The sequence below is a fragment of the Pinus tabuliformis genome, chromosome 6, assembly GCF_031772625.1.
Source record: "Pinus tabuliformis cultivar Carrire ecotype Pingquan chromosome 6, CPIR1, whole genome shotgun sequence".
Taxonomy (NCBI): Eukaryota; Viridiplantae; Streptophyta; class Pinopsida; order Pinales; family Pinaceae; genus Pinus; species Pinus tabuliformis.
Genome location: NC_142292.1, coordinates 1,329,300,977 through 1,329,373,065, shown reverse-complemented (window position 1 = coordinate 1,329,373,065; position 72,089 = coordinate 1,329,300,977).

Sequence of the window (72,089 nt, the reverse complement as noted above, 5' to 3'; positions counted from 1 at the left end):
GGTTTCCTTCATGGGAATCTAATTTTCCTTGGTCTTAGCCATCCTAGGAGCCTCTGAGCCCTCTTGTATAATTTCTTCAGTTATTTTGAATATCTTTTTCACTTGCATCTCTTATTTCTACATTGACTATTCATGCTTCTTTTGTTGTAGGTCATATTAGTTAAATGATTGAAGTGAGTTATTTTTTAGGTTATTTATATATTAAAAAGCATGATTCATCCTTAGAACAACTTTTAAAATTCATATTCATCATTGAGCTACTTGGATTGGTCTACTAGTTCACACATCTTGAATTTCTGGAGATCCCTTGTAGAAAAATAGTAGTAATTTTCTGCTATTTTTTAGAATGTGTTAATGAGCTTCATTTGAGTTGATTATAATTTTATTGGGTCATAAAATCATTCAAGTTAATGAAAAAATTTACCCCGTATCATTTGCACTTGATTAGGTTAGGCATTTGGTAGGTTAACTAGCTCACTAGTTCTTGAATTTCTAGTTTTTAGAGTAGTAATTTTATGTTATATTATAGCACATGTTAACAGGGGTATTTTGGAGTGATTTCAATTGGAACAGAATCCTAAGACAAACTAATTAATAATAAAAAAGAATCTCATCCCATTTTCATTTGATTTACTTTGGAATTCTACAAGTTATCTCCTCCTATAGAAAAACAGGGCCTCCTGTAGCACCTCTTGTAGCACTCTTGTAGCCCTCCTGTAGCACGTGTAAACTTGACCAAATTTACTCCAAAATATTGTTTTTTGTCTCTTAGGCTTGAATAATGACCCCTAGTCTCTAAATACATGATTTAGGAATACAAATATCACTCTAGACCCACATTTCCTTCACTACAAGTACACATCTACAATCAGAATTAGAAGACAAATTTCCACATTTGAATAACAATGAATGTTTTTTTATGAAATGTACATGGATTTTGTTACTAAAGCTAAGTTTCCTTGAACACAGTGATAAAAAGGTTGATTCATCAATTCAAAGTAGATTAGACTTGATTCTTGAATTCATGCTTCCACAAGGTTTCAATTATAAGCATTATTGTTGAAAATATCAAATTTCCTTTTTCAAAACAACATTCCAAATTCTGCAAATAGAGTATTAATTCACATTCTACAAGTAGGCTAATGTTTCCTTTTTTGAAATTATGTTAGTTTTTTATTTCAAAATATTCACTTCATTGCATCAAATCAATGAAAAGAGGAAGCATTTCATGTTGCACATATAGTGTCAACACCTCTTAATTTTGTACGAACCTCGGGTTGATAATTAAAGTTGGTAGCCTTGAGAGTTTCAACATTCTTGTTGCAATATTGGGGCTCATCAATAGCCAGTATTTAGGCATGCACCATATTTTGTATCTCTTGTTCCATTCCATGTTCTAGCCTCACCTCTCCCTGTGCTCGGATGGAGTCTAATCTGTGGGCTTTGATCAACTACTCCATCATGCTATAATGTTGTTGATAAGTGCATAGATTTTTTCCATGTCCTTTTTAAGCTTCTCCTTAGTTTGGATATCAAGCCTAACTTCTCCTTTATCTCTTTCTCTACATGATTCATCATTCCTTTTCCAACCATAGATCTCCCATTAATTTATTTTCTTTTTCCATTTTGGCTTCTTCCTTATCTCTCTCTCTTCTTTGGGCATCCCTTTTATCCTTTATATCCTTCCCTTTGGAATATTTTCCTATCATGGGTTCAGTTCCAATTATGGGTTGAGATCCATTATTGTTTTTTAGAGAATCTATGGTGTTATAGCAATTCTTGCCTTCTCCTCGTCCTCCTAAGTTTATGACAAGTAGGGCGACTTGTATTTGCACTGAGAGAAATGAGTTGTGACTACGCCTCTTGGGTCATATCTATGAAACTCAAGTTATCCAAATTTGAAACATTCAAAGTCAAAACTTCTCCCAACACTTCTTTGTAATTTTTAATGCAATGCATGCTAACACAGAGAGGAAATGTGTACCATGGTGTTATATTTACTCATGCTAGCATACCTCCAATTCCCATGGTTACCTAATAACCAACCTCCTGTAGAATTACCTTGTCAATGACGAATAAAGGGAGTTCATGTGGAGGTTTACGTGCTCCAAACATTCTGATGTATATGGAATCAGGGGGAGAGAACTAATAAACTACCTCTTGTAACGCTATCTTGGTGCATTCTGACATGCAATGTGAGTCATAGTCAAATAGGATGTGGTATAGCGATGAAATGAAGCCTTCGGCTATTCTTATGTATGATGCCGTGTTTTGCTTTTCCCACAAATATTTCCAGTATATGTGGACTAGTTGAATGTCTAGGGATAAATTCCACTTCCATCCCAGTACTTTGAATTCACACATGGAACACACACAATTTAGTAAATATGAGGCCATCTAGAATTTCAATGGTTTTCCTTTTCCTAGGTTTTGTGCCTCTTTTACCGTGGCTTGTATAGATGTTGCTAGGATCTCGGCCCATTTGAATATAGATCCTTCATGGGAATGTGTGTACATCATTGGAACCTAACTCTCTTTGAAAAGTTCTGCATTGTATTTACCATAAATTCTATAGCACATGATTGCAACTAGCTGATAGGCTTTTCTCAATAGTTTTATTTTGTTGACTATGTTAGCCTTAGTCCTAAATTTATTGGGATCCTTCCACCAACTCTTAAGAATATCTTTACTACTCGAGTTCAATTTGTGATACTAGCCTTTTGTTAGAGCCACCTGATGTTTGGGTATTTTATAATATTATGAGATATGAGGGTATGTTAGTGCAACAACATCATGTCCAAGGCTATCCCTGATGGTCATGTCCTATTTTCAATACACTTGATGATCCATTCAATTGTTTCTTGGAAAGAAAATATTGTTGGATGGGATGAAACATTATGTATCCATTACCTTTTGAAATTCTCATAAACATTGGCTTCTTCTTCCTTATAGGTGTCACCAAATTGTTGTAGCATCTACAAGAGCCAAATTTGAGGGTACCCCTCATCCAAATCATAAACACCTATATGGTCAAACCCTTAGAGTTATTCTTCATACCCCTAGGTCATGAAGGGAAGGATACTTTTAACTTAACATTTTTTGGAAATTGGATGGTGCACCACACCTTTATAGGACAGCGCGGTGAAACCATATAAGTCTAACACATCATTTTTCTACAGCACATCGCATTGCGACTTCACAGTATAGCCTTCTGTGAAAAATCCTTCTATGACAGGGCATTAAAAGGGCATTTAATGTGCTTACATGGTATTGACGATGGTTGCACTATGTGACATTCAAGATCTGATTCCAAGAAGGATCTTTCCACAAGTTCTTGAGTGAATATTATAGGCTTGTTAGGTCCTTCCAACTTTGTTACAGTGTACTTCATATGTGGTTTGTTGTCCAACCTTATTTGATTATTCTTTCCTTTGTAAGGGAGAAACATGTGGGATCAATTTGTTGCAAAATATCCCTAAAGCTTCTTAGAATAGTCTTTGCTTAAAAGTAAACCATAAGCTTCAGGTATATCGATCACTATGATATCAATGACTTGGTGAACTCTAGGGTCATAATAAAATCGAATAAGCACATTATTAATCTCACCAATAAATTGCACTTCAGTTCGATCCAGTTTTATAATCTTAGAATTATTTTTCTCTAGAGTCGCATTAATTTTCTCGCAAACTGACAATGATAGAACATTTGTTAAAGCACCAGAGGCTACTAAACAATTATGCACATTATGATTAAAAATATCAAACATGGGCAATAAAGGTGGTGTTTGAGATATTGAACATGCTTCAATACTTGTAGCAATAATTACCACCTTATCAGTATATGTGGTGTTTTCCCAAGTAATTCTAGTAATTATATTGAATTACTAGAATTGGTTGATGTAGAAGAAGACTTGCTTGCGTAATGGATGACTTGAATCTTATAAGTAACAAATATCTTTGTTGTGGAAGATGGCATAAGTCAAAGAGAGTGAAATTTTCTCATCTTCTTCATATCATCAATCACATTGTATTCCATTATGCCACCTTCAGTCTTATCCTTCGTTGCATTGGTTGAAGGTGTAGCTAGAGTAGACTTGACAGTTGCTTCGAGTGCTTTTGCAATTTCCTTGATATTCCCCATTGTATCTTTGGTTAGTTGAATACTCTTCATCAAAGGAGTTGAGTTCTAATTACTAGTCCATGAAGGGAGCATTTGCCTACGTAAAGCTTTGCTCTTCTCTTTGGGACTAGGGTTAATTATTGGCCCTTTAGTCTGTAAGTTGTAATACTTTTTAGTTGGTTAATTTTCTCCAATAGAAACTTCTTGTACTATTTGATTTTTTTATCAACCTGTTGTCGTTGTGACAACAACCCTCCAAATTTTTTTCCTAATTCAATTTTGGAGCCTACATGAAATTTTGTTTCAAGCCATCTTGTGTCATGTTAGTATTTTTTTCATGTTTCTCTAAGTGACGATTATCCTTGCGATGTTTCTAAATGTTGTCTTTCCTCCTAAGTCAAATTTTCCTAAGTGTCATCACTCTATATTTAGAAAGGATTGTGTGATCTTCCTAAGATGGAAAAGCAATAGCTTTCTTTGACTTAGTGACTAACTTTGTTCACTTGAGATGCATGAAACACAAAATTAAGTAAAGCACAACTTTCTCCTAGAGGAAATCACACTTTTTCAGAATTAGTTTTCACAAAAGTCAATTGTTTGTAGACACTGCGCCCTCCCATGCAAAAGTGCATTCTTAACTCTTAGTTGGGCAAACTCCTTCCACTCAGTTGAGCACACTCTCAGTGAACAAGGAGAGTGAACTCCTTATTCTTAGTGATTGTGCCTTCTTCACTCCCAGTTAGAGTTCACTCCTTGTCATTAGTAATTACACCCTTTTATACTTCATTCATGAACCCATCCTTTGGCTTGTTGTGCGCACCCCTAGAAAATAGGAGACCACTTAACTTTAACTAACTAACTTATTCATTTATCGACAAGTGGCGGGAATTCATGAAATTGCCTTGAATGTAAAATATCTTTATAACCATCCCAACTATCATTAATTCTCACAATCATTCTTAACTCTGGGTTGAGTGCACCCCTCACATCAAAGAGCTTTCTCTTCAACCTTGATCACAAGTTCTGAATGTTATCTTTTTTTATTGTTTTTGTTTTTTTGGTCACTTTTCTTTTTCTTGATGACGTTTTAGTCCGTTTCAGTTTCTTTAGTGGAGTTTTCATCCTTTCTTCTTGTTACAAGTGTCATTTTTCTGTCACAATTGGAATTTCATGTGACTCTTCGCATTCCATGACCATTCATCTTCCAGCCATGATTATGACAAAGCCTATAAACACTTCCAAACTTCTCATTGTTATTGCAATCCACACTTATTGTTCGTCTTTACCTAGGAAATTTTGGCCCATATTTGTGCAAGAACATACTTCTGGAAGGCAAGGTCCCACTATCCATCAAGATTTCACCCAATAGAACAAGTTCCTTTTAGAGCACACTGATAAGCCTCGATATTGAACCAAGAAAGCTGCAATTCCCAAGGCTACTGACATTAATTATCAACCCAGGGTCTGTACAAAATTAAGAGGTATCAGCACTATATGTGCATCATAAAATGTGTCCTTTCTTTGTTGTAATGACGTAATGGGGTGCATGTACTGAAGTCAAATCCTAAACTAATTGCAAAAAATGAAATGATCGAAATGGAAATCTCAACCTGTTGCAAGAAAGAAAGTACAAGGAAATAAACCTATTCTAATTACATAAAGTAAATATCATGAACTAAATTTCAACCATTACATTTCAAAGTTTAGATCCATTAATAGAGTTCATTGGATGTGGCAATCAAGAAAATCATCATTGTATTATCCAATCCATAAATATGTCCATTAGCACAAATCGCTGAAATGTTTTGCATGGGTAAACAGGCAAATCCTAAGAGGTCTTTAGTCTTCCTTAATAATTCATTTAGATCCTAGGGGTCTTAATTCAACCCTAAGGGAGAATAAGGAAGCTTCTTGAGCGAATCTGGGCAATTATATACATGTTGGAAGGCTGCTACAAGGTTTCCTGTAATAGTACTACATGAAACAACATATTTGCTATAGGGAGTTATAATTCACCAAATGACCAACCAAATCAAATCCAAATTGGATGGGACAATTTTTTTTATTGACTAGGATGTCTTAGGTCTCCATTCCAAGTGGAATCACTCAAAAATACATATGTTAACCCATGCTAAAAAATGGCAGAAAATTACTAGTCTAAAATATAGAAATTTGAGAACTAGTGAGCTAGTAAATCTATCAAATGCCTAACCTAATAAAGTGAAAATTAAATGGGGTAATTTTTGTTATTAACTAGAATATTTTGTGATCTAATGCAAGTGTAATAAACTCAATTGAAGATCACTAGCACGCTCTGAAAAATAGCAGAAATTTACCGTTATTTGCCACAAAAGACTTCCATAAATCTAGATTTGCAAATAAAGAAACTAATCCAAGTAGTTCAATAATTACATTGAAATTACAAAGCTTTTAAAAGAATTAAATGATGCTTGTTATCCTGCAAAATAACTTACATCAACCAGTTAACCCAATCCTACAACAAGAAATCATTAATATTAAATGCAGAAATAGAAAGAAATGAGAACAAGAGATGCATGTGAATAAGCAGTGAAAAGAAGAAAAGTAAATGATACAAGAGGGATCTTAGGCTCCTGGAATGGCCAAACCCAAGGAAACTCGGAGTCCTATGAAGGAGACCAATATTTAGAAGCTAAACATGGCACCAATCTTCATTATTTCCATCAATACAATTACATCCCTACAAGAAATGACAATGGAGCTGCAAAAATACGAGTTCTCTCCAAAATAAGACTAATAAAAATCCACCCCTAAAGGAAAATTCGACTTGGTACTTATACAAAATTATTAGGAATCATTCCCCATGAAAGGAGGAATCTTTCCCCACCAAAATCCCTTGATTAGTGGATCTCGTTCCCAATACTATGAATCTGCATTAAATGGTAGGGAACACATTCCTAGATTTTCTCAATCATTGGAGCTCCACAATTTGTGCCATAATTCTATAATATATTGTTGATTTATTATTTAATGTTGATCCTCCTGTAGTAGGGAGCAGGTCCCTAGATTATATCCTCCTCCAAATCTCCATAATTTGCCCAATATTCTCATAATATTCCACAAAATAAATAATATTAGGCACAAATATGCAATTATCCATAAACCTTCCTAATGAACATATTAAAGTTAAAAATACATTATCTAATGCAAAAAGAGAGGTTTAATGTGTTGAAGGATGGTAAGATGGGCTTTATTTGATGTCTAATTTAGAGGCATGGGCCTTAATTTATGTCTACTTTAGAGGCCCGTCATACCCCCACTGCTGAAATTGTTGTTCATCCTCTGAGAAAATTAGTGACCTCATTATGCCTCATTCGTGGCCCTAGTGGCCTCTTTCTTGTGCATTCCTCGGTCCTTTCTCTTAAGAATCTTGGTTGTAAGTTCTACAAGGACAAGCACAAAAATGTAGTTGTTCTTTTCGTAATTGTTTAACAATCTTTCAAGCAAAAAAAAACATAACTTTCCTCTTTGCAAGTGAATTTTATTGGCTTGTAGATCCATTTCATTCATATCCTCTCCCTTGAAACCTTCATTCCATTTTCACTCATTTTTCCAAAATTGTTTGTGCATAGAAAAAATCATAGTGTTTCTTGAGACCATTAGTTTGTCTTCTTCCCCTTATTCAAGATGGGTTCTTGAATATTTTTCAGTTTGGCAAGGTCTTCCACATCCTTTTCCAACCTTCTGCTACCTTGTTCCACCATTTTGACGCCTATGAAACCTTCAAAATGCCTTTAGATGAGAACTAGGACATCTTGTAGTAATTCTTGTAAAAACTATAGGAAACCCTGTGGTGGTTCCTGTAGTACTACAAGAAACCCTATAGCAGTTCATGTAGTACTACAAGAAACCCTGTTTAAATATGTTTTGAGCATAAATGATAGTTTGAGCCTAGGGTAGGCCCTCAACTTGACTTCCATTCCTTTCTCCCATTTCTATAACATCTTTTAGGCCTTGGACAAAAGCTAGAAAGAGATTAGAAACCTCTTGGAAAGCCTCTTTTTATCACTGCAGTTTGAGTTCTATTTTGATGGTCAACGTCTTCTTGCATTTTTTTTCCTTCTTCTATTTTTTGTCCTAGATAATTTCCTAGTGGCCTTGGAGTTCTCTGTTTTGATCAGGTCTCTCTTAGGCACTACCATTTTGGATTTTAGCACAATTTGTTCCTTTCTTCCTTCTTGTAGCAACATTTTTCCATCATGTGGCAGTCATTCCTTCTTCCTTCAGGGTCTTCTAATTGTATGGGAGTGATGAGAAATTATGTAGAGGGGTTGGAGGATGATGTTAGGGCTCAGAGGGAGTAGTGTAAATTTGTGAAAATGGAGAGGATGCTCTGTTTGTTTTTTAAAAGAAATTTTCATTGTGAGACAGAGTGTAGGGTTTATTCTTGAAAAATATTATTATTTTTCTTATGAAATGGGATGGATGAATGATGGATAGATAGTGGGTATGAAATGGATGGAGGGCTTGGAGTGTTGTGGTGACTTGGCCTTTGCAGAAATTTCTTATAGGAATTTACAGGGTAAGTTCCTCATATAGAACACCAAAGGACACCGCTCACAAATAGATCATAGATCATTACACCAGTATTCTTGACGTGGTTAAAACCCTCAAAGAGGGAAAAAGTCCATGGCCTGAGCCAATGCATCCACTTCAGACAATTTATTAATAAAAGAATGAAAATTTACATAAGCTTCTCTCATGAACGGTTACCCTACAAATGACCCTCCATGCTCTTTAAATTGAGATCATGGTCCAATCGGGTGTTAAGCCATGGATCAAGTTTCGGTAATACCAAGGAGAGAATGAACCATCAGATCACTTCATGTCTAGAACATATCGTGACCATTGGATTGTAAGTTACAAAAGTACATAGTAAAGAAACACACTTTACCTAACTTTACACTAGACCAAGTTATACTTAACTATTTCCTATGTGTCAGAATATCCTAACATCCCCCTTAAGAACAACTTGGGATAGAATTGAAGGATGTAAAAATATGAAACAATAGGAGAATGAAGGAGGCATTAGAGCCTATCCCCCAGTGACAAATTCCTGAACTCCAACCATAAATCAAAGTTTAGTAAACTCCGTCTCTGTGAGAGCCTTTGTAAAGATGTATGCAACTTGATCATCTATTGAAAAATATTACACTTCAAGAACATGGTCATGAATGATCTTTCTGATGAAGTGCATATGCAGTTCAATGTGTTTTCTGCGCTGATGTTGGACTGGATCTTTGCATAGTTGAATGGCACTTTGATTATCACACCAAAGTGTAGTCGGATGCTGTTGTTGAAAGCCAAACTCTGATAGGATCTGATGAAGCCATAGGGATTCCTTACTAGCTTCTACGGCACCACGATACTCTGCTTCTGCTAAAGAAAGAGAAATGGCACTTTGTTTCTTGCAAGCCCATGTAATAGGTCCTGAACCAAGAGTGAACACATAACCTGCAGTAGACTTCTAGTCATCAGGGTCACCAGCCCAATCGGAATCAGTGAAACCTACCAATAGAGGAGATGCTTCTGCACTGTAATGAATCCCAAACTGAACTATACCTCAAACATAATGAAGTATTCTTTTAGCTACTTTCTAATGAATTTCATGTGGGTTTTTCATAAACCGAGCAATAAGGCCAACAACAAAGGAAAGGTCAGGACGAGTATGGGTTAGATACAAAACTTTTCCTACAAGTTGACGGTATAAGGTAGCATCAACTTTAGGGGAAGTACAAGCAACTGAAAGTTTGGCTCCAAACTGAAAGGGAGAAGGGGCTAGCTTACAATCATCCATGTGAAAATGGCGTAGAAGATCACAGGCATACTTGGACTGGGAAAGGGAAATACCTTCACTGGATTGCAAGACTTGAAGACCAAGAAAATAATGCAAGTGTCCTAAGTTTGTCGTTTCAAACTTATTTTTAAGGCTGGACTTCACATGGTTTATAATGTTGGGATAACTACCAGTAAATATAAGATCATCAACATAAAGAACAAGAATGATAAGATACTTGCCCACTTTCTTGGTGTAGACGATATTGTCAAAATGACACCTAGAAAAGCCAGTTTCTAAAAGAAAGATATCCATTTTGGCATACCAAGTCCGAGGGGCTTTCTTGAGACCATAAAGGGATTTCTTAAGTTAGCATACAAGGTTGGAGTCTGTTTGTATAAAGCCAGTAGGTTGTTCCATATAGATTTCTTCATGCAAGTCCCCATGCAAGAAGGCAGATTTAACATCCATCTGATGGACTTACCATTTGAAAGAGGCAGTAAGGGAAAGAACAAGGCAAATAGAGTTCAATTTGGAAATAGGGGAGAAGGTTTCAATATACTCAATGCCTTCAACTTGTGAAAATCCCTTAGCAACAAGACGAGCTTTATGTTTATCAACTTTTCCATCTGGTCCATACTTGGTTTTGTAAACCCTTTTGCATCTAACAAGTTTTCGTCCCTTTGGAAGAGGAACAAGATCCCATGTATCATTTGCCAATAATGAACGATATTCTTCATTCATCGCTGCATCCCAATCTGTATGTCTTGAAGTTTCTGCAAATGTGTCAAGATCATAATTCGTTGAAGATTGAGCCAATAAAGAAGAAGCTCTATCGAACTGAGAACGTGTACGTTGATGATCTGTAGGATCACCAGCAAGATCACCTACTACATCCTGAGTAACATGGACCCATTTTGGAAGTTGAGGAGATGAAGGAGGATCCTGAGAAGGTGGGGGAGGATTGTCATCCTCGTTGTCATCATCTGAAGAAGAAATAATTTCAGAAGTAGAAGGGATAGAGAGAGGTGGCACATCCGTCGAACTAGGATTGTAGGCCAATATATTTTCAACAAACTTTACTTCTCTTCTAATTATAACATTTTTGGGCTTAAGTGGAATAAGTCTATATCCTTTGACATCTTCAGAATATCCAACAAAAATACATTTTTCACTCTTAGCTTCTAAAGCTTTATGTTTCTCATTTGGAATATGGGCTCATGCTTGACTTCCAAAAACACGAAAGTGACTTACATCTAGTTTAATTAAGCTCCATGCTTCTTTTGGAGTGATATTCTTTAAAACCTTAATAGGAGTGCGATTTACTATGTAATTTGCACAGTTAATTACTTCTGCCCAAAAATTAAGACTAAGTCCTTTAGATTGAAGCATACAATTAGCCATTTCCTTTAAGGTGTGGTTCTTCCTTTCAGCTACACCATTTTGTTGTGGAGTATATGGAATAGTATGTTGCATTTGAATTCCATTCTTAGTGCAAAAGTTGATGAATTTTTTGTAAACATATTCTCCGCCATTATAAGATCTTAGCTTAAGAATTTGATGTCCAAATTGTTTTTCAACAAAGGCCTTAAAGGCCAAGAACATGTTTAATACTTCACTCTTGAGTTTTAAGAAGTATATCCAAGCGTGTCTGGAGAAATCATCAATGAAAGTTAAGAAATACTTGTAGCCAGAGAATGAAACACCTGGAAGTGGATCGCATAAATCACTATGCACAAGCTGTAAAGGGGCTGAGGCATGCCAAGAGGCATGTTTTTCAAAACTATCCCGATGATGTTTTCCAAGTACACATCCATAACAAACACCATCTCTACAATATACCATTGGAAGACCTGTCACCATATTTTCTTTACATAGATTATGAAGGGAGCAATAGTTTAAGTGACCAAATCGCTCATGCCAAAGTTTTCTCACTTCATCATTATGAGAAACAAATACCGAGGGAAGATTTGATGACCCAAAGTTGTTAAACTTATACAACCTTATAGAATCATCAACAATTCCAATAGCTAAAATCTGTCTAGGATCTCTTAGGTCCTTAATTACAACATTGTGAGGTGAAAATTCAACGATTTTACGTTCACCTGAATGAGTTATCTGATATACAGATAGAAGGTTGCAGGATAAGGTTGGAACACATAATACATCATTAAATTGACCATTGTCTAGATGAACTGTTCCAGTCCCTACAACACTAAGAGATCTATCATCACCAACATATATATTTTTGGTGTTACAGTCATTTAAAGAAAAAAACATGGCTTTGTTTTTGTCCATGTGATAAGAAGCTCCAGAATCAATGAGCCACTCATGAGAATGAGAAGAAGAAGATACATTTAGTGCATAACTAGATCGAGATGCTTGACAACCACATGCAGAAAGTGTTATTCCTGAAGATGAAGTTGAAGTTGAAGAGTGCTCCAAATGGATGTTATGCTTCTTCATTGTTGTTTCCAAGGCTTTCATCTTCTTAAAAAATTTGGATTCTAAGTGGCCATCGCGATTACAAAAGTGGCAATGTCTATAAGCCTTATTCCCTTTTTTTTACTTGCCTTATCATTTTGTTGAAATGATTTTTCATTTTGAGACTAAAATTGCTTAGGACCCTTGCTTGGTTTAGGACCATTCTTTTTAGGATACTTCTTCTTAGGATTCTTTGAATTTGGTTGCTGCTGGGTGGCTAAGGCTTTCTTAGAAGAGTTTCCAAGATTAAGAAGACCAAGATATAAGATCTTTTCTTGTTCTCTTATTAAATAATCACGAAAGGAATCAAAAGAGGGGGACTTATAGTCTTGTCCTTGAGAAATAAAGGCTTCTATAATAGAATGGAAGGTGGAAACAAACACAGAGTAGGTTGGTTCCAACTTAGTAAGAATGGAATAAATAAGGCTACTATTTTCTTTCTTAACCTTAACACCTTCCAAGAGAAGTATAAGGGTCTTGAACTTGGACCAAAAATCTTCAATGGAAGAAAAATTATTTGGGTCCAATGTAAGCAACTCATTTTCAAGTTGATGGGCTCTAATTTCATTTTTAATTCCAAAAACTTTAGTGAGTTGTTTCATTGCTTCATTAGGAGTATCAAGTTCTGCGATATGGAATTTAAGGTCTGGAGAAATAGACATCCCTATCAACCCACGTGCTTGGTCTTTCCTATTTTCTCATTTGGCTACCTTATCTTCACCTTGAGATTTGGTTTCTTGGCCTGAGACTATTCTGTAAAGACCTTTACTTCTAAGTAAATCCACAATGTATGACCACCATTGGAAGTGAATGGTGCTATCAATAATAACTTGGAATGGCATTTCAATTTTAACATAAACTGAAGTTGTAGATGTTGAAACTAAGTCTTCCAATGGAAAGATCTCGAAATATTAGGCTGATTGAAAAAAAATAGCTCTGAAAACGGCTTCTGGAAGAAGAAATTATGGCTTTTTGAATAAAAGTTGTTGAAGATGCCAACGAAGTGCGTGAATGCGTGGAAATGAATGATAATGTTATATTTAAAATAAATAAAAAAACCCCCACGCCCACCCTCTGCGGCCCCCCCCCCCCCCTTTCCAAACTTAATCTACCCCCCCCCCCCTTTCCAAACTTAATCTAATTAGCTCACCTAAAATTTTTTTTTATGTGACTCACTTCTATAAATAAGTGAAAGTCACTTTTACAATGGTACTTTATGAGCTACCCACTAAATTGTAACTTAAATAAAAAATAAAGAGACTTTAGAATTATAAGTGACTCACTTTTTATAATGGGTGAGAACACTTTTACATAAAGTAACATTAAAACATAATGTGCATTTTGAAGAAATGACTCAACAAAAGGAAAGACTTGAACTCAAAACATCTATTCTCATAAAGTAACTTTGGACCAATTGAGTTAGTTTAAAAGGTTAGTAATTTTTGGAAAAGAGGAAGGGATTTTTTTTTTAGTCATTGAAGCTTTAGGGTGCGTGCTTACTTGAGAAAGCTCTTTTTTTCCTACAAAACAAAAACCACAAAACCCAACATAGACATACAAAAAAAAAAAACCTTACGGCTTGAAGTTAACTTTAGTCGAAAACTAAATATTTTCCTCAATGTTTCTGATTTTCTGAGATCACACTAAGGCACAATGGAAAAGAGCATACACATGAGAAAAACCCTTCCTTTTTGTTTTTTATTTGCCCAAATCGCACAGAGTCACGAGGCAAAGACAATACGCAGAAATGAAAGGTATAAATCCAGTAATAAAAACAGAGAGCTAAATAAACCGAAATAAACAGAGAGATGAATAGCTAGAACTACAAATAAAGATTGTATACCTCCAGACCTTTAAAATGACGTAGCTAGGGCTACCATAAACCTTTTCGTGTGAAATGAAATGGGTTCCTCACTGGAACAGATGATCCTAACACAATAGAGCAGTCCTCTCGGCTCGAAAGCGGTCATAAATAATAGATCTAGGAAACAATAGCGGGATGCAGTTGTACTGGCTTCAGATTTGGATCACCAATGGATGCGGCCCTCAAATAGCTCCGATACCATGTAGGAATTTACAAGGTAAGTTCCTCAGACAAAACACTAAAGGACACCGCTTACAAACAGATCATAGATCAATACACCAGTTTTCTTGACGTGGTTAAAACCCTCAAGGAGGGAAACAGTCCACGGCCTGAGCCAACATGGCCACTTCAAACAATTTATTAATAAAAGAATGAAAATTTACATAAGCTTCTCTCATGAACTATTACCCTACAAATGACCCTCCATGCTCTTTAAATAGAGATCATGGACCAATCGGGTGTTAAGCCATGGATCAAGTGTCAGTAGTACCGAGGAGAGAATGAACCGTCGGATCACTTCATGTCTAGAATATATCATGACCATCGGATTGTAAGTTACAAAAGTACATAGTAAAGAAACACACTTTACCTAACTCTACACTAGACCAAGTTATACTTAACTATTTCCTATGTGTCAGAATATCCTAACATTTCTTCTTTTAATTGTTGTGCCCATTCCTCGAAATCATCACCCTTCCTAATTTGGCTTTTCCACATTGCAGGAGTGAAGGAGTGAGCTACAAATAACTAGTTGAAGGTGGTTGAGATTGCTGACCCATAGCTTATAAAACCTCATCTCTCATGCATTGACAACAAATTTCTAACTATAATATGCTTAAGAGAAGAGGTCAATAATATTGCATACTTGTACCTACTTGATGGTTGTTGAAGAGACATGCATGTTGTTGCTGAGTTGATGATTGATGCATGGCCATATGGAGGTGATAATATCTTTTCTTTTCTTCTACACAGATCTTCATAGCTTGGTGATTCTAAACCTTTTTCTTCTAGTTACCATGAGCTAGCTATCCTAGTCAAATCCGACCTTCTTGGACTGATGGGCTTGTCCATGGGTGATGTTCACCTTCCCTATACCTTATTCCACCACTAGTCACCTTTCCCACACTTCATTCTACCTTTCATACCATCTCCTAAGCTTTCGGCCTATTTCTTGTAGTAAAACTGGGCATCATGTAGTAGAACTAGGACATCTTGTAGTAGTACTACAAGAAATAGTAGATTTTTCTTGTTTTGTCCATATCTCCTAAACGGTAGAATGGATTGACCTAAAATTTTTGGAGCATGTTGCCATCATCCTTATGCACCTCCCCGTAAACAAAATTGGTCAATAGATGCACGAATCTCGAGAAAAATAAAAAATGGCTGAAGTTGATGGAGGCTGATTTCTTGGAAATTGTGGACTAGAATTTTCTGAAATTGCTTGGGAATGTTACCATCATACATATGCATCTCCCCATGAAACAAATTTTTAAATGTATGCATGAATACTGAGAAAATTCAAAAATGGTTGTAGGTGATGGAGGTCGATTTCTCGAAAATTGTGCATTGGAATTCGCTGAAATCGCTTGAGCATGTTACCATCATCCATATTCATTTCCACCTGAAACAACTTGGCAAATGGATGCATGGTTTTCAATATATGACAAAAATAAATTTCTGCTTTATGTATTTATGTTTCTTGTAGTAAAACAAAGCATTCCTGTAGTATTTCAGGACAATAAGGAAAATGAGTGGTAAAAGTTTGGGAATGATGAGTGGATGGTGGAAGTATATAAGGGTGTTGGATTTACATGGACTTGGTTCTTCTTGAGCATCTGAGAAAAGAAGGAAAAAATCCAAGTTTGGCTTCCTTTGATTAGAATTTTGACCAATTTTTCTTTTCTTTGGTGCCAACTTGTTTTTGTTGCTTGCAGATGTTAGATAGTACCTACATTCATTAGAGAGATCCATGGAGTGAATATTTTTTTATTTTTTCCCTTTTTATTTTTTCTTCTAGGCCTACTAGCCGCCTCAATGAGGTTTTCAACTCGTAGGTTTGCCTAGGAACCTCAAATGAGGTTTTCACCTAAGATCTTTTTTTTTTTTTTTTTTTCCCAACCCATTGACCACCTCATGGAGGTTTTCAATCAATGAGACAATCTCAGGCACCTCAAAGGAGGTTTTCACTTGAGATTTTTATTGTTTCTCTTATTTTTCATTTTTTATTTCTTTTCCTATCCTACTTTACTTGAAAAAACAAATTCATTTTCAAGTGTAGGAATACTTCCAATGAAGCCAAGTGCACATCAAGATGACAGATAAACTAATGTGTAGGCTTGAAATGTATTCTTTGACATGTACCTAGATGTAAGAGACCGAATGCTTTGAATTTTATGATATCAAGTGCAGTTGAAGAAGAGAGTATTGCTGCAACTTAGTGACTCTCTGGAACCATATTTCAATATATTTGTGATGCCCCTTGTCCACTTGCTCAGTTGTATCATCTTGGATGCCTTCTTCTTTCATGATCTTCAAATCTTCCTCTTTTTGATGATTATTCTCTAGAACACATGGAGGATTTGATGGTAACCATGAGGGAACATTCTCAATCTCTAATTTTGATGTTTTTTCTTCATCAAATGCATCCCATGATCCTTTGGTATTCTCATTTGAATCTTCTTCTTCTGGATGTGGTCCTTCAATGATATCAAGAGAATCTCTTTTTTGCAATACTCTTCCTGAGTTGAGATGAATACCATTGAGATCAAGAGGAGATATTTTGAAGTGTTGTACCTCAGCATTATAAGTGGGATGAGCTACTTCATTGTGTGGGTTTGGAAATGGTGGTACAGGTAGTGGAGTGGGAGTGGATATTTGAGATGGATGTGGTTGGGGTTATGGTTGTGGCGGAGGTGGATGGTAAGGATAACATGGAGTTGGGTATGGAGGATATTGAGGATATTTTGGATGACCCCCATAAGTAAAGGGTGTGTTCCAATTAATTTGAGGTGGATGTGGATAAGCTTGAAATTATGACTTAGGTTCTTGCATCATATCAGGTTGAATATGATGTCATGGTCCTCTTGGAGATACATAACATAGTTGCATTGGCAATTGACTTGCTCCATTGTCCTCTTGGTAAACTTCCTTCAACCCTGGTAATGAGGGGCAATGTTTAACATCACGTGAATCTGCATGGACAACACAAATATCAACGTCTTCTTTTTTCTCATTTTGTATTCTTAACATTTCTACTTGTTCACTTAGATTGCTAAGAATTTTTGTTTTAAAATTATTAAGAAAATTTCCAAGTTTAGTTTGACTTATCAATCTTGATGTTGATTGACTTACTCTTGCTCTTGCTCTTAATTTGTGTTTACATGTTTCACAAATTTCTTCAAATGATAATCAATATACATCACCTATACTCATGAGCTCAATGAGGTCAATCCATTCATCCATAATTGTTCTAAGTAAGAGGGTTTTTAGTTTGTCTGATCCTAAATGATGTAATTTTTCCCTCTTAACATTATACATGAACCTCTCTATTATATCCTCAAGGCTCTCATCTTCTCTTTGATTCATTATAAAGATTTCTTCCTTAAGACCATGATCTTTATATTTTTCCAGAAATATCTTTTGCATATCATTCCATGATTTTATTGAATTAATCCCTAAACTCATGAACCATTTAAGAGCTCTATCCTTCAATGTTTCCAAAAAAATAATCATTTTTTTAGTGTTTAGTAAGTAACCATAAGATCTACAAAGGATTTCAAATTCAAAGAGAAATGTTTCTGGATCCTCTGACCTTAGACCATGAAATTTTGGAAGAAAATATGGAGGGATGTTCTTCATGTGCACACTACCATCAGTGTCTTGAATGGTAAAGCCAATATGATCTTCTTCATTGTCATCATTTCCATCCATTTCTTATTCCTTATTTACCACCTCTTCTTCTTCTACCTGCAAAAATGAATGGTGATGTGGCTCTTACTACACCATGTGATCAAATGGAGGGGTTGGTGTTTGAGATTTTTTTTGTCTTTATGATTGAATGAAAACACTAATGAAATGCACTTTCCTGTTTTTGAAATTAAATATGCCTAATGTAATTTTTTTTCTTTTGCAAAAAGTAAAAAGAAATTAATCAACTAGGGAAGAAAACAATGCATACTTAGACACCTCCTTGGCAATGGTGCCAAAAAGTGATGAACCTCGATATTGCAACAAGAATGTGGCAACTCCCAAGGCTATAGACTTTAATTATCAACCTAAGGTTTGTATAAACTTAAGAGGTATCCATGCTATATGTACAACATACAATGTGTCCTTCATTTGTTGTCATTATGTAATGGAGTCCATGTACTGAAGTCAAATCCTAAACTAATTGCAGAAAATGAAATGCTCGAAATGGAAACCTCAACCTATTGCAAGAAAGAAATTACAAGGAAAGAAACCTATTCTGATTGGATAAATTAAATATCATGAACTAAATGTCAACCATTACATTTCAAATTTTAGATCCATTAATAGAGTTGATTGGAAATGGCAATCAAGAAAATCATCATTGTATTATCCAATCCATAAATTTGTCCATTAGCACAAATTGTTGAAATATTTTGCATGGGTAAAGAGGAAAATCCTAAGCGGTATTTAACCTTCCTTAATAATTTATTTAGATCCTATGGGTCTTGATTGAACCCTAAGGGACAATAACCAAGCTTCTTGAGTGAATATGGGCAAGTATATACATGTTGGAAGGCTATTACAGGGTTTCCTCTAGTACTACTACAAGAATCAACAGATTTTATATAGGGAGTTATAATTCACTGAATGACCAACCAAATCAAATCCAAATTGGATGGGACAATTTTTTTTATTGACTAGGATATCTTAGGTCTCCATTCCAAGTGGAATCACTCAAAAATACCTATGTTGACCCATGCTAAAAAATGACAGAAAATTACCAGTCTAAAATCTAGAAATTCGAGAACTGATGAGCTAGTAAATCTATCAAATGCATAACCTACTCAACTGAAAATGAAATGGGGTAATTTTTTTTATTAACTAGAATTTTTGTGTGATTTAATGCAAGTGGAATCAACTTGATTGAATCTTGTTAGCATTATCTAAAAAATAGCAGAAATGTATTGTTATTTGCCACAAAAGGCTTCTAGAAATCTAGATTTGCGAATAAGAAAACTAATCCAAGTAACTCAATGATTAATATGACCTTCCAAAGATTTATAATAATGAAATTATGCTTGTGATCCTTCAAAAGAACTTACATCAACCATTTAACCCAATCTTACAACAAGAAATCATTATTACTAAATGCAGAAATAAAAAGAAACGAGAACAAGAGATGCATGTGAATAAGAAGTGAAAAGAAGAAAAATAAATGCTATAAGAGGGATCTAAGGCTCATGGTATGGCCAAGACCAAGGAAGCTCAGAGTCCTATGAAGGAGACAAATATTTAGAAGCTGAACATGGCACCAATCATCATTATTTCCATCAATACAATTACATCCCTACAAGAAATGACAATGGAGCTGCAAAAGTACGAGTTCTTTCGACAATAAGACTAATAAAAATCCACCCCTAGAGGAAAATTTGACTTGGTACTTATAAAAAATTATTAGGAATCATTCCCAATGAAAGGAGGAAGTTTTCCCCACCAGAATCCCTTGATTAGTGGATCTGGTTCCCAATATAAGGAATTTGCATTAGATGGCAAGGAACACATTCCTAGATTTTCTCAATCATTGGAGCTCCACAATATGTGCCATAATTTCATAATATCTTATTGATTTATTATTTAATATCGATCCTCCTGTATTAGGGACCATGTCCCTAGATTATCTCCTCCTCCAAATCTCCATAATCTTCCCAATATTCCCACAATATTTTGCAAAATAAATAATATTAGGCACACATATGAAATTATCCATAAACCTTCCTAATGAACATATTAAAGTTAAAAATACATTATCTAATGAAAAAAGAGAAGTTTAATGTGTTGAAGGATGGTCATATGGGCCTTAATTGATGTCTAATTTAAAGGCATGGACCTTAATTTATGTCTAATTTAGAGGCCCATCACACACTTCTAAAGTAACAAGGGTCCCTTCCTTTTGAAAATTGCACCTAGTAAAAAGCACTCTCTCTCTTGAGCACACAGCTCATTAACGAGAATCAAGACTAACCCTCTTATTCATTGTTTGTGTGCCTTACACCGTCACTGGCCCCTCTTAAGCACATAGTGCACTAAAAAGCCTCAAAGTGTCCTCCTTGTTCCTTAAGACTGCACCTTGCACCCTTCCAGCTGATGGGCCTCCAAATTAGACATAAATTAAGGGCCATCTGACCATCCTTCAGCACATTAAACCTCCATTTTTGAATTAGATAATGTATTTTTAACTTTAATATGTTCATTAGCAAAATTTATGGATAATTTCATATTTGTGCCTAATATTATCTATTTTTGTGGAATATTGTGAGAATATTGGGCAGATTATGAAGATTTGGAGGAGGAGATCATTTAGGAGCTTGCTTCCTACTATAGGAGGATTAATATTAAATCATAAATCAAGAATATATTTTGAAACTACTGCACAGATTCTAGAGCTCCAATGATTGAGAAAATCTAGGAATGTGTTCCCTGTCATTTAATGTAGATTCCTAGTATTGGGACCCAGATCCACTATTTGAGGGATTTTGGTGGGGAAATATTCTTCTTTTCATGGGGGATGATTCCTAATAATTTTTTATAAGTACCAAGATGAATTTTCCTCTAGGGGTTGATTTTTGTTAGTCTTCTTCTAGAGATAACTCGTATTTTTGCAGCTCCACTTTCATTTCTTACATGGATGTAATTGTATTAATGGAAATAATGAAGATTGGTGCAATGTTTAGCTTCTAAATCTTGGCATCCTTCATAGGAATCTAATTTTCCTTAGGCTTGGCCATCCCAGGAGCCTCAGGGACCTTTTGTATCATTTATTTTTCTTCCTTTCACTTCTTATTCACATGCATCTCTTTTTTTTTTTTTTTTTTTCTATTTTTGCATTTAGTATTAATGATTTCTTGTTGTAGGATTGGGTTAAATGGTTGAAGTAAGTTATTTTGTAGGATCAAAAGCATAATTTCATCATTGGAACAAATTTGAAATGTCATAGTAATCATTGAGCTACTTGGATTAGTTTTCTTATTCCCAAATCTAGATTTTTGGAAGTCCCTTCTGGCAAATAACAGTAAGTTTATGCTATTTTTTAGAGCAGGCTAACGAGCTTCAATCGAATTGATTCCACTTTCATTAGATCAATAAAAAATTCTAGTTAATAACAAAATATACCCCATTGAATTTTCACTTTATTAGGTTAGGCATTTGATAGATGTACAAGCTCACTAGTTCTCGAATTTATAGATTTTAGACTAATAATTTTCTGCTATTTTTTAGCATGGGTTAACAAAGGTATTTTTGAGTGATTCCACTTGGAATGGAGACCTAAGACATCCTATTCAATAACAAAATTTGTCCTATCTAATTTGGATTTTATTTTCTTTGTCATTTGGTAAATTATAAATTCCTATAGAAAATTTATAACATCTTGTAATAGCTGTAGGATCTCCTGTAGCAACCTTCCAACATGTATATACTTGCCCAGATTCACTCAAGAAGCTTGGTTTTGGTCCCTTAGGGTTGAATCATGACCCCTAGGCTCTAAATAAATGGTTGAGGAAGAATAAAAACCAATTAGTACATGCCTTTTTACAATGTAGATGAGGCCTATTTATTTGAATTCATGCTCTTAGGATTTCAATTACACTTTGTTGTTCTTACTTAAGATTAATTTCTTTTCCATTTCGAGCATTTCCATTTCTGCAATTAGTTTAGGATCTAATTTTATTACATTTACTCCTTTACATCATGACATTGAAGGAAGGACACATGCACATATAGTGTCTATACTCTCAAGTTTGTACGAACCTCAGGTTGATAATTAAAGTTGGTAGCCTTGGGAGTTGCAACATTCTTGTTGCAATATTGATGCTCATCATCAGCCTCTCTCTCTTTCTCCTTGAGTGCACAATGCATCATCAAGCCTCAAGTAGGCCCTCTTTGTCTATTTTTTTCCCAACATGCACCCTCCCCTTGTCATGATGATTTTTTTACATCCATTGCTTGATTAAGTAATCTTGCCTCATCATTCATAGGCTTGTCCTCCTAGCTAGATTGGGTTTTCCCTTTTGTCACTTCCTTTTGAATGGTTCGCATGTGTTAAATAGGGAATTTCTTGAAACTAATTCTTGTTTCCATGAGTGAATTTTCACTTGCAAATGTTTCATATACAAGTTATATTTCTCTCTCATCATGTACCAAAGCAATGCCTCCTACTACCCATCAAGCTATATCAAAAGAAACATCAGAAGAAAGTACAGAGGAGACAATGGAGATTGTCAAGCCAACAATTCCTATTATTTCAGATGCACAATGATTTATAGATAAATCCCTCAAAGTATCATGGAAGGAAATTAAGAATACTTTCATGCAAAATAAATTCCCTGAAGATTTGGAGGACAAAGAAGTTTACATCAACATCAAAAGGTATAGAATATACATAGTTGCATGAAGTTTCACAGTGATGCCTTGTGCCGAAGCCATTGAATGAATCATGCTGCACATGGACAACACAAATTTGTTCCTATGCAGTGAAAACAATAACGAGATTCTCACTTACCATCCACAAGTTATGCATTCTTATTATAAAATGGTAAAGCATAGAGAATATGCAAATACTCAATTTTAAGCAACGTGGGAAAATCTCAACACTAAGGAGACCATAAAATCATAGTGCCAAGAATCTGCTAGCTCTCGTTAGAGACCAAGTGCAATGTACCCAACAAGAACCTTGAGAAAGGTTATCGGTATCTCATAGCAGTGTGATGCAGATTACATGGGCGGAAAAATGTAGAAGTCTTCGAGGATAATTGGATTTTCCTGCTCAACCTCATTGTGACAAGAGGTGGAGTTTCCAATTGGGAATATATCCTTTCTTATGAGTTGCATAATCATTTATAGAAGACCAAAGTAGCCTTACGAGTAAAGCAAGCACCACAGTTTTATATATCTACTTATCTGCTAGATGGGATCTGAGCTCGTTATGCTTTCATAGGGATGAAATGGAGTTAGACCCCATAGGAAAAGCTACTTCTCTATTTCCATTGCAAACTATTATCAGAGATCATTTTTCTAGGAGTTTATGATAAAATGGTAGAGAATTTCTTTGCAGTACTTTACCAAATTATATATGAGATTGATCCTCCTTGCATGATCGATTAGGTGAAGGAGGCATTGTATGACATTGCAGATTGGTTTGCCTCACTACAAGGCACATACATTAGATGTTTTGGGTGCCAGACAACCCCTCACCTTATGCCAAGGTATGTGACTAACATGATGGTCTTGTAGGAGGTAGCATATCATTTGAATAATGGATTGTCCGCACAAATCCATGGGAGGGAAAAGGCTCCTTGGCCCACTCTTCCTTTACAGATTGGACTTTATGAGCTAAAGAAACTTAAGACAGTTGAACCTGAAATCGAAGAACTCAAGCATCTTCATTTTGGGACATTTAATTTTCACATATATGATCCTAGAAAGGTGTGTAGGAAACATTGTGATAAGATACAATACACCTGGCCATATGTACCAATGACTACTTTTGAGGATGAAAAGGTTAAGAATTGGTACAATGCATTGAGAAATAACTGGCCATGAGATGAGGCAGGTCCTATAGACTCCAAATGTATAGATGGAGGAGATAAAATAGGTAGAAATTTCTCAAGTGAACATAGTGGCATCTAGGAAGAGGATCAAGCATGATCTAGTGGCAAAAAGTAGCATAAAGTTTAAAGTTGATCCCATGTGCAAAGGTGTCATTGAGGCAGAGAAATAGAAGAAACAAAGGGAGGAAGAGAAGAGAATGTTAGAGGCAAAGAAGAAACAAGAGGAAGAATGAAAAAAAGAGGAGTGATCATATAAAGAAGAACAAGAAAAGAGGAATCAAGATGACATGCTCAAACAGAAGCAGGAAGTAGAGGAAGAAATAAGGAAAGCAGAAGAAGAAAGGAGAAGAACAGAAGAAGCAGAAAAGTAGAAGAGATCACAGGAGGAAGAAGTCAGATAATGGAGGAAGAATAGATGGCCCAAGAGATGGAATCATAATTGGAAGAACATGATTTTATTTAGCCCATTACACATGAACTAGGTACTCTATCAGAACCTTCTCTTACCAGTGTCCATCCCCCATTTAGTGAAATGAAAATTCCCCTCCACTAAATGATAATCTCATGGATGTGTGCAATGTTACCTTTGACCAATTGAAAAAAATGATTTTGCAATAAAGGCGAAGGTACTTCCCAAATGATCCTGATCATCCGATATCCATATGCATAGATAAGGTAAGAACAACTAATACCATGAGAAACCCTCGAACAATCATGGTAGCAAATGTCGCTTTCACGACAACAACACAAGACAACTCAGAAGATATGATGAGTAAAAATGCATGGTTAAGAAAGGAGTTAGTTGCGACAAAGTGACAAGTTGATCATCTCATTGTGGAGAATCAATAGTTACCTTCAAATGATCTCAGTACAATGGAGTTACATTCATCTATACTTGAATAATTGAGGCTAATGGAGGACATCATGGAACAATTATATAAAGAAATGATTCTCTTGCATGAGGTAGTGGCACCTTTGGTAAAAATACAGAAGTATTAGGGGAGTTTTGAGGTCTAAAATGGGCCTTCTAAGGAAATTATAAAATAATAGTGGAAATAATAAAATAATATTAGATTACATCATCCATTTTTAGAAAGAAAAAAGAAAAAACTATTTTTAAAACTCATATTTTCAACTTATCTCTCTATGGGTTTACTCAAATTTCGAGTGGAAACACTCGTTGGATGAAAAATTTGATTCATCATCCAAGGAGTACCCATGTTGCATACTTTTGATGGACCCTACTACACTAAAATGAGAAATACATGAAAAACGTGATTGTAATAATGTTTTTTCATGTATTTCTCATTTTTCATGTAGCAGCGTCCATCGAAAGTATGCAACATGGGTACTTCTTGGATGAGGAATTAAATTTTGCATCCAATGAGTACTCCCACTTGAAATTTGAGTAAAACCTTAGGGAGATAAGTTGAAACTACAAGTTGAAAAAAGTAGTTTTATTATTTTATTATTTTTTAATCTTTTTACTTTTTACTCCAAAAATGGTGAATCATCCCCTATGGTTGATATCATCATCTTTAATCCTATTGGTTCTTATAAATTTTATTTTGGTTGTACATTTTTCTTAGGAGGCACATTTTATACCTCAAAATTCCCCTAATGAAAGCTCAAGGGATCATGAAGCTCCTAAAGGTTGCAAATAGAGCTATAGATCTAATATAGGATTGGTGTGTTAAGAATTTGGATGTTCTAGAGTGGTTGGTCAAGAAGGACATAATTGTTGTTGAGATGGATAGAGTACAGTTAAGACTTCATATTAAAACTATACCCATCTTGCTGAACAAGCGAAAAACACCATAGTTGCTTATGGCAAACTGCATAGTGGTTTAAAGTCCCTGGCATAGAAGCATAGAATTCCTTCTATAGGTTCACTTAGAGAGATAAGAGGTAAGTATGTCATCATGCGAGAGATAAAGTAGTTTATTGAGCAAATCAAGCAAGAAATAGGTCAAGTTGGCTTGGATATCACCAAGAACATTATTCTACAATATGAAATTGCACCAGCCAAAGTTCACATGAAATTATCCTGGCTATGGAATAGTGTACAGTCCAACTCCAAATCCATATTTTCAAAGGCATTGGAGGTGAAGATGTGATATGATGTAAAACTTCCAATCTAAGTCAAAATTATCACAGTAGCTTTCAGTTTATGGCACTCATATATCATAAATGAACTCCATGTTGAAGCTACTAATTTGTATCTTTCTCCTCTGTGAGGATATTTTTTCTTAATAGAGTTTTGTGTTATATATCCATTGTTTTATATGTAATTTGTCTTTTTTAAATAATAATTCCAATGTAAATAAGTCCAAGAGACACATGTGGAATGTGAAGAGACACATATGGAATGTAAAGAGATATATGTATAATGTGAAGAGTCATGTTAGAAGTCCAAAAATCATAGAAGTTGAAGAGACATGAGGAAACTCAAGAGTCATTGCCATTTATTATAAATAGGTCCTCATAACTTAAAGAAGGGGCTTGGAATATTAGAGATTTAGCCATGGCTTCTCTAGTGGTGCATATATAGGAGAGACAATCATTATTTGGAGAAACAAATTGTAGCTTCATGTTCCACTATTGGATCATGTTTCACCTATGTAACGGTGTACTTGGAATCCTTCATTAATCATCAAAATCTCTTTGAGCCAACACTATTTCATGCATGTATCATGAATGTAGTAAGACTATTCTTTATATGTTTGTGGTATATGTTGATGTAATACATATTAAAGATAATGAACTATTTTGTTGCTTTGGATATGAATCTTGTTGAATGAGTGATGTTTATGCTTTCATGATTGTTGTTCATTGTGTGAACTAATTTTCAGGTTGATCAACAAGTTTCTCCCCTTTGTTCGCGTGTCTATTTTAGGATAGTACTATTACTTCCCTATTAGTTGTTCTTCTCTATATTGTTCATGTAAGCTCCTTTTACAATCTACACTTGGTGTCACACAAAGATTACATACTTGATATCTTGAAGTTGTGTTTACAATATCTTGTGTATATGTTGTGGCCAAAGCATACCACTAAATCACTCGTAATGGTGGTCAGAGCATATAACCGGATGGGGCTCCTACCCCAAATAATGTGAGTTCTAGTTTGGACTTCACATCGGGTAGACCCCCTATATGTTGATGTCATCGAAAACCATCAACACAACCACCACATCCCATAACAACATTGTTGACCCTAGGTTAGAATCATCATCAGTTGGAGGGGATTATTCTTCCAATGATGGTTCTCATTGATCTTCTATGGATTGTTGTTCCAACAATTGATTAGTTATGAGATTCATTGAGTTAATCCATCGAGGACATGTCCTTTCTGAACAATTAGCTTAATGATATGTGCAGAAATTGTCCATTATGAATTCTTCAACATTCAAGTTGACATTGGAACTTCGAACAGATTTGGCCAAGGGATTATTGTTACATTTGAAAAAAGGTTTAAAAGATTGATTACTTGAAGAACTTTCCCCGACACTTTTATTCAAGTCTACAATCTCATTAGTTAACTTCTTAACCATATTAATAACACTTTCTAGTTCATTGGTCTCCTTCTCAATGTGTTTACTTGTAGTTGTTTGAGGCTTCTTCCTGCTAGCTTTTGATTCTTATGAGTGTGATGAACACTAATAGAGATAATTTCCTTTTCAACTGTCATTATTTTAGTAAGGTTCTTTACCAATGTAGTTTTATTTTCCATTTTAATAAACATTTTTATAGAAGAGTAAATTGTTGATGTATACTATTCTATAGTTATTGAATCGTGCAAGGAAACATTGGCGGGAAACTTGTTTAATATTATAGAGAATCTTGGGTTAAAATATTTAACTTTTTTTTAATCCATTTTCAAAGTATCCACCTCTCTCAATAGTATAGTGGGTATGTTCTTTTCTTCAAATTTTCTCATAAAGACCCTTTGGAATTAATCCTAATTTGTAATTACACCTACAAGATGATTATAATACCAAGTGGCAGCTTTATTCTCAAAGTGAAAGGAAACAATCTGCATGTGACATCTTCATATCGAACACTCATTAATCTCAAGGCCAAGTAAAAATTTTGAATGTGTTCCTTCAAAGTGTTATTTTTCTCTAGATCAAACTTCAGAAGAAGCTTCTCAGGGTGCTAAGGAAATTCATGTAGAACACCTTGAACATTCAGAGCTCCTTGAGCCATCCATGCGAGTTGATTGTCGTCCATTATATTATCTAAATGTTATCCTTCACTATTAGAAATTTGGTGTTCTCTTCACCTTCAGGGTTTTCACTACCTTGTGACCCTTTGTCTTCCTCATCAAATGGACTAAATAAGTGAGGTTATTCAACAGACTTTAACAAATATACAAGAGATAAGTCAACCAAATCTTCAACTAAGTCAACCAATACACCCTCTAAAGTTGTTAGTCTCCTAACAACATGTATATAAGGTAACATGCCAACAATAGGGAGTCTCCATATTGATTTTGTATAATATTAAGTGAAAATATAAGAGATTTTAAATCGTCTTGCATAACCTTGTATAAATATTTAGGGCTCTTTAGAGGAGGAAAGTTTCAGGGTTGAGACCTTCAATATTCTTAGGGTTTACTCGAGAGGTAATATGTTGATTGCTATATTGACAAAAAGTTACAAAATGATATGAATGAGGAAACCTATCATCCATACAATGGAGGCCCTCCTTCTAGCACCAAAAAGATTGTTTATGGGGCTAAATGCACCGCTTATAGTCTTAAGAGGATCTCTCTAGTATGATGCCCCAATTAGACATCACACCTTTTTGGATGAGAGTTTCATCTGTAATGTTAGCCTAACTGCCATCTTATGTTTGTTGAAGATTAGATTTTTGACAAATGAGACAAGAAAAGGGAAATCTAAATAAGGCCCTTGATGGGATGCAAGTGAAAAAAACTTTATGGAAATACCTTAAGTGAATAACACACACAATATTACAACAGAGTTATAAATTAACATGAACCTTAATGAAAGAATGATAGTAGTCCTTAATTAAGATGCATGAAGAAAAAATTATACTAGCTATTAATTGTAAAATATTTTGCAACCAATAACTAGCATGAAAGAATGTGGACATCAACAAATAATTCCGAGAAAGATAAAAGCTTTCACTTAAAAAAGTAGTTCATTAACCTTCAACTAGTGAGAAAGAATCATATACCACCAAATAACAATAAACAATATTCTTACAACATTCGATAACATATGAGATAAAATGTTTGTTGTGGCCCAAAAGGCTTATAAGTATTAATGTAGAAATATTCCATGCAAAGTCACACAATATCTCCATGAAAACCAATGGTGGGAATGCAAAAGTTGAACTTTGATCTTTAAGGTGATTACAAGCTTCTTCGCTTCAAGGGTGCTCCAATATTCCAAAAGCGAAAATTCCTTTATCTCTATCATAGAGGGTATATTTATACAAAATGAGGTGACTTATCACCTTCCATGACTCTTTTATATAATTACTTTCTATTTTATTTAACATAATTACATTGAAAATCAACATGAATAAAATTAAACATCTTTTATGAAATTAATTCCAAAATATACAAGGTTTGGACTTGAACTTGTAACCCTCAAGTCACATGGCTATACCAAGCCTTGTAATCAGTTGCAATATACAAAATATTCTTTGAAAATAGCCTCTTGTTGATAGCTTCATATTTGTAGGTGTTAGGTACCATTATCATTAGATCGACCTAGATTCTGTGAAAAAATGATAAAAACATGGTGTGCAACTTGGTGGGCTCCACCAGGAGATTGTTGATCTAATGCCTCCTTAGTCGGTTTCATGTAATTTTCTATGATAATCATTCTTTATGCATGTATCATCTCTTGTATCTGATGTTCCATTTCATATTTTGGCCTCACCTGCCCCTGTGCTTCGATGGAGACTAATCCGTGGGCTTTGATAAACCTCTCCATCATGCTAGGATGTTGCTAATAAGTGCACAAAGTTTTTTCCACGTCCTTTTCAAGCTTCAACTAAGCTTGGATGTCCATCTTGAATTCTAATTTATCTCTTTATCTACCCAATTCATCTTTCCTTTTCCAACCATAGGTGTTTTTTCAATTTCTTTTCTTTTTCCCTTTTGGTTTCTTCCTTATCTCTGTCTCTTTTCTGGGAAACCCTTTTATCCTTAGTGCCCTTCTCTTTGGAATATTCTCTTATCGTGGGTTAGGTGCCACTTGTGAGTTGAGATCCATTGATGTTTTTCAAAGTATTTATGACATTATAGTAATTCTTGATCTTTTCCTTGTCCTCCTCTATCTTCAATGCGTAAGGCCACTTGTATTTGCATTGAGAGCAATGAGTTATGACTACACCTCTAAGGTAAAACCTGTGAAACTCAAGTTCTATGAATTTGAAATGTTCTAAGTCAGCAGTTTCTATCAATGCTTCTTTGTAATTTCTTATGCAATACATGCCAACACAGAGAGGATATGTGGACCATGGTGCTTTCTTTACTCGTGTTATCATTCCTTTGATTCTCGTGGTTACCTGATAAGCAACCTCCTATAGAATTACCTTGTTGGTGATGAATAACAGGAGTTCATGTGGAGGTTTACATGCTCCAAACACTAGGACGTATGTGGAATTAGGGGAGATAACCAATATCCCTCTTATAACATTACCTTCACACAATCTAACATATAAGGCGAGTCATAGTTGAATAGGATGCAGTATAGTGGAAAAATGAAGCCTTCGACTATTCTTGTGTATGATGCTTTGTTTTTATTTTGCCGTAACTCTTTACAGTAGTTGTGGACTGGTTGAATATCCAGGGAGAAATTCTACTTCCATCCCAATACTTAAAATTCACACTTGGAACATACACTATCCAGTAAATATGAGGCCATGTAGAATGTCGATTATTTTCTTTTTCCTTGATTTTGGGTCTATTTTACCCTAGCCTGGATAGATGTTGCTAGGATGTCAACCCAGTTGAATATAGATCCTTCATGGGCACATGTGTACATCAACATCACCCAACTCTCTTCGAAGGTTTTGTGTTTTCTTTATCATAGAGTCTGCAACACATGGACGCAACTAGTTGATATGTTTTTCTTAACAGTTTTGTTTTATAGACTCTGTCATCCTTAGTCCCGAATTTGCTAGGATCCCACCACAAACTCTTAAGAATATATTTACTTCTTAGGTTAAATTTTTGATACCAACCTTTTGTGAGAGACACTTGATGTTTGGGCAGTTTATAGTATTCTGCAATATGAGGGAATGTTAGGTCAGAAATATCTTGGCCAAGGTTATCCCAGATGGTCGTGTCCCTACTATCAATACACTTGATGATCTATTCAATTGTTTCTTTGGAAGGAAAGACTATTGGATGGGATGAAACCTTGTGTTGCCAAGATATTTTGACATTCTGATAAAGAACGGTATCTTCTTCCCCATTGAGTTACTTTTTCTTGGAGAATAAATGATATGTCTCTGGCCAAGTGATTGATATATATTTTTCAATGAAACATGTTTTGTTAGTAGATGTGGGAGTCAAATCAATATGACTTTCCTTTGATCCTTCCTTTGCGATCTCTTTCCCGGGTCTCTGCTTTGGTGGTGCCATGTATTCTAATGATGATGATATGCTAAAGCATTGTAGATCTATTGAACCTGACATATCAAATACATTCATCATGATAACTAAATTAGAAAATGAAAGAATAAATAAATGTGCAACACAAGGTATTAGTGTAGTTTGTGTGAGTGCAGTGTGTTGTGGTGTAGGAAAGGCGATCAGACTGGGGTAAAGTATTGTGATGTGTGGAGAAAATATATGGTGGTATGGTCATATGGTGCATCATGCCATCACACCATAGACTATGAAGGGGACATGTGCCACAATGAAAGGTTATAAGTCATATCATGAACCAGAAGTATGATGTGATAAGAAAATGCTTTACAATGTGGGGCATTGCATTATATCAATGTTGGTTACGTAGGAAAAACACATTGTAGCACGAAGCTAAGGGTTAGGCTATGAAGTAGAAATGTGATGTGATGTGATGAGCTGTAGTATGGTCCATTAGAAGCTTCTATTGCACAAAGCACAAGGAAGTTGTGTTGTTACGCAATTCGAAGCGATAAAATAACATGGGGAGGTGTGATGTGGTGTAAGGTTAATGCAATGGTAGGGGTAGAAAATGGCTAAGTGTTTGAAAATTAAGGTTATATGTATAGTGAAGGGGAAGAGTTAGGTAAATGAAAAGGCATTTAGAAAAAGGCATAACCTTATAAATTATTGATAGAAATTATTGTGAAGGAAGAATGTGCCGAGCTTACCTTACATGTGGCACAAATGGTATGAGGGTTGGTGGCATGATGCAAATATGGAAGATAAAGAAACACTAACAAAGTGTGTAGCACAAGGAGGCAGAGAGGGATGTAACAAAATTCAATGGTGAAAATGAATTGGGAGGGGGGGAGGTTTATATATTTTTTTCATGCATGTGAGTGCATTAAGTGCACATTTAATGCCTTGTTGCAGAAGGATTTGTGACTATACTATGAAGTCGTAACGTAATGCACCACTGGATAGTGATGCACTAGACTTAAATGGTTGTGTTGTGTTGTACTATGAAGGAGCGATGCACCATCCAATTTCCCTAAAATTCATAAGTTAAAATTATCCTTCCCTTCCTAACCTAGGGGTATGAAGAATGACTTTAAGGGTTTGACCATATAGATGTTTATGATTTAAATGAGGGGGCCCTAAAATTTGGTTCTTGGTGAAAAAATTTAGGGTTGTTACAGCTTCTACAATAAGACAATAGTATGATTAGTTTTAAATAGTACCAAAATGTGATACCCCTAAAGATGATATTCATGAAAGTATTTAACATTTCTTCCATCCTCCACATGGATCCCCCAAATCGAAATGTTTTCCCTTCTATAATTGGAAAAGGAACTAAAATATTGTTTTAAGATCTCCATTCATAATCCAAGTGGTGCAACGTTTAATTCACTAGTCCTCCTCCTCTAGGAGTAATTTATACTTTTGACTTTCTAAGATTTTTAGTTCCTAAATTTTATCCTCATCCAAAATCATCCCAACATTCCCATTCTAGATATATTTTATCTTTTCTTTTAATTATACCATCAAGGTCCCCTGTTTTCTATGCTTTTGAGCTAACCAATCCACCACTATCTCCTTAATAATTTTCAAAGTAGATACAAATTAACTACACGCCAATTCTTCAGATAAAGGATCGCAATGCTTCCAATGAGAAGAGACTATATCCTTGAACTCTTCATCTTCCAACCATGCAAAGTTGAACTTGAAGGGGCTACTCAACTTGTCTTCTTTCTCTCCCAATTCCAAAATGGTTTAAGAGTGAACAAACAAATTTATAGGGTATAACCCATTTCTATACATGTCCAAATCACACATCTCTTTGTGCCAAGGAAACATATTTGGCCATTTGGATACAGCCACATATCCAACTCAGTTTTTCACCTTCATGGGTTTGGTATCCACCAAAGAAATGTATATTAAGCTAGTTTTCTCTAATGAAACTACAAAATAGGACTTTAAGGGATCAATGCGTAGAAACTACCAAGATTTCATGACTATTAACCATAAAATTAAGGACCATACCAATAATCACATTGAATGCGAGTAGCAGAGGTGACCTGAAGAAACTATCCCAAAAGGCCTCTTTGCTTTCATACAACCCATAAATATTTAAAATACAACAAATTTATTCAAAACTTCTAAATTTCACTGTTAGAAAATTATATATTACGGAGCAATGGAACACATAAAATATTGCAGAAATATAAACACAGAAAACGGATAAAACAAGAGAGACACAGATATACGTGGTTCACCCAGTTTGGGCTACATCCATGGAGAAACAAACAGTCCTTCCTTTTATATTATCCAACAAACTGAAGAGATACAACCTACAACAGATCCGCTATAATACCCTCTTTGCTCTCAATCTCCTCTCTCTTCCTCACTCAGAATCCAGATATCCATAGACACAATACAATTCCCTCATATATAGTGACGGGTTGCCTTCTAGGGCAAAAAACCCTAAATTAAATGTAAATTCTACTATCAGATCATCCGCCTAATGAATGGCCCAGATTGACTAGAAATTACTAGACTTTTACAACACAATTTTACATCTTTTTTTTAGCTTCGGGGGTGTTGCCCCCAAACCCCCGCCAGGGGACTGCTGGCCCCTGGACCCCCCAGCCGGGGGGGTTTTACCCCCCCCCCCGGACCCTCGCGGGGGGGACAAGTCCCCCCCGTACCCCCCCACGTGGAGGGGTGTACACTCTTCCTGGGGTATACATCCAGCTGAAACCTTTGAATACAAAAGATAATTAGGCTCCACACCCAACAATCTCCCACTTGGAGATTGATTATAGCAACTCCACCGCTACTTCATTTGCTAGAAAATGACTGCACTTTGGACGTGGTTGTTTCTCATCTTCTTCATCATACTTGAAGACCAATTGAAACTAAACAAGTTCTCAGTTTCTCCCTGGTTACAACTTTTGTTAGCATATCTACAGGATTATGGCTAGTGTGTATCTTTTCTAGCTTCAATTGTCCATCTTCCAATGTTGACCATATGAAATGGTACTTGAGCTGTATATGTTTAGTCTTGGAATGAAATGCAGAGTTCTTTGCAAGATGTATGGCAATCTGGTTGTCACTATATAACCTGCCCAACTCCTGATTCTTGCCCAATTCATCCATAAACCTTTGTAACCAAATCATTTCTTTACTAGCCTCTGTAGTAGCAACATACTCTACTTCTGTTGCAACAATACTTTGGATTTTTGAAACCCAACTGACAGCTGTTCTACCTACAGTAAATACACATCCTGTAGTGCTCCTCCTATTATCTCTGTCACCTACCATATCTGCATCAACATATCCCTGTAGAGCAATGTTTGAACCACCAAAGCATAATTCTTGATTTGTGGTACCTCTCAAATACCTGAGAATCCACTTCACTGCCATCCAATGTTCTTTTCCTAGATTATTCATGTATCGGCTTACAACTCCCACTGCATGTGCAATATCAGGCCTTGTGTAGACCATTGCATACATTAAGCTTCCAATTGTTGATGCATATGGAACTTTAGACATATGAGCCATTTCTTCCTGAGTATTGGGACATGCCTCCTTACTTAAGTTGAAATGGCTAGCCAAAGGTATACTAACTGGTTTTTCATTTTGCATATTAAACCTTTTCAACACCTTTTATATGTACTCACTTTGAGACAATGTTAATTTGTGATTCTTCTTGTCTCTAGTTATTCTCGTACCAAGGATTTGTTTTGCAGCAACCCAAATCCTTCATTGCAAATGAGTTTGCCAATTTTCTTTTGAGCACATTTATTTCTTGCATGTTAGAACCTGCAACAAGCATGTCATCTACATACAATAACAATATAATATAGCTGCCATCATTTTTCCTTTTGAGATAAACACAATGATTAGAGTGACATCTAGTATAACCTTGTTTAGACATAAACCTGTCAAACTTTAGATACCACTGCCTTGGAGCTTGTTTTAAGCCATACAATCTCTTCTTTAACCTGCACACTAGTTTCTCCTTCCCTTTTACCTCATATCCTTGTGGCTGCTGCATATATATCTCTTCCTCCAAATCCCCATGGAGAAAGGCTATCTTTACATCTAACTGCTCAAGATGCAAATCTTCAGCTGCTACTAGACTTAAAATAGTTCTGATTGAAGTCATTTTAACAACAGGAGAAAATATTTCATCAAAATCAATACCTTTCTTCTGTGCAAACCCATTCACCACAAGTCTAGCTTTGTACCTCTGTTTTCCTCTATCTTCTTCCTTCAGCCTATAAACCCATTTATTCTACAATTCTGTTTTACCTGCAGGAAACCTGACTAAGTCCCAAGTCTGGTTATGTGCTAAGGAGTCCATTTCTTCTTTCATGGCGTGCTCCCACTTCTTCCTAGTTTCTACCTACGCTACTTCTTCATAACATTATGGTTCACCAGAATCAGTCAACAATACATAATATAATGAAGGAGAGTATCGTTTAGGGGGTCTACTTATCCTAGTAGATCTTCTAACACCACTTTAAGGTGTTTGAAGTGCTTGTTGCTGTTGTGGTTGTTGTTCTAGCTGTTGATCATTATGATTTTCAGGCACCATCACTTTTCCTATGATATCGTCAATCACTGTGTATTCTTTGTTTCTTTTCTTGTTTCTTTTCCTGCAACTGATTCTTATACAAGAACTTTTCATTGAATATTACATCTCTACTCCTAATGATTTTGTGATTTTCATAATCATATAAGCAATAACCAAAATCATTAACACCATATCCAATAAAGGTACATTTCTTTGATTTTGCCTCAAGCTTTGTTCTATTTTCTTTGTTAATGTGGACAAAGGCTTCACAACCAAAAGTCTTCAAAAAGGAGTAGTTTACCTTTTTACCTGTCCATGCCTCCTCTGGAATACCACCATCCAAGGAACTTGAAGGTCCTCTGTTTATTATATAAATAACATTATTTACAGCATCTGCCCAAAATTGTAAAGGCAATCCTGCATGCAATCTCATTCACCTTGCACACTCCATGATTGTCCTATTCATCCTTTCTGACATGCCATTTTCTTGTGGTGTTCCTGGAACTGTCTTCTCTTTACGAATTCCATTCTCTGAACAGTACCTATCAAACTCTTTGCTGCAATATTCACCTCCATTGTCTGATATGAGACACTTCAACCTTTTTCCTGTCTCATTTTCAACCAAAGCTTTCCATTTCTTGAAAGTATCAAATACATCAGATTTATTTCGAATACAATAAATCCAGGTTTTTCTGGTCGCATCACCAATAAAAGTAACATAATAACAAGAGCCACCTAGAGATGATACCTGAGCAGGTCCCCATACATCTGTATGCACAAGCTCTAATTTTTCGATCTTCTTTTCTTTCCCAACTCTAAGGAATCTAACTCTCTTCTGTTTTCCATAAACACAATTCTCATAGAAGTCCAAATCAACATTCTTTAAACCCAACAACAAATTCCTTGAGTGAAGAATCTTCATCCCATTCTCACTCATGTGTCCGAGCCTATGATGCCATAATGCTGCATCTGCTCCTCTGGAAGTTAAAACATTAACAGAGTTAGAAATACCATTGCATAAATACAATGTACCAACATTTTCACCTTTTTCTATTACCAGGGCTCCTTTGGTGAACTTCCAAGCTTTATCTGTGAAAGTTGTCACACAACCTTCACCGCCTAACTACCCTGTTGAAATCAAATTTTTCTTCAGATCTGGAACATGCCTTACCTCCTTTAGTAGCCATTGATTTCCATTTTGCTGTTTTATGAAAATTGTACCCATTCCAATGATTTTACAGGGTTTATCATCACCCAAATGGACTTGTCCAAAATCTCCTTGAACATAATCATGAAAATATTTCTTATCAGGTGTGGCATGGAATGAGGCCCCTGAATCTACCACCCAGGAATTAGTAATATTTTCGAAAGAAAGAATCAAAGCATCTTGTAACACCTCACCTGTCACATTTGCTTCATGATTGTTTTCTTGCTGTGCATCTCCTTCTTTTCCCTTCTAAGATCTATAGTCTTTCTTTAGGTGTCCTTTCTTTCCGCATTTCCAGCACACTATCCCCGAACTGGAATTGGATCTGCCTTTCCTTGATTTGTTGCGATATCCTAAGCTCTTTCCTCTTTCCATTTTTCTTCCCCTAGAATCTACACTCAAAGCATTACCTGATGTCTCATCGGAGCTTTTGCGTCGCATTTCCTCGCTAAGGATTGCACCAACAACATCATCAAACTTTAAAGTACTAGATCCAGAGATAGAGTTACTAATGGCCATAACTAAACCATTCCAACTTTCTGGCAATGAGCATAGAAATAACAAAGCCCTAACTTCATCATCAAAATTTACCCCTATGGAACTTAACTGACTTGTAACTGTATTAAAATCATTTAAATGGTCTGCAACAGATCCACCTTCTAACATCTTCATATTAAATAAATGCTTCATAAGAAATACCTTATTTAAGGCCGAGGGTTTTTCATATAGTTTGGCCAATGCTGACATTAAACCCTATGTTGTCGTTTCCTTTGAAATATTAAATTCTACCGACACCGCTAAGCACAGCCGTATTGTTCCAAGTGCCTTTCTGTCGAGAATATCCCATTCTGTGTCTATCATACTCGTTGGCTTCTTTGTCTTTCCACTCAATGGTAGGTATAGATCTCTCTGATATAGATAATCTTCCATCTACATCTTCCACAGCTGGTAGTTTTGGTTGTTGAATTTTTCGACCCTAAACCTACCATCTTTCGTCATTTCTCCCACTTGAACCAGGAACCCTTCTCTCCTGCGATTTTATCAGCCAAATAGACCTTCAGCTCTGATACCAATTGTTAGAAAATTATATATTACGGAGCAATGGAACACATAAAATATTGTAGAAATATAAACACAGAAAACGCATAAAACAAGAGTGACACAGACATACGTGGTTCACCCAGTTTGGGCTACATCCATAGAGAAACAACCAGTCCTTCCTTTTATATTATCCAACAAACTAAAGAGATACAACCTACAGCAGATCCGCTATAACACCCTCTTCGCTCTCAATCTCCTCTCTCGTCCTCACTCAGAATCCAGATATCCATTGACACAATACAATTCCCTCATATGTAGTGAGGGTTGCCTTCTAGGGCAAAAAACCTTAAATTAAGTATAACTTCTACCGTCAGATCATCCGCCTAATGAACGGCCCAGATTGACTAGAAATTACTAGACTTTTACAAATCCCCCCCGCACCCCGCGTGGAGGGGTGTACAGTCTTCCTGGGGTATACATCCGGCTGAAACCTTTGAATAAAGAAGATAATCAGGTCCACACCCAACATTTCACCTCAAAGTATAGTTTCGAATGGATGGAAAAGGTGTTGATAATCCAAATGTTATCTCTCTAGCCCATTAGGTCTTCTCGAAAATTTATAGAACTATAAGTAGATACAGCCTTGGATCAAAGATGTTAATGCATCACAAAGAGAAGCTCCCCTACCCATCACTTCTTGAACTAGGACTATATTAAGGACATATTTTTTTAATAGAGTGCATTAGAACCCTTTTTTTGGCCTAGCTCCTAAGGCCTCTTACATTCAGTGAAAATATTTTCATTTTTTGGCTTGGGATGGCACTTTCAACACTCTAAGTACCATAGTAATTAAAATTATACACCCTTTATGAGTTTCCATGGAGGCTTTCTCTTGGGCATGTCTCAATTTTTATTTTATGCCAACCTCCCATCTGAGAAATCTCCCCTAGGTCATCACCAATCCCAATTTCGATGGAGATAGCCTCTTGGGGATTTTGAGGTCTAAAATCATAGTGTCCACCACCTTGAAGCCCTGATCTAATAAATTGTGAACCTGCCCAACTAGAATTTGAAGGGATCTCATAAAAAATTCCCCCCCAAGAGATAAGTTTGAGGAACATCATCAAACCCCCCCACTTTTGACATAGGGATCCATGGAGAGGGATGGGCATAGAAGGGGTTTCAAACTCCCCATGATGACCAAAAGAAGGAAAAACTCTAAAGGCATCTCCAAAAAAATCCAAGGATGAAATCTTTTCCATAATAACATCATCAAGGGGGAGAGTAGGCATAGCATTACAAACCCATTGATGTCTCCCTATTGAAGAAACACCTTTGGTTAATTTGACATGATAATGGGAGCTCCACCTTCAATCCTACCTAAACAATCAAGTGATTCTAGCCTTCCTTGATGAGAGAAATGGAAGTGTCCCACATATTAACTTCTCCCTAGAAGAAATATTTAAAGGTATCTTTGACACTAGAATATTAGTGAGTTGAGAAATTTAACTAGGATGGTTCATCAACTTTACCACTTCAATTCAACAAGGATGCCTTCAAATTTCTGGGAACCCAAGATCTTAATTTAGTTGTAGGGACATTTCAATACATCAACACATGACCAAAACAATTACATCTTATGCATTAGAAGGGTACATCGACATAATCAAGCATCTACATGAATTTGTAAGATACCCATACAAATTTAGTCGATTTAAGTAAACTTTGCCTAACATCCATTTCCATTAAAACACAAGGAACTGAATGTTGAAGTTGTGACAAAAAATTGTCATCAATAATTATGTTTTCCCTAACTTGTTGTCAATTGCTTGATGCCCAGCGATAGTCCAACACTTCAGAAGTAACCCCCGTAGTTTGACCCTATGACTATCTTATCCATTATTGAATTTGTTGGGTCAAAAAGAGGGAACTAATGTTTTAAAATTAACAAGACCGAATCCGAAAACTAGAGACCTTTTAGCACAACCTCTTCATCATTTTTATCCTTAAAGAAAAAAGCAATCCAACCTCTTGCAGGGATATGAAATCTAGGAGTATACCCTAATAGGGGCTCTTGGTTTTATTTGATCCATACTCTAAGCATTCCCATAGACATAGGACTTCCCATAAATTTTCCAACCAAAGAGCAACAATCAATATCCATGATGTCTACTATGTTGAAATACTCACCCACAAGAGTAGCACCCCATCCCTTTGACTTGAGGGTTTTTTTTTACCATTTTTTACCCTTCATCCCTAACTCAGGAAATCCTACACCATATTCCAATGCCTACAAACATAAACCCTAACCAATAAATCCCGAAGGAACAACAAAGGTTTTCCCTAAAAGAGTACCAAAATCACAATTAGGGAGAAAGTTGTTAGTCAAACACGCAAAGACCCAAGAACTTTGATGTTCAACTGGGAAGGAGGTACTCCTTCTAAAAAACAATAAAGAGGATGTTTTTTTCCAAATTCGAGTGATTGTTTAACTGGGGAGAACCCAAGGGAGTTACACAGGATCAAACCTGACACCTAGAATAAATAATGTACCTCAAAACATCTATGGGAAATTTTAGTCTCTTCCACACTACTTCTAAACAAACCTTATCTATCAAAACTTGAATAGATGGCCTTATATGTTGAACAAAAATTTCACCCTGCAAAATGGAATCCTCCTCATCAGCTCTAAGATAAAAGAGGAGGATTGAACAAGGCACCCCACTATTTTAACCTAGAGCCAACTAGGATCCATGTGGCCAAAGGTTCATATAAATAGCTTACCTAGAAAGAACATATGATAGAAACCTAGATCATTCTATAGTCGAAATCATTAAGGTCATAGCATCTTATTTCCAAGTTAATGGTTTCCCTTCACATTTATCATCTAAGCCAATTGAACATCAAAGGCTTGTTGTGCACCTTAAGCATTTTTGCATACTTAAATGGCTCTGAACATGATTTTATGGAATAAATGCATCTTTTAAAAGAAAGTGTTCGGTCATACCTTGTCAAGTGAAACAAATTACATGCTGGTTACCTTGATTTTTGACATAAGATTTATGGAGATGTTCACATAATATGATAATTTATTTTAAAAAATTAGAGATATGCGATGTTGACTATAAATTTAAACCATTAAAATAGTAGTGCAACCATTTAAAATAAATGGTTGGTAAACACCCATAGACATAAATTCAAGAGTTACTTTTAACATTATTTATATTCATGTAAATAAATATATATACCAAGAGGCATAAATTCAAGAGTTAATTTGAACATAGAGTTACTTCCCATTATAATTTGTGCAATTCTTTGCATAAATTTAAGTAGGAGTAAATATGTAAATACACAAATTTATCAAGGTTAGTGACCACCAAAATTTATGTAAATGGTTGCACAAAATGCAAGAGGATTATTAATGTTATTAAATTTTTATCTTATTTAAAATTGAATGGTGAAAGATTAAAAAAAAAGGCAAGGATTAAATATACCTCACTATTCAATCTAAAAACACTCTTTCAATTCCAAAATAGACTCACCTATTAACCTAACAAAATGTTTACAAATATCAAATCTAATGGTAAACAATCTTGAAGAAAGTATCAAACTAATATTATATTATTAAACCAAATCAACAATATTAGATTTATTTTAAGTAGGATGACACCTTGCATTGAGAAATTGCACAAAACATTATCGACTGCGTGTTTCTAGCCTTTTAATTCTAATAAAACTCCATAGAGAGAACACCTTCAACGTTAATATGAAATCTAGTGGTAAACAATCTTGAAGAAAGTATCAAACTAATATTATATTATTACACCAAATCAATAATAGTATATTGCTTTTAAGTAGAATGATGCCTTGCATTGAGAAATTGCACAAAACATTATTGAACACATGTTTCTATCCTTTTAATTCTAATAAAATTCTATTTAAAATCATCAGCGAAAGTAATTATTGTTGGAAACAAATGATAATACTGAGAGGGGGTGTGAATCAGTATTAAGGCTAATTTTAAACTTTTATGCCTATTTACTTTTCTTATTCAATATTGGCACCCATCCATATAATCAGCAACAATATGTAATATGGCAGCAACATGAAATCAACATACAAGCATACACACCATGAGTATCATACACATGAGACACAAGGATTTTCATGTGGAAACCCTTTTCGGAAAAAAAACACCAAGATTTTTGTTGTTATTAATGTAAAATAAGAGCACCTACTCTATTACATCAATCTGTTTTGTGAGAACCCACTCACAGGAAGCACCAACTCCCTTTGATTTTTTGCTAGCACCAATTCCCTCTATTTTTAGACACCTAACCAACTTACCAAAAGCACCATGTGAGGCACCGACCTCATGGATTTGTTGCAAGCACCAACTTGTAGCTCCATGTATTTATGCAAGCGCCAACTTATAGGAGGCACCAATCCCTAAGCCTTCTCAAGCACCCACTAGAGAATGGAAGCACCAACTTTCTCTATGTAGGACAAAACCCACACTCAAATAAGAACTAAATGTTCTCTGTAATTTTCTAGCCACTTTGTCTGATAACAACTTTATTCTCTACTCACTCTTCTCATTCTACACACTCTACAACAACCCACTACTATGCTCAATAGCAATCAATCATCACATTCCATGCATCTTTGTTCCATGCTCTTCATCAGTAGTCCCTCAGCTCTCGGCCTTTTTCTTTCCATAGCACACACACAGCTCTTGGCCTCTTTCTTTCCAAAGCGCACATTCGGCCTTTCTCACAGCATAGGAAACTTCTGTCTTACAATGCACATTCACTTGAGCCTTTTCTCACAGTGCATAGGCACTTCAACCTTTACTCAAAGCATACAGACACTTAAGCCTTTTCTCACAGTGCATAAGCACTTCAACCCTTACTCATGGTGCACGGAAAAATTCTCCCTTTCTCACACAGCAAAGCTCTCGAGGTCTCTTACCTATGCATAGGCACTCTCAGCCTTTCTCTACAGAATAGGTTCTCTCTCAGCCTTACATAGCTATGCACTAACATAGATATTTTTCCTTAGCTCAATGGCAACTAGGTTTCTTCCTCCCATTGCTCATCTAAGCTCCTGGGTTTTTTTCCTATGCTGCCTCCCCGATTGATGCTGCCACATTTTCTTGTGTTCAGACTGCGCATTGTATCGTGGCATGGCTCTTCCATGTTTCTATTGCATCTGACTTGGTCACTGTCGCTACATTAACCATGAGAATAGGCACTTTGACTATTTTCTCCATACTAAGAGTTAATTATCATTCCACCTGCACACTCCACCAGGCACAGTCCTCTCTGTGAACAGATCTCCTATCACTGAGGCTCTCCATGTTGAGAAATTAATTCTTATATGACACGCACACTCCTGCACGAGTCCCATACATTCATTTAACTCATTGAAATGTGCATCAGAGCATAGAGATAGCTTACCTCACCTCAAGTCAAACCCAACACTCTTTCCTTAAGATCATGGTCCTTGTTGCCTTGACCCATTGATCTTTGACAGTCATCATTTACTCCTAAGACAAACTCCTTTACGCTCATTTACTCTCCAGCTTCTGACTCATCCAACCTTCAATACTCCTATGTGTTGCTATTTCAAAGCTTTTACACCACAATGCAATATTGGAGCCCAAACATCTTATAACTCTATTAAGAGGATGTTACGATATGTCAACATTTTGATTGGCCTTTATCCCCTTCTTCTTAGCTCCTTATCATATTTCTTAACATAAGGCTGAGGGTCATGACCTGCAACTTAGCCTTGAGGTGTTAGAGCATTTAGACTCCTACTGGGGGTCATTATCCCTTTGTTAATAGCTCTCCACCCCTGGTTCTCTAAGTTCTTCTAGACCATGTACTTGGCAAAAAATTGAAGCCCCTCTATATCGAAACTTTTCAATAACAAACTGTTATAAAGTTTGGATATCCTCAATCCTTCGATCACTGACTTCTGATATGATGTCGTCATTGACACGTGGCACTTCCTGAGTGGTGACATGTGTCACCCATATATGGCCCATTAAGCCCCCTCAAAATGCCAAAACTACCTACCACGTTTCCTTCCTTACCGCCACGTCATGCTGACGTTCACTTTCCAAACCTCACGCTGCTTCCACACATCTCATTGCATGAGACACCAATGGACTGCTTTCTTCTTTACAGGAAATCACAACTTCTCCACAAATTTTCTTCCCCTTTGACATCAATGGCAAGGGGCTACAAGCTACCTTTCTCTTCCCATGCAATCACCGACTGTGTAGACTAGAGTCTAGTTGTTGAGATGTGCATTCTGCTTTGCAGACATCTCTACCATGGATATCATTGATGCTACTCCATAATCTGGGCATATTTGATATGCTCCCCTTGAAAATATATTGTTATCTTATTTTTCCTTCCAGTTTTGGACACCTTATGGTTGTTGGCTTAGCACTCTCTCCACTAATTCATCTTTTGTATCAAAAATATTGATACCCATTGTGGTGAAGTAAAATTATAAGTGTAGACACAAACAAATTCCTCTAGCCCGATAATGGGTCTAGCCACAACAGATACATTCTATGGAAAATTTCCTTAGGTTAGAACCAATTAAGAGGGCCTACCTCTTAGTACGCTTATCTCGTTTGATGAAGTCCTTGCTTGCTTGCTCCAACTATCTTGCACTTCCTTCTTCAAGCACATGAAACAAGTAAATGACAACAGACAACAACCGTGATAACATACAAATTGTAATTCAACCTACTTAACAAGTCAAGAAACATTAAGCCATGAATATGTAAGATGAAAAAACATGTAGGAAATCAATTGATAGTTGCATATATATTGATATCAAGAAGATATTACAACCATTGTCTTGACGTTGCTGTCCTCTAACATGACCAGGTTCCCACACACTTGTGCTAGCATCCCATGATGGCCTCAATCAACAATAGTTTTAAGGATATTCCCTTTAGGCTTCACTCCAAACCAAATCACACTTCTCCCTCACACAACTAGAGAGCTACAACTATGAATAGTTTGTTGTTTACTCCAAACCAAAATAGCACTAGCACACCAACATCAACATTAGCTTGTGCTTGGGAAGAAGGGAGATTTATATAGGAAAAATTGATGAGATATGGATCCACTCCTCATGGGAGAAGGTCTTATCCTTTGAGGTAGGTCCATCATTATAGGGGAAAGGAGACCAAACTAACATCCTCGACCCCATCTGACCAAACCATTTACCATACTTCTGTGACGAAGCTTCTAGAGCTGGAAGCTTCAGCTCTTAATTTAAAAAACTTTCCATAACAAGATTGGCGTGACTGGAACACAGCTCAGTCACTCCGGTCGGTGCTAGGGATAGTGCTAATCTCTACACATCGGCACAGGGGAGACAAAGGTCATTATCATCGGTCTTGTAAACTGGGCAAAATAGAAGTTTCGAGGGAAATGGTGCAAAAGGGAATTGATCTACTCATGAAGAAGGACATAATGGGAGTTTCTTCATGAAGGCAAAGCAAGTGGGGTTCACTGTAGAGGTCCTCCAGGATCAAGGAACGAGGAGTACAGGGACAGTGACAAAATGTTGTGTAATAAGCTACAAGCTTCCTTTCTCTTCCCATGCAATCATTGACTGTGTAGACCAGAGTCTAGTTGTTGAGATGTGCATTCTGCTTTGCAGACATCTCTACCATGGCTATCATTGATGCTACTCCATAAACTGGGCATATTTGCTATGCTCCCCCTAAACATATATTGTCTATTGTTTTTCCTTCCAGTTTTGGACACCTTATGGTTTTTGGCTTAGCACTCTCTCCATTAATTCATCTTTTGTATCAAAATGATTGATACCCATTGTTGTGAAGTAAAATTACAAGTGTGGACACAAACAAATTCCTCTAGCCCGATAATGGGTCTAGCCACAAAAAATACATTCTATGGAAGATTTCCTTAGGTTAGAACCAATTAAGAGGGCCTACCTTTTAGTACGCTTATCTCGTTTGATGATGTCCTTGCTTGCTCGCTCCAGCTATCTCACGCTTCCTTCTTCAAGCACCTGAAACAAGTAAACGACAACAGACAACAACCGTGATAACATACAAATTCTAATTCAACCTACTTAACAAGTCAAGAAACATTAAGCCATGAATATGTAAGATGACAAAACATGTAGGAAATCAATCGATAGTTGCATATTTATTGATATCAAGAAGAAATTACAACCATTGCCTTGATGTAGTTGTCCTCCTCTGACAAGACCAGGTTCCCACACACTTCTGCTAGAATCCCATGATGGCCTCAATCAACAATAGTTTTAAGGTTCTTCCCTTTAGGCTTCACTCCAAACCAAATCACACTTCTCTCTCACACAACTAGAGAGCTACAACTATGAATAGCTTGTTGTTTACTCCAAACCAAAATAGCACTAGCACACCAACATCAACACTAGCTTGTGCTTTGGAAGAAGGGAGGTTTATATAAGAAAAATGGATGAGAGATGGATCCAATCCTTATGGTAGAAGGTATTATCCTTTGAGGTAGTTCCATCATTATATGGGAAAGGAGCCCAAACTGACATCCTCGACCCCATCCGGCCAAAACATTTACTAGACTTCTGTTACGAAGCTTCTAGAGCTGGAAGCTTCAACTCTTAATTTAAAAAAATTTCCATAACAAGACCGGCGCGACTGGAACACAACTCAGCTGCTCTGGTCGGTGCTAGGGATAGTGCTAATATTTTCATATCGATGCAGGGGAGACAAAGTTCATTAGCGTCGGTCTTGTAAACTGGGAAAATCAGAAGTTTCAGGGGAAATGGTGCAAAAGGGAATTGATCTACTCATGAAGAAGGACATAATGGGAGTTTCTTCATGAAGGAAAAGCATGTGGGGTTCACTGTAGAGGTCCTCCAGGATCAAGGAATGGGGAGTACAGGGACAGTGATAAAATGTTGTGTAACAAATGCCCCCTAAAGCGTGAAGTTCGAGCTAGAGTGAGGGATGAAATGCTTTATGAATTAGTGTGGGGAACCGTAGTCTGCCGTCAGAAAACCTGCAAGAAAGTACATATACATATACATAACTAAAAACTCTGTTAAATGATACATGAATCGTGCCATGGACACATTGATTCAGAGAATGATCATGTAACTGGATCTAGGTATGGGCACAGCCATTGGTCAAAGAGGATCATAATGAAACCAAGGTATGGTCGCATCCACCCAACAATGAGAAGGATCACATATGATAAATCATGGTATGGTCGCAACCATCCATCCGAAAGAGACATGCATATCAACACAACCATGTCACATCACTTTGCAACCTGGACTTTTGTGATCTGAGTCCAGGGTCTTTCGCTCCAGCATGCCCCGATCAAAGTACAAATTCTAACATGCGAATAGATGTGTTGACGTCGAACATGCTAGAAAATCACTTGATTACCAGTCAATGATGTAAATTGTTAATAAGCATGAGAGAAACCACCAATAATGACAATGGTCCTGAAGGTACTATCAGCACAATCCACGGAATATGAATAGAGGAACTAAAGTCGAACACCCGTGAAATCACTCGATCAAAAGCCAATGATGTGAACTTGTCTTCGAGTTCGAGTTGAGTCTCTCGGTCAACTTCCCGGATAATGAGCTGAAGTCGACGGAAAGTGACCGTGTCAAAGGAGGGCCATAATTTTCCCCACATAATCGACACGAAATGAAAGGATGCAAAATGATTTTGTGCGATACAAAGAATGAGAGGTAAATGCAACAATAAAAGGAAAACTCTTGAACATATCGGCGACACAACTAGATGCTTGGTAGCTTTTGGATCCATGGGATCGGTAGTCATGATGACATGGCAGAGATAAAATGGAAGGAAAAATGAATGACCCAAACCCAGGAAGGTCAACGATACAAAGGAGGATATCCCAACCCGACACGAAGCAAAAAGTGTCATGTTCAAGAGTGAGCTGCCGACAAAACTAATAAATTTCCAAATTTTCCCCGACCATTTCTGGTAGGTACCCCAATTATTTTTTAATCACAAGCTTGAAGGGGATAGCATATGCTTGCACTGTAAGTTCATCCTTCGGACAAATCCGACCTAGTAAGTTTAACAATCCCTAGGAAGGAGAAGCTCACGTTCGTCATGGTAATGAATTCGATGTTGTTTAATAGTTTAACGAGTCCGACAAAGGTGTAACTTAGTATCTTTTTCATGTTTACAGAGTTTGAAAAAGACACACAAAAGAAAACTCCACATGGTCCCTTTTCATACATTCGTGTCTCTCGATCCCAAAAAGGTAGAAAATGATACTTGAGAGAATCGCTTGACCATTTTAGTCAAGGAGTACCTTTTTCGTAAATAGTGTCTCCCAGCCTGAAAAAGGGGTAAACTTATATTAGGTGCATGACGTTTCGCATCTGTTAACGAGTTTGAAATGACAAGGGCTCGGCCATCTTTTCGCTTTTAAAGGGTTAGAAAAGAGCTTGAAAGCGGACCCCCCATTTTATTTTCTTTTACGGGTCAAAAGGGAAAAACACTCGGCAATATTTTCATATGAGCTTAATGAGTCAAGAAAAACACTGAAACGTGACTCGTCATCATCGTCGAATCTCCATCACCTGTGGTTGCGCAAAAAGGTAAAGTGTATTATCTAGTTTTTGAGGAAAAATAGGTTACAATATTTACAAAAGCTTAATATTTTCATGAAAAAAATAATAAAAATGAGAAAAGTAAATATATTTTTACCATTTACAATTTTACCTTGCTGTGAAAAATGTTTTACTCACTTTTGCCCTAATTGTTCTAGAGCAGATTGCGGGAGATCCGGGAGGTCAATTGTTAGGCCCCTATACTACTAGTGTAACCCCTTATTGTTATTAGTACAACCCCCTTATTATATTGTTGTACCCATGTAGTCCCCATATTTTTATTATTGTGCCCCATAGAAGCCCACTATTGTTATTATTTTTCCCTTACATTATTATTGTTATGTCGGCTCTGATTATATTAAGACCCCTTAGACTCCTATATATAGAAAGGAGGTCTTGTTATTTGTATCATCAAAGAATTATTAATTTGTGTAATGTAAAGGAGGTTGCCCCCTCGAAGAGGCTTATTTCTAAGGTGTTGATCTATCTTTCCTATCTTTTTGTGAGCTGGTTTCATAACATTTGGTATCAGAGCTTTGGATTCTAGGCTTTCGCTGCTCCAAACAGGTCATCGTGGAATTTGCACTATAACTTTTTTTCTGTGACGTTTCAGATGCTAAAAAAAAACCCATTTGGGCCAAAATCGTTATGAACCTTGGGTTTGAATTTCAGAGCGTTTCATGCTATATTTGTGGAGATATGATCTAAGTAAGTTGGCCTTTTTGCAGACTCCCGAATTTCATTCCAAACAGGTGACCTGTGGAAAATCGTCATAACTTTTGTTTTGAGAGTCAGATTGAAATTTCGTAAGAAGCTACAAAAAGAGGACGGATTTTAGTTTCTTTTATATATTTTTTCAGATACTAAGGTCAAAACAGTGACACATGGATCTTCATACAAGTTCACTCTTCTGGAAAGGTTTATAATCAGGTCATCTGGGGAGATTGTGCATAACTCTACCTTGGAGAATCTAAATACGATCAGACTGGTGGCATTGAAAAGAGGACACAGAGGTCTATTGCAGGTCACAATTTCAAAACTTAAAGATCTGAAAGTACAGAGTTACAGTCATTCCAAGATCGAGCTCCTAAAATCAAGAAAAAGTGAGATGAGGAAGTTTGATGGCAAGGATCTGGTAAATTGGATACTACAGATGGAGAAATATTTTGATTTACATGAGGTGCAACTATTAAAAAAGGTACGTATTGCATCTTCATATTTAGAACCAAATCAATTTTTTATGGTATAAAGGGCTTTGTTCTCGTAAACCACTTGTTACGTGGTCAATTTTCACGGAGGAAATGATAGAACATTATGAGGATACAAAGAGAAGCTCCTTCTTTAGCCAATTGATAAATCTAAAAAAAAAGGGTTAAATGGAAGAGAACATTGAGGACTTTCAAAAATTGAATAGAAGGGTAAATTATATTCTAGAGAAGCAAATGATTGATGTCTTCATAGGGACTTTAAAGGATAACGTTCAACATGAGGTTTGTTTTTGGGAATTTGATTCATTGGAGGAGGCATTCGAGTTGACAAGAAAAATTGAAAGTGAAATTATGGAAACAAGGAATCCCACCACTCATGGCTATAATTATGAAAGTGTTTCTTCTACTAGCCTTCCACAACCTACAAGGATTACACCACAACAATTGGAAGAGAAAATAGAAAAGGGGCTTTGTTACAATTGTGATAGAAAATTCACTAAAGGTCATAAATGTGCTAAGAAGAAATTATTTTACATAGAGTATGAAGAGGAGGAAGAAAAGGATCAAGAAACATCAAAAGAAGAGGATATACGCTAGGAACAAACCCCAGAGAAAGAAGAAATGAATCCGACCATATCTTGTAAACCATTGACAAGAATTACCACTCCTCAAACTCTCAAGATAGAAGGACATATCAAGAAGAAAAAGGTTCAAGAAGTGAAAGATCATATCAAGAAAGCAGAAATGAATCCAACCATATCTTGTAATGCATTGGCTGGAATTATCACTCCTCAAACTATCAATATAGAAGGACATATCCAAAAGAAAAATTTTCAAGAAGTGAAAGATCCCATCAAGCATCAAGAAATGAATCCAACCATATCTTGTAAAGCATTGGAAGAAATTATCACTCCTCAAACTCTTAAGATAGAAGGACATATCAGAAGAAAAAGGTTAAAGCAGTGAAAGATCACATCGAGCATCAACAAAAAGTTCTCCAACTTTTAAAGGATAATGCCACTTTAGTGCAAAATCGAATGAAACAACAGGTAGATCAACATCGCAGTGAAAAAAGTTTTGATGTAGGTGATTGGGTATTTTTATGGCTACATCTCAAGCAAGCTATTTATGAGAAGGAAATGTTGGCAATACTACATGCACTTAAGAAATGGTGACCTTACCCAATGGGAAGAAACTTCAAGGTAAAAATGGATCATGATAGTCTTAAATACTTTTTAGAACAAATATTATCTTTAGAAGAATAGAAAAAATAGGTCACAAAAATGTTGGGTTGTGACTTTGACATCATCTACAGAAAAGGGAAGAAAATTTTTGTTGCAGATGCACTCTCAAGAAAGGATGAGGATGTGGAAGCATTGTTTTGTGTTATTTCTATTATCCAACCAGATTGGATAAACGAAGTAAGGGATGAATGGAAGAAGGACGAAGAAGTGTGGCCACTCATTCAAAATTTGCAAAAGATCCCAATTCAAACAATATGGCCATAACTTGAAGAGGAAGGAAAAATCATATTGGAACCTGGAGCAGTCACAGAAACAAGAACCCGACAACTACGAAATTGATCAATTTTAGAGTATCTCATCAAGTGGAAGAACTTACTTGCTGAAGATTCCACATGGGAGAACAAGAATTTTATACAGAAGCATCAAGAACTACTCAAGTGTTGAGGAAAACACTTTTTGAAGGAGAGGGTCATGTTAGGCCCCTATACTACTAGTGTAACTCCTTATTGTTATTAGTACAACCCCCTTATTATATTGTTGTATCCATGTAGTCCCCATATTGTTATTATTGTGCCCCATAGAAGCCCACTATTGTTATTATTTTCCCTTACATTATTATTCTTATGTCGGCTCTGATTATATTATGACCCCTTAGACTCCTATATAGAAAGGAGGTCTTGTCATTTGTATCATCAAAGAATTATTCATTTGTGTAATGTAAAGGAGGTTACGCCCTCGAAGAGGCATATTTCTAAGGCGTTGATCTATCTTTCCTATCTTTTTGTGAGTTGATTTCATAACATCAATTGCCGAGCCGCCAGTTACAAGTAAAAGCCAAAGCCCTGAGCTCCATTTTCATGTCCTTTATTTATGTTTTTAACCAAATTTTAGATTTTTTAGGGGGGTTTTGAAAAAACTTTTTTTCCCTCGATCAGCGCGACTTCCAGGCATGGAATCACGCTGGCCGAGGGTGATTAACAAAGCCAATCGCGCCGTTGGTGCAACTGTTTTTAAAACAGGTGCGTCATCGTCATGAATAGGGAAAAACCCTATTTCCTCAAAAAATCACTGTTAAACTCAAATTTATGGGCCAAGCATGATTGTTGACTCAAATTAATGGCTTTTGCAGGAAAGAATCGTTGAAAATGGTGGACTGGAAAGAACGGGAACATGAGGATGTTGACACCCAAGCAATGAATGACCTAAATTTCCTGGAAGCTTTGAGGGCTTGTGGGCTCCTCAAATTCTTTCTCACGCCAGGGATGCAAGCCCAGCCCAAGTTGCTTCGGTACCTGATTAGTCTTTGAGACATTAATCGGGAGATATTTGTCATTGGTGACCAAGAACTAGAGTTGGAAACTTCAAATATATACTTCATCACTGGCATTTCCCGAAGAGAGGAACCAATGAACCTGTATGGGTCACGACCAATTGGGGCAAGCATATCTTCATTGCTTGCTGAACATTGCCCTGAGGCCCTGAAATCTAAAAGTGGGAAGATAGAGATTTCCAGTGTTCAGGATCTAACACTGAGAGTGCTTCTATTGACCATCAACAGAGTGGCGAGGTCCCAGGTGGAACATGAGACCAGCAAGTTGAAATTACTATATGCTATTGACTGCATAGCACCTACGATCTTCAACTGAGCTGAGGCCATGAAGACAAACATAAAGAGCCAACTGTCCAAAGCTAAGGCGGGGAATCTGAAGCAATTTTGCTTTGGATCTATGCTTGTGACCTTTTTCTTGGAATGGGTGTCATTGTTCCAGTATCAGCTGACTAAGGTAGATCCTCCTATGCCATGAAATCTACAAATGGCCTGTTGGAGTCGTTTGATGCCCAGGATCACTAGGGGTCAGCACATGTCATACCAACTTGCATTCTTTTCATGGCTACGATGACAGAAGATCGTCATGGAGGACTGGCCATACAGTGGCACTGACTTCCATGGAGATCTGAAAATGCCCTTACCAGATGGAGAGGATTTTTACAACAAAGGTAAAAAATCAACTTTTTAATTTCAAGATTTTTCAATTGTTTTTGGTATATATGTGCTTATAAAATTTCTCTTGTTAATGTAGACGTTGGACCAGAGCAGCCTGCTAGGATGTAGCCAAGCGTGTCCCTCGCCCTATTGATGTTATCTCTCCTTATTAGGAAGGGAGTGACAACGAGGAGGAGATCGCAAAGAACCTTGAGAGGTTGACTCGTGGCATCCCGGAGCATGCTTTGGTAGGAGACATTCCACGTCAGTACCAAAGACACACTATGGGAGTCTCGGATTGGATCCGCCGATTGCTAACTCATGTTGCACAAGCCGTAGCATGCTACCACGATCACCATGCTAATTAGTTCCTAGGTCCAGCACTTACATTTTTTGAGGCCTGAGTGCCACAGATATATGAGCCCTGCGAGTTTCCGGTGTTATTTTGGACACACATTATTTTTTTGGGTTCTGATGTATCAAACATTATCACCATATATATATATATATATATATATATATATATATATATATATATATATATATATATATATATATGTTGTATTTTCTTGTCTACTATGGTACAAATGGTTTGTTTTATCTTTTCACATGTTTCGTAAATGTCTATCCAACACATAATTAGCTAATGCATCTGTCAATGGATTCATGCGTCTAGGAATATGATGATATGTAATGTAATCAAAATGTCTTTCCAATGGAGGGATACGGAGATACATTCTCAATATTTGAGGGTTTTTAACGGAATATTGCCCATTGAGTTTAAGGATGACAAGCTGTGAATCCAAGTTGACAACCAACTCTCTAATGCCAAGAGCAATGGCTTTTGACAACAGTTCGATGACCACACTATATTTGGCAATGTTGTTAGTTGTGCGACCTAGACAGATACCTTAAAGGTCAATCAATTCATTGTTATGGTCATAAATAGACCATGTCACGGATGATAGTTTTTGGGTACTATGGCAAGCACCATCAACGAAACCAATGTGGGGAGTTGCAGACATATGCAAAGCAATAAAAGCATAGTAAACAGGAAAGTTGTTTGAAAACTACCACACAAAACCACACTGCACAAAAATTAATGACACACTAATGTACATAAGTAACCATGTGTGATGTCCTAAGCATAGTACTTCTTGAGGTGGGAGTCCATGCTGGGACTCAGGTAATCAATCAACACAAAAGGACACCGGGGTTTTACCATTTTCATGATGATTAAGCATCGACTCGGCCAAATAATGGAGTAGAAATCATATAAGGCTTTTCCCCCATGCCCCCTGGGCAAGGGAGGGTTACAAGTCAAATGGCAACCCCATTGCAATAATGGGAAATCGGTAAAAACTCAGGGAGGGTGAAAAATCCTGAATCCATGAAGGGATAAAGGTTCCCTTAGTTGAAAGATCTTGATCATGTTAGGATAAACTAACACATCAATAAGCAACTAAGAAGAAAACTTCTTGGAACACATAGACATGACCGCTGGGTGAGGCAGGAATGAGGAGTGATGATGAGTATCGATCCAAGGTGGTTCCTCGAGAGACATGACTTCCATGATACCTTCATCAGCAAGGAAGGTCTCGGCTAAGGGATCAGGTGATTCCAAAGTGCCAAGCCACGGGGATTGAGAGTATGTATCAAGAGAGGTCTTTTACATAAAATAATCAGAGGATGTAGAACTCGAAGCCGAAACAATTTCCACGTAATTGACTTCGGTGGGACTAAGCGGCATAACCTCGCCCCAGGTATCAACAATATCTAGTGAAGGTATGACCCAAGGATCATATTTGACCGAGATCATGTTGATAGAGGAAACATGAGAAGGTGGGAGTGAAAAAATTCCCATTAAGGCAGAATCTTTGAAAAGACCTGCCCCCATACTCTCATAGGGAACACCAGTGTGCTTGACGTATGGAACATTACCACCTGAGGAGGAAGAGGCAAAGAAAGACAGTTGGTCCACAGTGACAATCTTCCCTTGATGGGGAAAACGAATCACACGAAATAAATAGGAGGCCACGGCATGCATGGCATGGGTCCAGCTTCGGCTGAGTAGAAGATTATAATTGAGATTGGCATCAACAATTTCTACCTCGACTTGCACTGTCTTGCCTTCCATAGTGATGGCAAGGTTAGGTAAGACACCGAAGGGTCGTGAATCGTACCCATCGAAAGCTTCCAAAGTGTTCAGAGATTGGTTCAAAGCAGGAGAACCAATAGCCTTCCAGCATGCGGTTGACATGATGCAGGTGGAAGCACCTTCATCAATGACAATCCAATGGATGGTCTTCTCATTGATGATTACCTAAATAAGAAAGGCAATCTGATGAGGGAGACACTAAACATGGTTTTCTATATCAAAACATATCAAATTGGAATCGGCGGGATCGATGCCCCCGATAGCTGACAGCAAAGATTTCCATTGTGATGGGCAGCTTTGGAGCACCTTGAGAGCCAACATTGCTGACGGCGTCTGAGCCAAATCCTCAACAATATTGTAGTGTTGAGCAGCTCGAGCGTTCAGATTATACGAGGATTTCCATAGCACACCTCAATAGGGTGGCTGTATAGCGGAATCAGGGTTAGGGCGCTCAATATGTAGAGGGCCGGAACCCAGGGTAGAAGAAGAAGGTGAGGCTTCTTTCTCTTTCCTAACTATTGAAACAGGAGTTTGAAAATATTTCAATCTAGTGGCCACATCAATAGGCGTACTCATCATGAACACTTGAGTTCCGGAGGAAGCATATTGGAGTTGGTCTACCATTTGGGTTTGCTGAGATGGAAATGGCTCTTTGAGGACAATGGGGGTCCCTTTGAGCAAGCGACTAACTTTGGATCATCGTAGACAATCCTTAGTGTAGTGATATTCCTCACAAATGAGGCAACGATACTTGGATTTCTGTTGCAAAGATTCACCAGCAGACGATTTGGGAGGACCTTGTTTTGGGGCATCGACTTTACCCTTGCCTTTGCCTTTCTTCTTTCCTTTTAAGGATTTGTCTGATGTAGTATACTGGACAGCGTGGACCTCTGAGGTTTTACCAGGGCCAAGTTGATTCTGGGACGAACTATTAGGAACAGCATTTGAGACCAACTTAGGAACAGCGGTTGCAAAATTTGTCCTTGAGGTTGCAGAGGTTGGCCCTGCGAGGACATGCGCTGGGATGTGTAAGGAGCACATTGCATCTATTGCTGCACAGTTTGTTACAACTGTTGCAAGGGTTGACCTTGTGTTTGTTGCAGTTGACCTTGTTGCGGGATCATTTTCCCTTACGGTTGCACGGAGAGCCCTTGCTGCAAAAAAGGTTGCCCTTGCAGTAACAAAGTCTACCCTTGTTGTTGTAGAGGTTTTCCTTGCTATTGCAAGGGTACTTGAACAATGCCTGAGAAATTTATGAATTGAATCTGGCCATAGCCAGGCTAAATGTATTGCTTAGATTGGAGGGTGTAATGTTAATTAACCATTCCTTGAGAACCATATGGAATGTAAGGAGTTTGGTATTGGACCCGAGACCCATATGGCTACTGATACTGAACATTGCTCGATCCAGATGGACCAATGGGATTCTCAACCTGTTAGTACTAGACATTGCTTGATCCAATAGGATCAGCAGGGTTGTGAATAATGCTAGAGGAAGGATGGTTCATACCAAGCATGTGAGCCACTCAGATTGGTGGCACCTAACACCATAGAAACATTCAGGCTTTTCCCCCTAGGCGGTGGCACAGCCTGGCCACTGGTTAGAGGGATGGAAGAACTTATAGAGACATTCTTTGAGACTACCGGTTGTGCCTGACGTGTAACTAGGATTGATGATACAAGAGTATTCGGAATGGTGGGTTGCACCGGGACTGAGGTAACGGTCTGTTGGGAAGTCGTGTTCGCAATGAACAGACCTGACGTAGGCATGGCGCCTAATTCCCAAACAGGGTTATGGTAAAGTGATGAGGCACTAGGCGTACCTAAAACCAACCGCGCCAAATACTCATAGTTGGGTGGAAAACTGAAGGGAATACCCCCTGAATAGGGGAAACACTCAGTAGGAAAAGTTAGCTCTTCCCCCTTGATAGTGTGTGGGGTAGAAACTTCGAACTCTTCTGGAGAGGTGACTGGAGCATCACCTTTGGGTTCCATGTCTGGAAAAAAAAAATGACGAATGGCCGAAGAAGTACGAGGGGATAGTTCCAAAGGAACACATGGCTGGTCATATGGACTGTAAGGATGTTGTGGTGATATCACAACAGGGTCAAACTAAGGATTCGGAGGATAGATAACCAGTCCAAGCTAATCGTCAATGGTCGGCAAGTCCTCAGGAGTTTGAACGGGATTTTCTAGAGATTCTGAGCCAAGATCAGCAGATGACCCAGTATCGAAAGTAGGCAGAGGACTAGATGACAAAGGTTGAATACTCAGAACAATTCCAAGTTCAACACCTTGGTCCTTGAGTGACTATGGTAACTCAAGAAATGGCTCCTCAGATAATCTTTTAGACAGAGGAGAGGAAGAGGAGCTGGATGAACCAAACGGTTCAGCCACAATGACCTTGTCTTAGTCTACAGAAAAAATTAACTTCAAGGCTTTAAAATGTTCTTTAATGGAAACTCACGATTTAGTCTTAGAGAAGACTAATAGGGTGTTATCGAATAGTGGGAAATCAATTATTAAGACGCATAAAAGAGTGGTGCTCTTTCATTTTTTAAGAGTCGAGAAAGAAACAAAGATGACTCTATCGCTTTCGATTGGAAATGCGCTTGAAAGGACAAGTGCTCGAATGATCTTTTAAGTTTAATGAGTCAAAAAGATCAAATGACTGCTCTGGATGATCTAGGTAAACAGGATTACTAGGCAAACATGAACTGCAGAATACCTCTCGGCGAACCGAGAAGTACGAGCAGGGAATCTCCCAGAATGTCATGTTCGATGTATCATGTTTGCAAGGTGGCCGACTTGACTTCCTAAGGATAAAGGATTGCCGCCTAGATGGGTCTCCCGTTATATACTCGACGGTACGGGGAGCACAAATCCGTACTAGCGTTGTCTAATTCCGAAGCTAACGACAGCTGCTAGGTTTAAAAGGAACACATCTCTAGCCTAGACCTTCTAAATATGATCGTTAAATTTCAAATGAGCCTTAGGTTAATTGAATTCATTTTAAAGTTTATCTTGAGTTATGTTTTAGTATCCAGGTCTTAGCGATGCGACTCGAAAAACCTTAAATGCAACTAAATGAGAGAAGACCCTTTCAATTCAATGAAATGCCTCCACTAGAGATGGTAGAAACTACTCAATCAAATGCAAACAATCAAGCAATTGAAAGTGAAATGATCTTTCACTACCTTACTTTTTCGAAAAGTAAACCAATGAAAAATGCATTCCAATTCCTAATTTCCTAACAAGAACATATCTAATATTCCTTTCAAAAGCAAAAGAGTTCTTTTCCTTTTCCAATGCCAATGCAATTCTAGTCTTTCAGTGATGCAAGTTATCGTAGCACAATGATACAACAAAATAGAATTTCATACTTTTTCATGAAACAATGAAATAAACATTTCGCATACAATTCTTCAATGAAAAAGTTTTCGAGCCAATAAGCTCTTCAAGCATATGAAAACATGAAAATATAAGCTCATTCAGACTAATGAAACACCGACTTTACCAACAACAAGACAAGCAACATGATCCATGCCAGAAAATAAACGTTTAGACAAGCAAACAAAAACTTTCCACACTTGTGCAATAGAGGTCAAAGTCGTAAAAGGACCGAAAACGAAATGCGAGGAGTAGGCACACCTACAACTTGACTCATTGAGTTCACAAACAGTTGAACAGATGAAAATCTAGATGCCCTAGTGTCACTGACCACCCAATGACTCAAGCAATCAAGCAAGAAGAGGATAAACCAACAAGCAAACAAAACCAAATGAAAAGCAACTTTCTAGTTAGGGAGAAAATGGTCCAAAAGGTTTACGGGGTCAAAATCATAAGAGCAGAACACACTGGCCAAGATTGGGTCAAACCCTAATCTTCACTTACAGACATTGGCGTGACTGCCTAATAGACAACAAGCACCAGAGGCTGGTCGGCGTGACTGTTCCTCAGCATATCGCGTTGATCGGAGCGACTGTCAGCGGATTAAGCACGTTGATCGAGGAAGCTTAATTCAACCTACTTAACAAGTCAAGAAATATTAAGCCATGAATATGTAAGATGAAAAAACATGTAGGAAATCAATCGATAGTTGCATATATATTGATATCGAGAAGAGATTACAACCATTGTCTTGACGTTGTTGTCCTCCTCTGACAAGACCATGTTCCCACACACTTCTGCTAGCATCCCATGATGGCCTCAATCAACAATATTTTTAAGGCTCTTCCCTTTAGGCTTCACTCCAAACCAAATCACACTTCTCCCTCACACAACTAGAGAGCTACAACTATGAATAGCTTGTTGTTTACTCCAAACCAAAATAGCACTAGCACACCAACATCAACACTAGCTTGTGCTTGGGAAGGAAGGAGGTTTATATAGGAAAAATGGATGAGAGATGGATCCACTCCTCATGGGAGAAGGTCTTATCCTTTGAGGTAGTTCCATCATTATAGGGGAAAGGAGCCCAAACTGACATCCTTGACCCCATCCAGCCAAACCATTTACCAGACTTCTGTTACGAAGCTTCTAGAGCTGGAAGCTTCTGCTCTTAATGTAAAAAATTTTCCATAACAGGATCAATGCGACTGGAACACAGCTCAGTCGCTCCGGTCGGCGCTATGGATAGTTTTAATCTCTGCACATCGACGCGAGGGAGACAAAGGTCATTAGCCTCGGTTTGTAAACTGGGCAAAATAGAAGTTTCAAGGGAAATGGTGCAAAAGGGAATTGATCGGCTCATGAAGAAGGACATAATGGGAGTTTCTTCATGAAGGAAAAGCATGTGGATTTCACTGTATAGGTCCTCCAGGATCAAGGGACAAGGAGTATAGGGACAGTGACAAAATGTTGTGTAATAGGCTAGAAGCTGCCTTTCTCTTTCCATGCAATCACCGACTGTGTAGACCAGAGTCTAGTTGTTGAGATGTGCATTCTGATTTGCAGACATCTCTACCAAGGCTATCATTGATGCTACTCCATAAACTATATTTGATATGCTCCCCCTGAACATATATTGTCTCTTATTTTTCCTTCCAGTTTTGGACACCTTATGGTTGTTGGCTTAGCACTCTCTCCACTAATTCATCTTTTGTATCAAAAAGATTGATACCCATTAAACTGCTCATGGTATTGTTGTTGTTGCAATACCAAATGATGATGCATTTCATCTTGTTATTCTTCACTGTTGTTGCTTTCGAGACTATGGTCACATTATTTGAGCATCTCCACTTATCCCCTTGAGATCATTCTCATACACTAGGGACTGCTTCTTATACCAATCTCACCAAAGGAAACGATACAAATGAAACAATGTAATAGGAAAACTCTAATATTTATTTTCCCAAAAATGAAAGTCCATTTACACACATGGTTACTCAACATGAGCCCAACACAACTAATTGACATAGTGATACCAATTGAGGGTTATGGGACATGGAAATATTGCACAAATTATGTTTCATGAACACAAGAATGCTATGCATAATCAAACTTACAACTTAAAATGAAATAAGGGTATTTCACCAAACATGCAAACCTTTCATTTGCTCAGCAATCTCCCTTTCTAAGGTTGCCCATTGTTGCCTACTATTTCTAATCAAAGCAGTTCTCCCTGAGTCAATGCTCTTTGATCTCCTCCAACAACATTCTTTCCTTTGCGTGGGGATTGATCCTGTGGACCTAACTTGACTGTGAGCTTATTCTCATTCCACACTTCCACTGCAACCCATATTCTTCCCACAACATAAGATATTGTTGTGTACTCCTCATGTCAGCTTCATCAATCAGATGCACCTTTATGTTTCTTCTTCTTGGCTTCTTGCATCTGACTTATTTAGCCTCCCTTAAGGCCCTTCTCTTCCTTTACTGAAGAGAAACATAGGATCTACTCCCCCTGAGCATATTATCTTCCTTCTTCCTCAAAACCTTCAAAGGTTGAGTTCTGATAGAAGAATTATCATCTTGCTTCTTCTTTGCCCATGTTTGGGTCTTCTCTTGACTGCTCATGAATGGAGGAAAATTCTCTTTCACTTCCTCTTTCTTCACCCAAATCCACTTGGAGCCTCTCTACCTTACAGAGGGATCTAATACAAGAGTAGAAGGATCATTCTTTTGATTTCTTCCTCCTATATTCACCTTTCTCTATTGACATGGAGTATTGAAGACAGATGTGTATCTCTAAACTCTAATCTTTCTCCTTATCTTCAAATCCCAAGTTGTTTCATTCACATGCATATGTTGAGAAGAACTCCATTTCTTCTCATTTCTGTAGTCAGCTCTTGTGTGTCTGATATTTCCACAGTTGTAACATTCAACATGGCTTAAGGTTGGGGCAAAGGAGTTACCTTACTTGACAACATTTTTGCCAAAAATCCTGTCATGGCCAACATGCCTTCTCCTAGAATTTTTGTGCATTCTTGGGTTGCTTCTACCCAGCACATATTGTTTCCTTTCATAACATCTACAGTCTATGTCTTTATGTCCAAAATTATTACAAGAAAAACAATACCCATAAAAAGGATTTTGTTGACAGAGGTTACCTTTTCTTTGAAGGCTATGTCTTTGAGAAGGAGGGGTCCTCTGCTAGATCTTCATGTGCATTCTATGACATCTTGCATTGTTATCATGCACTCTTCTTTGCAACTACCTTGCCCTCTTCTAATGCACTTCTTGTTGTTGCTTCTTAGCCTTTTGTTGTTGCCTTTTCTTCTCTTGTTTCTGTTGCTTTCCATGTTGTTGTTGGTGTCCAACAACCTTTCATTCTTTGTTGTTGTTGGAATCTTGGACTCCCTTTACCTAGGAATTTGACCCTTCATCTTGCACCATCTTAGAGCTTGGTTTTTATTTGAAACCCAAACCAACCTTGATGAGCAGGGATCCTTGCTTAACAAGAATCTCATTTAAGGCCTTTGTGCTTGCCTCAAACTTTTGATATTGACTCCAACTCTATTTTTGACTTTTCTAAGTCATGTCTCAATGAGACTACCTCATTTTATAGTCTCCCACAATAATCTTCCTTTTCACTCGACTGATTGGTTAACATCTCAATCAGTCTGCTAGCCTATTCTTATTAAGCATTTAGTTTAACCATTGTTCTGCTCAACTTCTCATTCTCAAGCTCATAGATTTTTAATTGCTCCTTTCACTTGATATTTTCCTCTGATAGGTCCTTGATCTTCTTTAGAGTAGAAATCAACTTCTTTCTAAAAAATATCCTTTCATTTAGATAATTTTCTTCATTATCAGAGGTGCTAGCTGAGTTACCACAAAGATCTAAGCCCATATTTGTGTCCATGGAGTCTTCCATAGGTCTAAGGGTTATCCCTTCTTTATCACTACATGGGGTATTCTCTTTCTCTCTTATGGATGAAAACACCATGAATCTCTCTTCTTCCTCTAGGGATTCCTCACTTCTTTTGCTACAAAAGTGGGTCTATCTTCATTACAATTACTAGATGCACGATTATCTCTATCTTCAAGTGATACACATGTACATCTAGATAATGAAGGACTTATCTCTTTGCATTGATCACAAAGAAATAGCATACCTTCTGAGAAGCATGGTCTCTCTTCTAAGACTTCTTCATCATCAACTGAGTGTCATGAGCAGCAACTTCTCCATGTTCTGGTTCATTGCTAGAGCAAAAGGGCTCCTCAGCCTCTTCTTGAGCCACATGGCTATCTCCACCATGTAGAAATTGTAGTCTATCCAGCACTTCCATTGCTGACTCACAATGCCTTACTTTATCATAATTTGGCTTAGACATCCCTTTCATGATGACCTCCTTGGCTTTTTCATTATGTTCATTCTTTTCTCCATTCAACACATAGCGCCACATATCAATATCCAAGGCTATTAAATAGTCCACCATTCTAACCTCCCAGACTTCATAGTCGAGCTCATGGTCTGATCCATTTAAAAATGGAACTCCTTCTATTGTTAGCCTAGATCGATTAGCCAATGTTTCCCTTTGATCTACCTTATAGCGATTAAGTTATTCCTGAAGAAACTTGGCTCTGATACCAATTATTGGAAATAAATGATAATACTGAGAAGGGCAGGTGAATCATTATTAAGGCTAATTTTAAAATTTTATGCCTATTTACTGTTCTTATTCAATCTTGGCACCCGTCCATATAATCATCAGCAATATGTAATATGGTAGCAACATGGAATCAACATACAAGCATACACACCATGAGTATCATACACATGAGACACAAGGTTTTTCATGTGGAAACCATTTCAGGAAAAAACCACCAAGCTTGTTGTTGTTATTGATGTAAAATAAGAGCACCTACTCTATTACATCAATATGTTTTGTGAGCACCCACTCACAAGAAGCACCAACTCCCTTTGATTGTTTTCTAGCACCAACTAGCAAGAAGTACCAAGCCCCTTTGTTTGTAGACACCTATCCAACTTACCAGAAGCACCATGTGAAGACTGTCCTCACGGATTTGTTGCAAGCACCAACTTGCAATTCCTTGGATTTATGCAAGCACCAAATTGCAAGAGGAACCAACCCCCAAGCATTCTCAAGCACCCACTAGAGAATGGAAGCACCAACTTCCTGTATGTAGGCACCAACCCACACTCAAATAATAACTTAATGTTCTATGTATTTTGGCAGCCACTTTTCCTGATAACAACTTTGTTCGCTACTATCTTTGCTCACTCTGCACACTCTGCAACAACCCATTGATCTACTCAACAACAATGATTCATCACATTCCATGCAGCTATGTTCTCTTCTCTTCATTAGCAGTCCCTCAGATCTCAGCCTTTTTCTCTCAACAGCACACACACAACTCTCAACCTCTTTCTCTCCACAACACACACTTGGCCTTTCTCACAGCATAGGCAACTTCCGCCTTTAATCACAGCATACATGCACTTCAGCCTTTTCTCACAGCACAAAGGCACTTCAGCCTTTACTCACAATGCATAGGCACTTCAACCTTTTCTCACAATGCACAGGCACTTCAGCCTTTACTCACAGTGCACAGGAAACTTCGGCCATTCTCACACAGTGCAACTCTCAGGGTCTCTTACCTCTGCATAAGAACTCTCCTCATTTCTCTACATAACAGACTCTCTTTCAACCTTACATTATTGTGTACTAACACAGATCTTTTTTCTTAGCTCATTAAAAATTATGTTGCTTCCCCCCATTGCTCATCTAAGCTCCTGGGTTTTGTTCCTCCGCTGCCTCCCCAATCGGTATTGCCACACTGTCCTGTGTTCACACTACGCACTGTACCTTTTCATGGCTCTTCCATGTTGGTATTGTGTATGACTTGGTAACTTCCACTTCATTAACCATGAGAATGGGCACTTTGACTATTTTCTCTATACTGAGAGTTAATTCTCAGTCCACCTGCACACTCCACTAGGCACAATCCTCTCTATGAACAAATCTCCTATCACTGAGGCTCTCCATGCTGAGAAATTAATTCTTAGATGACGTGCACACTCCTTCATGAATCCCATACATTCATTTAACTCAGTAAAACGTGCATTAGATCATAGAGATAACTTGTCTCACCTCAAATCAGACCCAACACTCTCTCCTTAAGATCGTGGTCCTTTTTGTCTTGAACCAACTATCTCTGACAGTCACCATTTACTGTTGAGACCAACTCCTCTACGCTCATTTACTCTCCAGCTACCGACTCATCCAATATTCAATACTCCTTTATGCTACTATATTGGAGCTTTTACACCACAGTGCAATATCAGAGCCCAAACATGTTGTAACTCTATTAAGAAGATGGTACGATATTTCAATATTCCAATTGGCCTTTAGCCCCTTCTTCTTAGCTCCTTATCGCATTTCTTACCATAGGACTGAGGGTCATGACCTGCCACTTAGCCTTGAGGTGTTAGAGCGCCTAGACTCCTGTCGGGGCCATTCTCCCTTTGTTAACAACTCTCCACCCCTAGTTCTCTAAGTTATTCTAGACCATGTGCTTGTCCAAATATCGGAGCCCCTCTATATCGTAACTTTTTAATAACCAACTATTATAAAGTTTTGATATCCTCAGTCCTCTGATCGTCGACTTCCGATATGATGTCATCACTGCCACATGGAACTTCCTAAGTAGTGACACATGTCACCCAGATATGGCCCATTAGGCCCCCTCAAAATGCCAAAACAGCCTACCACGTGCCCTTCTTTACCACAACATCATGTTGATGTCAGGTGCCACCTGTCTCTTATCGAAGCCAACTAGATGTTGCCATGTGTCCTTATTGGGACCAATCATATGCCACCACTTGTCCTCCTAGAGGAGAGAGAAAAAGACTTGCCCACCTTTGGTTTTGCAATGAATTCCTTTGTTAATTCTCTTTTGGCATTCCCAACGTCTTTTAACGTTATCGGTGCTTCACCCATATCGCAACTTTATAAAGGGTTCACACGAAGAAGTTTCGATTCTTCGATTTCTGATATGTCAATAGTTGGTCCGTTGATCTCTGATCCGTCGATGCACTGACCTCCGATCGTCGATGCGCCAATATGTGATTCTCTAATGTTGCGATGTGCTGGTATGCCTGACCTCTGATATGTGATCGACGATGTGGCTAATCTTAGGTATGTGATCACCGATATCTTTAGAGATCTGATGTTGCGGTCATCAATTTTCCTAACCTTTGATATGCAATCATTGATAATGTTGATACGAAGACATCTTGATCTCTAATTTCCAATATGATAGACTGTCGATCTATGATATGTCGATATTATTTCCTACCTAAGGCTTCAAATCCCTGAACTTCAACAGGCCATAACTTTTGATCCATGAATCCATTGTTGGACTTACACAGATCCTTGGAAATCTTGTTCGGAGCACTATCCAATGGGGAGGGTCTGATGTAGGATTTGAGTTTATCTTCTACCTATAATATGGCTCCAAACTCTCTACCACTATTCCGCTCTTTGAATCTTTGGACAACTGAACTCACAACCATCAAGGTGATCCTTTGCATGAAGCATGCATCTATGATGGACTTCCATCTGATCCATCACTGTAATCATTATTTTTTGGCTTCTTTAGTAAGCCTTCTACTATGATGATTCTCTACAAGAATCCTGCAGCTACCTTGAGATTCCATCCTAACCAGCACAGTAGTTCAACCTTTTATGGCTTTTCCACTAAGCATGTTGTTATGATGATTCTCTACTTAAATCTCTCAGCTATCATAGGAATCCTTCTGAGCCATGAACAACCATGGGATTCCTCCTGGTTCTTAACTTCCATCATCTACTGTGACAAGCATCCAAGCTAGTCTGGTTGACATCAATGGCAACACTCTTGCTAACAGTTAGGAAATGCCAACTGCCCAACACATCTCCCCAGCATGACTATTGACATCAATGCCAACATACTTGCATATGCCTTCACTAGGCCACTGACCATACAGATAATGACAACTATCCAAATATTACACCAAAGGTGTTCTCTCTATGGCGTTGGTTGGGAAAACATTGTTCACCACAGCCAATCCCCGGGCTCCATTTTCATCCTCCTCCATCCCGTCAAAATTTGACATGTGGAAAGAGGAAAGTCACCATCGGGAAAGTTGCTGCTACTGCAAATACCTCAGATAGAACAACATTAGACACCCTTTCGAACCATTGTGTTATCACCACCATCGTATAAATAACCGAGACCAGAACCGCATCTCCTCTTGTATGATTTTTCCCTTTCTCGTAGCACCTGACGGCTGCACCATGGCCTGCTACACTGTAATTTCAAATATTTCAAATATCAAGGTTCCAATATGTTGAAGATCAAGAATGCCTAATATGTCCAAAAATCAACAAATCCCTAAGAAAATAAAAAAAGTAATGATACTCAAATCTCATTGTAATAGGCAGTCTCAAGTGCAGGGTACATTATGAGAAAATTCTTAGACAAATGCATATTGATGAATTTGCTTCTTGGTTTTCTATAATGGTATTGTATGGATCTAAACGGACATAAATAAAATTATATGCAAGCATCAATTTGTGACCCAATTTGATTGGACTGAAACCAATCTCTCACTAACTACTGTGAGCCAAGGAATGAAGGAATTGTCTCAGTAGAGGCCAGGTAGTATTTTTGGGGTATTTTAAAAGAAAATGAGGTTGAACCTTGGAAAGAGAAATGAGAGAGCCAACCAACTAGATTCCAACTCTTTTTGGCCATATCAGCGGCCCCTTTGCTATAGTATTGGAGCTTCAGAATGTTCCCGCTTTATTTTGTTAATGTGGCAGAAAGGAAAATAAGCCAACAGTGTAAACCAACCAGCCATGTCGACCATTAATCATCCTTGTTCAGATATAATTTATTAAGTTTGTTCCCAACTAAATTGAATTGAGTTGTGCTCTGCAAGGGATATGACAAGTTGTCATACGTTGTACAGTTTGGAAGTGATTGAAGAGGGTGGGTGCACAGACCCAGTAAGTTGGTTGTTACTCAATAGAAGCTCCTGAAATCCCTCTGCATTAGCAAATCCCTCAGGGATTTTGCCAGGAAAATTATTGGAATGCAACCAGACCTAAGTCAGGGTTGTAATCCCTGCAATCACATCCATACCAACACTCAACTGGGAGGTGCATTGCTGGCTATTAGCAATGAATACCTGCAAATTTGTGTCATTGAGGTTACTAGGAATAGTCCCCCTAGATAATAGATAATTATAGGGAAAACTGAGAACCTACAAGCTTCCCAAACTCCCCAAAAATGAGGGAATTTCCCTCTTAAGGCTGGTGTTATAGAGTGACAAGTTGGTGAGTTTTTGGGAACCCAATATATCATTACACAATCTCCAACTAGTGGATTTGTTCAACAAATTGTTGTTTAAATATATCCTACTTAAACTTGTCAAGTTTCTAAAAAAGTCATCCTAAATTCCATTGAATTCATTGTCATTTAGAAAGGCCACTTGAAAATTTGGAAGCCCGTTGAGACTAGGGAGCATTCCAATGAATCAATTATGTTGCAGGGACATTGAGATTTTCAGGAAGCTTACCTCTCAAACCGAGATTCTGCATTGAAATTCTTGTGACTAAGCCTCCCTGTCATTATATATGACTCCAGACCTTGCAAGCATTGTTTCCCTCCCAGTGACTGAGAATCTCCTTGTTTTACAAATTGTTGTACAAGGCCTTCAGAATGGCCGAGTTCCCAGAATCTATAACTGCACTAGATTAACACAAAATGTGAATCACCAAGCAAATCTTGAGTAGAAGAATCATTATAAGAATGTGGATTCGTTTCAACCAAAAGAGAAAACCCACAACTAGCATATGTCCATCTTAATCCCAATAATTCGTTTTTAACTGAACATCCCAGGATTGAAATCTCTGCAACATATGGTTTTGAGGACTCTTTGAAGTAGAACCTCCTACATAGCGATGCACCATAGCCCACCAGTTGTCAAATGTGGGTGAGGTGGGTGGCCTTCTTTTGTGGGAAGGAATGAGAGCCAATAGCTGCAAGTGCAACTTTGTTTATATTTGGGTAGCAGTGAACTATGCATGTGTATTCTGGTTAAATTTATGTTGTACAACACTTTATTTCTTTTTTTTTATGTTGTATGGGGCTTAATTCCACATACCTATAGAAGGAAATCCCTTTAACATATGGCCTTGTCTCTAGTCTCTTCAATTTATTTGGTAATTTGAAACAAATCTAAATATGGCTTATTGTAATCATATTCCATTCCCATCAAAATCATTGAGAGTTTTATTTCTCTTGGAATCATGATCTTCATCACACAATAACACGTAGATGTTATTAAATGGACGCATTTGCCAGAGTTAACGAATCCACGAGAGGTGGTTAAGCCATGTCGTGAAACATACCGGGAGCGTTGGATTATCCAATGCCTAACAATCTCCCCCACAGCGCGAGTCGAGTGTGATTCGAACTCGAGACCTTTGGATCTGATACCACTTGTTGGAATCATGATTGTCATTACAACAAAACTTGCATGTTTTAGTAAACAAACATCATCTAAAATAGCAGCGATGATACAAAATTTTGGGAAGGAAATTCTACTATGAGAAAAATTAGGCTGGAAAATGCAACCCTCCAAAAGTAAAATTCCACGTGATGATTCCGACAGAAATTGAGCTGCGTAATTTCTGAGTCTCTACACCAACAAGGATTGAGCCTAGCTTTTGAAGATGTGATTATGCAATTTTCTCTATTTCCTATGGTTTGTGTAGATTCAACCTACAAGAATATTCAAACAATCAATCAGTAGAGAGGAAATTGCGATTTGGTCACATGGACCTAACCTACCATGTCATTGTTCATCAATATGCATTAAAAAGAGCCCATGCATTTGTAGTATTTCATTAGAAAGGATTAGTGTGGCATTTAAAATGTTGAGATATTATTTTTTATGATCTTAGCCACTAGTATTGGTATGCTTATGCATTTATAATTAGTCATTGCATGTGAAACATTAGAATGCATTTATAATTAGTTATTTTTAATTAAAAATGTTTTTTAATTAGAAATAAGAATTTTTATATTTAGTTTGTTTTTAAGATGATTTTTCAAATATTTTATTTTTTCATGTATCTTTGCACTTTTAGGGGCAATTTCTAGATATATACATGGCTTTGTATAGTCATTACGAATATGATAATTGAACGTATTTGTTGAATTTATCCAACAACCATCTACGTATGGGATTACATGTCTATTATTTTTTTCATAGAAACCTATATAATTAAATATGTATAAAAGGCTATTTTATATTTATAGATATAAATTTAATATAGATAATTATTTTTTTGTTTTTATAAAATATAAATATTATATGAATGAGTAATTTTTTATATATAAATATAATTTATGCATAAATAATATTATTAATTAAAATTATATGTTAGGATTGATTTATGGGAAGGTTTTGCCTCATTTCTCACATATACAAACTCCTCAATTTGGCAGTGAAACACGACTTCCCTAGGTCTTGGATGCAGAGCCTTATCATGCATATCTTTAAAAGTGGGGATAAAAATGTTCCCTCTAACTACAGGTCCATTATGATTAGCCACATTTTAGCCAAAATTGTATGGGCTCATTTTGGAAAAGAAGATTAGTCTTTGGCTTGAAATCCATGGTAAAAGAGCTAAAGGGAAAGTTGTTTTTGGAAGACATTACTCAACTATTGACCATCTTGTTACTCTTAGGATCATTTCCTAGGAATGTGGCAATAATAAAATTGATATATTTTATTGCTTTGTTGACCTTAGAAAATATTTCGACACAGTTCCTCTAGATAAGTTATGGAAATGGTTCCTCTCGAGTTGAGAGTTGTTGTGACTAGGCTATACGAGAATGTTATCGCCGAGCTTAAGACCACCAAGGGTTCGTTTGAAGAAATTAAATTCAATATCAAATTTAAGTAAGGGTGTTCCCTATCCCCTGCCATTTTTGGCATTTACATTAATAAGCTAGAAGAGTGTTTAGAAGCTGCAGGTTATCATGGTCCCAAGCTTGCTAATATGGTCATTACTCTTCTCATTTATGTCGACAATATCATTCTTCTAGCTAGAAGTCATGATGATCTCAACAAGAAGCTTAGAATCCTCCATGATTACTGCTCCAAGATGGGTATGATTGTTAATACCAACAAGACTAAAGTCATGATAATTAAATCCAAAAAGATCAACTATGATAATTTCATTTATGATAACAATTACTTGGAGAAGGTTTCTTCATACAAATATTTAGGTATTGACATTCATCATCAACTCAATTGGAATTATAACATTGAGAAAATGATAATAGGAGGCTGGAAATCTTATTATGAGCTTGAAAACAATTGTAAGTCGATAGATATTTGGGTATGGAGTAAAAAAAAATTCCTCTTTGAGACTCTCGTCACCCATGTTATTTTATATGGATGTGAGGTTTGGGGTTGCAGTATATCTAGAGAATTGTGGAGGAATATTGATCTAATCTAAAAGAAAATTATAACCAACAACCTCAAGATTAAAGGAAATTCTCCCTACCATATCCTCTTGACTGAAATTAACCTTTCCCATTGAAATCATGGCTATGTTTAGGTATCTGATGTATAAGAAGAATATTTACAACATGGAAGCCAAGAGGTTCCCTAAAATAACTCTAGCCAAAACCCCCACCTCTGGCTCAAGCGAGGTTGGCATAAGGATTCCTAGTCTTGGCTCGACCATTCGGGTATAAAGGATGAGATCATCTTGGAGAATAAGGATAATAATAAAAATATTATTACCTCCAAATTTAAGGATAAGTTGTGG